The following is a 72089-nucleotide window of genomic DNA, read 5'->3' as shown; positions in this document are numbered from 1 at the left end:
TCTAAATGTAGCCCCTTCTCCCTTTCTATGGTGGCCATTTTGTTTGTTTAGATTTTTTTACAATTTACATTGGCTGTCACACTCTACCCTCGGTCTTACCTGTTTGTCCTTTGTCACTTTCTTCTTTGTAGATTTCTCTATTCTCCGGGATGTCCGGGACTTGAACAGGTAAGGCCGGTGGTCCTCCGTATCCAGCGTGGAACGAGAATAGACTCAGAGGAAGAGTTCAGAATTCCAGGAAGGTAAGAGCAGTCAATGTCTGGGAGTAAGCGCGGAACCAGGAAGGGAATCACTACTTGCAAGTATTGCAATGGAGTTGCGAGCATGGAGCAAGGAAAGGGGGGCCCAGGAAGGAATGAGCGGAACGGCCTCGGAGAAGGCAGCAGGTCGCTTCAATAATCCAGGAATGAAGGGAAGTGAATATGGATGGTATCGGAACAATGATACGAGGAAAGGAAGGGAATGGTGAGCACACGAGCTGCAAACTCGAAAAGGAGCATTGAGATGCAGAGCGCCACGGGGGCATGCCCTTTTTCTAGGAATCCATGGCTCCTGCGTAAATGCTAGAGCGCAGCGTGGCTGATGCGCCGGCCATGTTGTGAAGAGTACGGCTCCAGCAGTACGGTGCATCATGGACCAGGAAGTCCAGAAGGGGCGTGAATGGCGAGTCATGACATTGGCCGCCATGGAAAGGGAGAATGGACTTTGTTTCCTCTTCTTTGGCGGACGTTTATTTTCCATTTTTTTTCAGTTGTGAAAAGCCAGAGCATTTTGCAACTGGCAAAAAAATATTTTAGTACCCCGGTCTTACGGCCCTGGGTACTGATGGCAATAAGCCCCTTGCAGGAGGGGGCATTACTGCTTCAGGTAATGCCAAGTGTCTGCATTAAGTAACTATGAAGCAGTAATGCCCCCCACCCCCTACTAGGGGCGTTTTGCTTAATTGTGTTTTTTGCCTGTTTTCACACTAATTGGACTGGATGTTCTGGGTGTTTTCTTTAATGTTTGTTATGTCTTGCTATTTGTGATTCTGTTGGCTTTGTTGTATTAGTGCCCTAACATCTATGGGCTAGCTTTGGCGCTCTATAAATAAAACAAAATAAAATGATTAAATAAATGTGCTGGAAGTCAGCTCATCTTCTCCACCACCCACACCTGATATAATGGCAATAATTCTGCCTGAAGGAGAAGGCAGCACAGGGACCACAGCAGGATGTGCAGGAGGGGCCAAAGGGGAGCAACCACCCCAGAACTCCCCTCAATTGATCACCCATCTTTGGCCCAGCAGAACTGGCAAGAAGTCCACCATAGAACAATTCCATTTTCAGGGTCGGATTGGCCTCTCGGCCTTTGGGCCTGTGGCCGGGCCGGATTCGTCCCTCGGGAGTTGGGGCCGGTTTCTGGCCATGCCTGGGCCGGTTTGGAAATAAAAACTGAATGAAAAAAATATATATATTTCTTTTTTTCAAATATTTTTTTTCTTTTCAAAAAGCCTTTCATCCTTCTTATGTCGATAAATGAGTACCAACACAGGTTTGGTGATATTGTATGCATATTTGTTCTACAGAAAAGAGCTTAAGCGTAAGTGCTATACAATAACATATTATCATTTGGCCTTAGACGTCTGCTTGGATTCACAGTAATTTAGTGTACTTAGGAACAGTGCTATTTGATGCCACTTCCTGTTTTGTCAAGGGGTGAAAGGTCATGTTTCATCACTTCCCGGGATGTCACTTTGGGGTGGGGTCAAATGACATCACTTCCTTTGATGTCATCAGAGGTCTTTTGGGTGACCAGGCCCATTACTTGTCCCAGTCCGGCCCTGTCCACTTTGCGTGTGGTTACTGCATGCCCTAAATCCCATGCACTCTCATCATCTTGTGGTCCACGCCATGTGGGCAAATGCCACTGGAAAGGAGGGAAATCTCCATTTGGGGAATGGGGCACAATGGGATGTTAAACACATGTTCGAGTTCTTCAATGTAATAAACTAATTGAGACTAGTCTATATTTATTTATTTTTATTTATTTGTTTTATTTGTATAGCGCTAGACAAAGGGGCCGTAGGCCTGATAGCGCTTGTCAAATCAAACCACAAAGAACTAACAACTACAGTTCGAACAGTGACAGATCAGTAGAACAGAGCTGTTTTCAGTCCACGTTTAAAACCAGAACATATAAATGGTGATCTGTTTGCATGGGGGGGGGGGAGCCTGTGCCTTGCGACTGACCGGATCTGCTTCTGCAGCCATTTTTCACTCCCTTAGTCTCAGGGTGCTGTTTCGTGTGTAAAAGGTGAATGTAGCAGTCTATGCTGCAGAAAGAGATTTGGAACATGTCAAGGCGACTGCTGCGGGGGATGGAGGCGGATTGTGAACTCCAATGACATTCCAACAGGCTCGGAGCATGTAGGCTGCTACAATATCATCCACTACTCAGGTGAGGAGTCATGTGAGACTTGTGTGGATTGGTTCGGTAATATGATAGGCTCCAGGAATGGCTCAGGGAGATGAGGTGAGGAAGCTCTAATAGTAGACGTGGTATCGCACTGGTGAGTGGAGTTCACTAAGTGCCCAAAAACAAATTGAAGATGGAGCAGGTTTTACTTTACCCAAAAGAAAGAAAAACACCAAAATGTGAAACAAACTCAAATGTAAAGTGTATGCGGTTTGGTACCCGTGTATGTTCAGCTTGTCCGCTAGAGTCAGTTAATGACCGGTCCAATAATATCAGATAATGAGGCATACTATATTATTCTGAAAGAAAGTGCCTTTATTCCAAATGTGCCCTTTTTGTTGACACTTGTTTCGACCACTGCTGGTATTTATCAAAACAGGGCATTAATCGTGTATGGTGCTGTCAATCAGAAAAGCGGGTTCACTGTATCTTACAATAAATTGGGATAAATTCCCTCAAGTCCTGTAACTCTGATAGGGATCCCCTTTTTACAGCAGAGCTCGTCTGCCAGCACCGCCTGGGATCTCAATGGGTCCTCCCTTGACATGGGGCAGGCCCAGATTTATTCACACAGTTCTCATCTTACCTGTTGGGAAGTACTCAGGCAAGCGGCTGTGAAGCTAGGTGCTCTGGATCCCCATTGGCGCGCCAAACAGTGAGCGAGGTGTGCCGTGCCTCCTGGACATGGGGTGCTGCATGACCAAAGTCCAGTTATTTAATTGGGCCTGGGCCGGGCCCCGGAGGTCTCCAAAAAAGCACAAAATTGGCGAGACACGTTATCCCGATGCGGCTGGCTGGCACTTCTGTCAGTCACTGTAAATTCCTCTGGTGACCCGTCGTGTGAGGGGTCATCAATGGAAGTTACTATCCTTTTGTTTCCCCACACTTCCCCAGGTCACTGAGGTGTCTTTAACCATCGGCGAACCACGGAAACTCCTTGACATATCTCAATGTTTATAAAAGATGGCTTGGAAAGTAAACAATTCAAGCCATCTTTTATAAAGCTTTGCCGACGGACAAACACGCCTCGAGCTTTGTCCGTCGGCAAATCTTTATAAAAGATGCATTGAATTGTGTACTTTTCAAGACATCTTTTATAAACATAGAAATGTTTAAAAAAGATGTATTGAAAAGTATGCAAACCGTAAGGTATGCGCACAAATATATAAATGTTAGATATTTTTGTGCGTAACCTTACTATGGTTTGTGTACTTTAAAGCTATCTTCAAGTACATAAACCATAATAAGGTATGCAAACAAATATATAAATGCAAGCATTTATACATTTATGTGCGTGCCTTACTTATGTGTACTTTGCAAGCCATCTTTTATAAACATAGAAATATGTTACATATTCCTATGTTTATAAAAGATGGCTTGCAAGTACACAAACCACAGTAAGGTACGCATACACATATATAAATGCTTACATGCATTCATATAATTGTTTGCATACCTTACTATGGTTTGTGTACTTTTTTTTAGGACCCGCCCATCCCGCAACCCACGCCCCAAATGAGGACACTGTTAGGCAGAATCCTGTGCAGTTCCCTTAGGGAGCACTATACAAGATTAGGACTACAGGTGAAAGCAATAAATCCCCTTTGGTATCAGCCTGCACCACAAAGATTTAGATGGTAGCTGTGGCTGAGCAGTCAGACTTATCTCAAGAGGGAGATGAGCAGTATTCAGGCTTTACACAACAGGCCTTCAGTACTACGGCACAAGGAAACACTGACCAAAGCTTTGTATTAAACAGTAGTTATATATTTATTTTACACACTTCTAGATAAAACACATGTATTACAGTCATCAAGCAAGTTAAATTAAGTCAAAGGAGAAATATACACACTCCCAAGTTAAATTGTAGACCAAGTGAACCAGAGTGAAAACTGAGCAAAACGGCACAGTGACAACTACACATAAGACATCCTCTAACAATTCCTCAAAAGGGAGGGAAAGCACAAGTTATATAGAAATACGTTCTTACACACCCTAGCAACACTTCCCATAAGTTTGTGGACCAGTTTAAGCAAGACCGTGCATCAGTATAGGCAATACTTAAATGAAAACTGAGCAAAATGGCATTTCACAAGGGTTAAAAATGGGAAGAAAAGGGTAGTTAAAAGAAATAGGTGCACCCCACAGGTCTAGCTGAGAATCAATCTAAAGAAGGCAGATCTAACAAATGTGACCAGAGTCAGTAGGCCTGTGCCAAAGTCAGTTGGTCCAGGGCAAGGGCCCAGGAGTAAAATGTTCTTGTAGCTGCAGTCAAGTCTTTGGTTAACGAAGTGGAAAAGGTGGATGCAAATGTTGAAAAGACAATGTTAAGAGAGAGGGGCGGCCAACCCAACAGGTGGGTAAAGGATTTAAAACACCTTTAGTGCTACCGCGAAGAAAGGGCGGCCTGGCGGAACAATGTACCTTAAAATGGAGAAGTGGCTCCTGCGGTGGTGGTTTTTCCTGGTAGTTCCTGCAGTTTGGGTGATCCAGCAGAGGAAGAGAGGCTCTCATCGTGGGGAAAGGTTAGAGTTACTGCACTACCCAGGGATGAAACCAGCCGCGGTGCTGCCCGACGAATAAAAGGTACGCTCCTTTAAATCGCGGTCCGGGTGGACCTGTGCCTGGCTATCCGGCCTCCGAGTACAGGGTATGGGAGATTCGACCAAGGCAGGTCCGGGAAGGCGATTGGAAAACTGGTTGGCCCCACCAGCTCAAGGGAAGAAGGCTCTTGCAGGTGAAGATCTTCTCTCGTCGTGTGGAGAAAAGTGGTGAGACGCTGCAGCAGGGCTTCACCGGTGGTTCAGTCGTTGCAGATGTCTTTGGCTTCTCTCCTCTTTGGCTTCTTAGTTCCAGTGGCGACGTCTTGCTCTTCCAGTCCTCAAGACCCTGCTTTTATGCAAAAAGATCCCCATTCATACTGCCTAGCTGTCACTCACACAGTGGAGTGGTCATCTTGGCGGGAGACCCTCCAGCCTATCAGGGTAGAGTGCGACATGGGTTGCTGAGGAAACCCTGTCCAGGGGTCCTACTCCCCCTCCCACACAAAGGACCCACCCCAGACTCAGTGGCGCCGAAAGGAGGGCTTCTCGGCAGAAGCCTACTAAAAGGACGAAAACGGATCCCCGACCTGGGTTATTGTTTAGAGGAAGACACGAGAAAGAAGTTATATTAAAGTTCTGGCAATAAAAACCTACCGGAGTAAAGTTAATATTAAAATACACCGGCGGTATGTTAGAGGCTGTCAGAAAAATAGGTAGCCTCATACAATGGGAAAATCCCATAGGGAAATATTTGTGGTCGAATATTTATGGTAGTAACCACTGCCACCAGGCAGAAACTTTGGAGAGCGGGACTGTACGGTACCCTCTCGAAAATGAACATAGGGGAAAAACTATTAACCCCTTCCAAGTACCTCCATAGTAAGATGGGTTGTACTGGTTTAGTTCATAGGATTTGACTAGTAAAGTCAATGGGGACTTTACATGCCCTGGGAGACAGTAGTCAGTCCCAGGGTATGGAGACTATGTTTGGGGGTCGCTACAACACCCCTGTGTCACTGCACTGAGGGTGCTGTGTAACACATGTGAATAAAGATGGTTCATATGGGGTTGAGAAAGATCCCATAGGCATTAAACACAAAAATAGCCTAGAACACACATAGCAAAAAATGCCTAAGAGTGGGAACAAAAGTCTCACTCTTAGCAGGTAAAAGGAAACAAACCCTTCAAATTCAGCAAAGCTGCTGGGGGACTATATAGGTAAGGGAAATTAGCCATAGAGTGAGAATTCTCCCTAACAGACCCCTCTCGATTTCTTACCCCACTTAAAACCCTGCCAAAGTCCCTGTAGGATCAACTAGGTAATTTTTTTTTTCTGAGACTTGACACTCCGATGTGAGAGTCGGGCATTTTATAGTGGTTAAATGGTGCTCCGCTCATGCTTCCCCCAATTTTCTTTTTTGTTGTCTGGTGGTTCCCCCGAGCAGTACGTGCACAGAGGGACTCTTCTATTTTTTTTATACAGGGGGGTTACAAATCGAACAGGCAACACCATCAAGCATCAAATTACTCCAGATCGTGGGAGACGCTGCTTTGCCCTGACTGATCTGGTGTAGCGTCCTCTTAAAATATTCACCACGCGCTTGTCCCGTGCACACCAATAGCGTATGGGGAGGAGCCATGGCAGAAACAGGTAGTCGGTGGGAAAGCCAATGAATGGAGAGGTGCAGTTACAGAGGACTCTCTGTGCAGAATACTGCCACACACCTACTGGCTCTGAACAACCCTGTACACACATTGTCACTTTGTGGCAAGAGTTCTTTATTAGTCCCATATGTCTTGCATTCCAAAACGGGGATGTGCGGATGGGATCTATAAAAAACCCAAAAGACCACATACTGAAGCAAGTATACACTGACAAGAACCTGCACCAGCAGAAAGCAATAGGACACCGGCATGGCGAAGGAAAAATCTAAAAAGAGCACCAATGTAATTTCAGCAAGGAAAATTACAGAGAGATAAATTAATTAGATGAATGAACGTCAGTGGTCGAAGTGAACAGGAACGGCCAGGAGCAACGTTCCACTCCTTTTAATTTTTACTGTTAACAGCTCTGCTACTTTTTGAAACCATTGTCCTCATTCTGCAACTGTTCTTTGTGCAGTTAAAGCACACTTCTCCATTTGACCACCAGATGTCAGTTACAGCTAAACTGATATCCGTTTCAACTCAATTGGCTGTCAACCAGCATGACTGCATCCCTTGAAAAATGTTTTGTACATAGCTCCCTTCCATCCTACTCTGTCCCCCGCCAGAGTCACAGTTCCACTACTTTTTGGGTACACTTCTATCACTAATCAACGTAGAACCATGGTCCTCCTCCTCCACGATCCCTGGTGCAGTCGGACACAAATAATACACAGGAGACAGGAAATAGAGAGAAATGCCATGTAATGCAAACAGATCAGCGCATGGTAGGGCTGCTCACTGCTCTAGACCCGCCCCTCCACCCCCGGGCGTGGCTCATCCCTATATACAAATGGAGTGGCTATAACCATTATCCACCCATGAAACAGCACGTATTACAAAAACTCCCATGGAAGGGAAATGGGGATGGAATATTGCTGCAATTGCTAAATAGTTTCTCTGTCACATCTGCGAGGCAGCCTCCAGCACAGTCATCAGCTGTGTACCTTCTCAGGAGAGGCCATGAGCCGCGCGGGGCTGCCTGAGTAGTAACACGCATTCCACATCTCTGCGACTTTGCATGGCCCGGCTGATCAGATGTAACCCAGCCTCTCTCATTGCATCCTAGAAACCTCAGAGGAAACCATAAAGAAAATGCAGTATCAGAGTTGGTAACACATGGAGACACAGACGACGAATACGAAGAGGCACTAGGAAAGCCAACACACGCTTTGACATAAAATGAACCATTCTCAGGCGCTGACTGCGATTCTGTAATTGCTGACATAATTCCGGTGAGACGGTGAAAGACGTTGCAACACTACAGAGGCAACTAGCAACCACCTACCAGTTCGGAACGGCTGTAACCACGATGGAGGACCTGCTAGTAGTGAGATGCTACAGCAGGGAAATGACAAAACAGCTGTTACAGAAAAGACATCCCACACTAGACATACTGATTGCACAAACTGTGCACTAAGCAGCTGCGCTCAGAAAAAAGTGCATTGGCCGCAGGGCCACCAGAGGCGGCCCCTAAAGCAGCCAAGCGTTTAACCTGGGCTGAGGCCCAAGGGCTGCACGTGCTGCCCGCTTCCTGTTCAGGAAGGGGCTGAGAAACACAGGGCAGTTTTGCCGGAAATGAATGGCTAAGAGCAGCCGGTCCCAATGATTGGCCCATGGTAGGGGTTAAGGGGCGTGGACTCAACAAAAGGTGAATGGCCCCTCCTTAAAAAGACAAGCAGCAGGGGGAGAAGCCACCTTTGTTGCAGCACCCTATCCGAAAATGTATCCACCCACCCACCGCCCCTTCAGCTTTGGGCACAGTCATATGCAGCATGCAGACAATGTAATGTATGGTTGATATAATGCCTTTTCTTATGTCGCAGGAACCGCGGTCACGCAAGCGGCCAAGCTCGTCTGAGAATAACAAGTATGAAGGAATAAAGTAGGGGGGGTGTATGCCCCCTCCAGTTACCCCCTGTATACCAAATGGCAGGGGTACATCACAGACAAGAAATGACACCTCCCCTAGAGCAAAGAGGAGGAACAGCGCTTCCTGCAGCCCAAGCCAGGGGTCGCCCGCACAGTCACATTGTGCAGAAGTTGAAACCTAAGAAGAACAGTGGAAAAAGGGGGAGGCAGAACAATCGGGGCAACAATGGGCCCGTGAAACTTCAATCAACTGGTCGCTTGTAGTGAAATGTAGAACATAATGTGCTTCCCAATTTCGACACTGTTGCAAAAGTCAAATAAACCTGCGGTCTTTAATTCTCCACAAGAAATTCTAGTGTTCTCTGTTATTTATGTCCAAAGTGTAACAGATCTGAAATCTAGAAATGGTTGTAGCAGCTCGGAAGTGGCCGAGTGCCAAGGGTAAAGACCGAAGGCCAACACCAACAGAGAGCATGTAAGGAAGCAAAGTAAGGAGTAAACTTTGAGAAAAGGACACAGAAAAGACTGGATATATCAAAGAGAGAAGATACAAGAAAGGGTGTAGCTGCTGCGGGAGCTGCACACACATAGCAAGCAGCAGAGAAGGCCCAGCCAGAGACAATGTAAAAAACCGAACAATGGACCTTGGAGAGTGGGACTAGAGCAATCAACTAAACAATCAATAAACCATTTGATATAAAAAATGATATCTTGTTTTTATTATCACAACAACATTACTGTTTGGTCATAAAGCACATTAATACATAGAAATTTGACATCCTCTCATTCATTTCACCATCCATACAATCTCTCATTCCACACAACCAATGATCAAATTTAGCCAACTCAACAGGTAAAATACCCTGAACATCCTGAACACCAAATTATATCTCAATGTATATTTTTAGTTACACCAGTAATCAATTTTGTAATTATGTAAAATAGCACCACAGCTTATTCACAGGATCTACATATGTTTCGGTCGTAGTGTGATGGCCATTTTTCAATTGGCCCAAAGTTCATCGACCTTCTTCAGGATCAAGCCCAATCTCAAATCTGGTCTGGCCTACTAACATTAGGTGAACAATGTCTTCCGGTACAAATCTCCAACATCCAATTATTGGATGTAGTATCAACAAAGGATTATATCCTTCAGGCCTTCTAGCCAGCATGTCAAGAACAGACAAATCATAGGAGTTCCATCTCCCGCTTGGCAGTGGTTAATCCCTTCATCTGATTTATTGATTCCTTAACGGATCAATGCACTTCAAAATGATAACAATGGCGAGGTTTTGACAGGTGCTCTGAGTATCCTTCATTTTGAGGATACCCAGGCCCTGCCATTGGAATCAGTTGATTCCTGATAGGAAGCAAGATGGCCCCTGTGACCTCTTGCTTTCTATTGCCTGTTACCTTACTTTTCCCGAAGTCCCAGGAAGCCCTGACTCTGTCCCTTCCCCCTGACTGGCTGTTGGGTGGAAGTTCCATATATGGTTTTGTGGGGAAGTCCAAGCCAGATTGGCTGGAGCCTTCCCAATGAACGTATGTTGTGGGTATGTCATGGGGTGGGACCTGGGTGAATGGATTGTGTGACGAATATGCATTTCCTGTTGTGGGTGTCTAGTATCTGGTGTTTGACACAATGACTGAGACAGCCCTGCCTGAAACTGGTATGAATACAGTGTCGAGTGTTGAATGGCACAATACTTGTCCGAATCCTCCTTCTGTGTTGTGAGTGTCTGGATGGAGAGAATGGCCTGAATGAACTGTACGCCTGATTGGCTGAATGACTGCCTGAATGCCCTTCTGAGTGCTGGATTGCCTGAGTGTGACCCAGTAGAGTGAATGGGCGATCAACAGTATATCTGGGGGCCTCTCACTGCTAGAAATCATTCAGAAGCTGAAGTTGAAACTGATGCTTAACCTAGAAGCCCACTGTAAGAAGAAAAACTGCAGCTGCTGTCCTTCGCTAATCTGAAAGCTGCGTGATTGTCAAGGAACTGATCCAAGAGAGGACCTGGCTAGGAGACCTCTTCCCGAGCTACGAGGGGCCATTGTGCACCAGCTGATCTTTGCCTAAGCTCCCTGGTAGACAGACCTACGCAAGGCTGCCGACTGGAGAAGGGGACCGCAGAGGAATCACGAAGTGAAGCACCTGGACATTGTAGTTCATCACCGTCGCCGACCGCTGTCGCCGACCGGAGCTGCAGTGCTCCCTTTGCCTAAGAACATTTGATCCAAGGACTCCCTTGCTCATCCTCGTCGACCGCTTTCGTCCTGCCGGAGAAAGTCAAGGCTGCCGACGACCGAAGAGAATCCACTGGTGGGTTTCCCGCCACCTGAAGACTTCAGAGACGCCGACGAGGCTACTGAAGCCAGCCGTGGTCATGTCCCGTTTGCAGACGCCAGACACTGACGACCGGACGCCCTTGCTGGGCCAAAGTTCTTCATTGACTCTTTGCGGCAAAGAACACTCGTCGTCGAGGTGCACCGCGCGCCTCTTCTTCACAGGACGTTCACAAACTTTCGTCAACGAGCACCGCAAAAATCAAAGCTGCTCCCTCGACAACAACGTTCACCTTTTCTTCACCCTCTCTTGACGACCTATGGCTCCTGCCTGAAAGGGAGTACTCTCAAGAAGGGCCAGTTGAATACTCACCGAAGAACTCTACGACACCAGGTACATTGGGGTTGCAGAACTTGTAGAAAGATCCGAGACTATATTAAGCATATCTGTACTGGGCTTGTCAATACGCTTTATTTATAGGCTGCCCAGGTGGGGGGATCCTCACACAGAACTGTCTCTAGGTGACAGGAGTCAGTGGTCTGCCATTGCTTGATTTACCTTGCATTCTTTCTGTGGTCTAGCGTTGATTCATCTTACCAGATTCGTATGCTATTTGAACTGTTAGCAGTTGATGCATTTTAAAGGAATCAATAGTTAAGAGTGGCACCACGTAGACCTGAATTTATTTGCCATTATAGTATTTTCAGAGTACAAAGTGTGTTATTGTGATTGTGTACATAAAGTGAAGCTTATTTATATAAACACTGTATTTTAACTAACATAGTGTGTGGACATTCATTTGTGGGTGCTTGGGGACTACACTGTACTTAAGAACCAGCCCTCATCACCTCCTGAGAGCTTAAGCCTTGATTGCTCGACCATAGCTACCGCATAGAGAATATTGGCTGGGGTGCTCTGTGCCTCTCCCTTGCCATATAGAGAGCTGGAGTACAGACGCCCCCCTCCGGTGCTTTACACCTGGTCGTAAAGTATATGGTCAACATTTGGGAGTGGTTGACTTTTTAGTATTGTCAAACAGTCCACCTGATCGACCATTAAGTGACGAACAGGGACCCAAAATGTAGAGTGGGGTTAGGGCCTGGAGTGGGAGGGGGTGGGGAATGCATGTAAGGGGAACTGGGGACAAGAGTTGGAGGGGTGGAGGGACACATATGGAGGACAGGATGATGAGAATAAAAAGAAAAGTGATGAAGTAATGTTTAAGACACAAGTCTCTGAGCATAGGACTCGGATTTGAAACTGTGTTGCTCTGCGTTCCAAGACAATTGCATTGCCCCTCAGCTATCCTCCTGCAGTTGGAAGGCAGAAGGTGTACAGGGGAGGGCCCTCTGTCTGGAAGCAAACCGTGCAGGTGAGGGCAGAAGAAGATGGTAGGAGCAGGGCAACGGGGAGCTGACGAAGATTGGAACTAACTGGGTGAGATAGAGCAGAGGAGAGGGTCGTGGAACACAGGGACAGTGGGTTGAGGTGTCCTAGTTGAGGAAAGGGGCATAGGAAAACAGTGTGTCGTGGCCAGGATCAGGCCCCTTCCCGAGCGCCCCTCGGCATCAGCCTCAGTTTGCAGCAAATAAGGGGATGAGATACATACTGATGGTGAACCAACCTTTGTGTACTAGATAGCAAATACACAGCATAAAGAGACATTATCAGCAGAGAAGCAGGAAAATACAGAAGGACACGTGTCCCAGCCGTCATCACACAGAGCTTTCTAGGGACCACAATTACTAATATATTATAGAACTTTCACAATGGGGGTATTACTTGGCACGATATTGCAGACATTTGGCAAGAACTGTCGACATCTCACTTGTGACCTTGTGACGCAGTCTTGCAGGGACATCATGTTGTCTTACGGAGATTCGCAGAAGCCCTACTGTTATCTCCCATATATGAGCTAATGCTATACTTGTAGAGAATATGCGGAAGAGAAGCTCTGACTTGTCTTCTGCCCTAGGAGCGGTTTGGGTCTCTCCTGGGTGCTGCATGCAGAGGGAGGCACAGGGAGATGACATGGAGCGTCTGAGGCCTAACTGTATGGGGGAGCCTAATGTAGCATACCATAGCATTGCATTGCATAACATAGCATAACAATCCTGCCACATCGAGTGGTTGGTTTGGAGGATACCTACCAAAGCGAAGAGAACAGGGAGCATGGGGGAGAACTGGTAGGGCAGAAAAGGGGTGAATGGATTGGATTTTTGGTGGGGGGTGAGACAGTTGCATTGGTTTGTCCACTACCAGGAGGTCAGCCAATATGCAACCGCTCATAGGAAAAAGCAGGTGTTCACCAGTCCGACGTGGGGAGCAGTTGGGGTCTACTAAAATACCACTCAACCCCCTGTGGATAGCCACAAGATATAGAACTCTCAAGACTAAATGTATTTGTAATTTAATTTATTTGTAATTTATTTTATTTGTAAAGCGCAACCAGGCCCTCGGGCAACCGGGCACATCTTCTTGAGAGCAGTTACCATACATACAATGTAGAAAATATTTACAACACAATACAGAAGATATATACACAGTTACAGTATACCACAAGACAGAGCCATATCTTGGGTAGGTGTTTCATACATTCTGCAAGAACAGCCAGGATTTAGTTTTGTTCTTAAAGGTTAGAAAAGAAGGCTCCCTTCTGATAGGAGTGGGCAAGGAGTTCCAAAGCTTGGTGGCTAGGACAGGGAAACTCACCCCACCAGCTTTTTGTAGTTTGAATCTGGGCATGATGAGGCTATGAATATATGGAGTTCTAGTGGGTCACGTGGAAGTGTGGAGTGTGAGTCGAGAGGCAAGGTAAGGTGGTGCTTTGTTGTCCAGGCATTTGTGGGTCAAGGCTAGAGTTTTCAAAGCGATTCTATGTTTTGCTCTGAGCCAACGTAATTCGGAGCGGGTGTTGGAGATGTGGGATCGCCTGGGGATGTTGAGGGCGGCCCTGATGGCATTGTTGTGGACTGTTTGCAGTTTGTTGAGGTTAGACTGACTGGTCCGCAGGTAGAGGGCACTGCAGTACTCAATGTTTGACATGATGAGTATTCTTGCCAATGTAATACAATTGTGTGGGTTGAGAAAAGGTCTACAGGCGGTGATGAGTTTGCAGGTGTAGGCTGAGGCTGACCTAACTGCATTTGTTTTCCTGTTCAGCGAGGGGGTCAAGTCCAGGTAGACGTCTAGAGTTTTAGTGTCTACCGATACCTTGATGTCATTGCCGTCGATATTGAATGACTTAAAGGCTTGGTCTAATTTGCTGGGACGTTGAATCGAGCCTAGTAATAGTAGCTCCGTCTTTTCGTCGTTAAGGCATAATTCATGTTGACATCGTTCAGTGATTTGGAATCAGCAATGTGATCACCAGTGATGGGAATGAGTATCTGGGTGTCGTCCGCATAGTTGGTGTAGGAGACACCCAGATAGTCGAGCACATCGAAGAGGGGTTTGTGAACACATTGTAGAGGATGGGTGATACACAGGACCCTTGAGGGACGTCGCAATGAATTGGTGAGGGGCCGGCAGATGCTAACGGCGAGAAGACCCGCATGGAGAAGGAGTGGATCCATGCATTGGCAGAGTCTGAGAAGTGAGCTGCTGATTTGAGATGTTGGAAAAGTATTTGGTGATTGACCAGATCAAATGCTGCAGAGAGGTCTAGGAGAAGGAGTAGTGCTAGCTTCCCATTGTCTTTTAGAATCTCCATTTGGGTTTTCAAGTCGATTTGGGACGGAAACCAGATTGTCTTAATCCAAGAAGGTTGTTCGCTTCAAGATAGTCTTGGATCTGCAGGTATGCTGCACGATCAAGGACCTTGAGGAGGAAGGGGACAGTGGTGATGAGTCTGAAATTGGTAGGTATATTGGGATCGCGTGATGGCTTTTTGAGTAAAGGGATAACCCAGGGATCCTTGAGGTTGTCAGGGACAATGACCGTTTTGAAGGAGGCATTTATGAAGGCCGTGATGAAGGGGGCTAATTCATGTGAGGCTTCTTATATGATGGGAGCAGGTCAGGGGTCACCTTGGCAGTTGGAGGGTTTGAGATTTTTTATAATCCCTTCAACCTCTCCAGTGGTGAGGGGGGAGAATACGAAAGGTTTACGGAGTAGGTTAGTTTGGCCGGTGTTAGGTGTGGGAACGGTCACGGTCAGGAGTTGATCAGGCTGTAAGGAGTTTTGTTTGTTTTTAATTTTGGATTGGAGGGTTGCAATTTTGCCCAAAAGTGCTGACTTTATGTTGGAGCACCAGGTGCTATCTTTAGTGCAGGAGTTGCGGGGTGCTGCAGGAGTCTCAAGTTCCTTGAGGATTTTGAATAGTTCCTTAGTGTTAGATTGTGCTGTTAGGATGCGGTTATTATAGGAATCTTTTTAGCCTGAAAGATGGCTTCTTTATAGCTAAGAGTAGTAAGGATAAGACTGTCCTTGTGGGCGTCAGATGGGTGACTTTTCCACCGAGCCTCCGCAGTACGTTTCTCTTTGCGCAACACTCTAAGCTGAGGTGTGAACCACAAGTTGAGGTGCAGATGCTGTTTAGGACTCCTTAGTTTAAGAGGGGCGATGGAGTTTATGGCAGAGAGCACTGTCTGGTTGTAGGTATCAGCCAGGGTGGTGGGGTCTGAACAGAGGTTAGTGACATTGTTAAGTGCTGGAAGGATAAGGGGGAGAAGTTTTTCGGCAGTGATATTCTTTTTGTTTCTGGTGGGGATGGCAGGGGCAATGGGCGGCTTAGGCAAGTGGGCTGCTTGAATAGTGAAGGTGATGATGTGGTGTCTGACAATGCGCACGGAGCATTAGAGAGCAGGCTAATGTTGCAATTAGTGTCACTTAGCCAGTTTAGGGATCTCTCTTTAATGTGGGTAGGTTCATGTATATGATGGGAGAAGCCTAAGTCGGTGAGGGTGTTAGCGAGGTCAGTGACCGTGAGGTCGATGGGGTTTTGGTAGCCTAGATTGAGATCTCCAAGGATGATTGTTTGAGAATTCGTTTTAGCTTTGTCGAGTACTAGGGACGTGATGTCATCCACAAATGTTGTGGGAGGACAGGGTGGTCTGTTTATTAGATGTAGAGTGGCTGTTTGATTGGCAGATATGGGAAGTTTGACAGAGATTAGGTCAGTCGATTTCACGTTTGTACTTGGGAGGGTTCTAAGTCCAAGAGAATTTTTATGGATGAAAGCAATCCCGCCACCTCTGGAGGTGCGGTCGCATCTCGAGATGGTGTAATTGGGGGGATAGCCAAGGATAGTGCCGGGCCAGAGGCGGGGTGCAACCAGGTTTCTGAGATGGCAAGGATATCAAGCTCCTGAGTCTTGATGAGATCCGCTATGTCCAATGCGTGTACTGCAAGGGATCTTGCATTGACCAGCGCAGCCTTGATCTGTGTGGCTTTTCTTGTTGGGGCTAAGACCGTCTGGGAGTGAACAGGATTACATGAAATGGGAGATTGGTGGGAGAGGCTAGGCGTTAAGCGATTGGATGGGATGCGAGGGTGTAAAGGATGGCCCATCCTGCCCAGGAATCTAGTTCCAAATGTTTTGTTTCTTAAATGAGTGGAACAGGGTTGGTTAGGTGTGGGTTTTTTGGTGAAGTGGTCTAGCCATAAAGCAGGGTCATTTAAGTAGATGTTAGGCAGCTCAACGCTCAAAAGGGCAGTCGAGGGTCTACATGTAAGGGTCATAATTACAGATTGCGCAATGCTGAGTGCAGCTAGGCTAGCTAGTGCTAAAAGTGGTATATTGGTGGAAACCCCCAGCGCGCAGTGCGTTGTCCTCGGTGAAGAGAGCAGTTGCCTTGGGGAAGGGTGTAGTAGCATGTTATCACTGTATAGGTAAGGTGAGGCGATTATCATGCCCAGGCCAGGTCACTGCACTTCTTTTGGAAAGGCCAACAGTAAAGAACTAGGACTCGCACACACACACAAAAACCTTGGTCAGAGGGAAAACCTGACCTGAATCAGGAGAGTCAAATATGGATTCAGTGGATTTAGCTGTTTCCCAGAAGGAAGCTAAGAAGGAGTCCAGAGAACCTGGCTCTCGCGGAGGTTAACTGGACTCTGCTGCCAAACTTTAAAGAGAAGGGCAACATCTCACATAGCCTTTCTCATCTATAGAAGGAATTCTTCTATGTCTATGCTGGGATACGAGTAGCTCTTTCATGTGTCTAGTGATCTGTGTGCTGCATTGATACGGACATCCTGATTAGCTTACTCATTGCTGCTAGTGTTACAAAGTATCCAGTACGTCGTCTAGAACACAACATGTTCTAGGTGGCTAATGTTTCCCTTGAAACAGATTAAGGGTTATGGGCAGGGACGTCATTTAGGGGTAGCCAGGGGTCGCACCTGCGACCCCTGCGTTCTCCCTTGCTACCCCTGTGGTCTCCCTTGCTACCCCTACAAAAAAGAAAATATAAAAAACGTTTTTTTTCTTTTTCTTTTTTTAAATTAAATTGAGGCATTTGGGCTGTGGGCAGCAGCATGTGGCTCTTTGTTTATGGAGTGGCTGATTTTCTGATAGCTATAGCCATTAAGAGAGCTCAGTGGTTTGAGCGCTCGCTGCTGCAATGTGTGTGTGATCTGCAGGTTGCAGGTTCGACTCCCGGCAAGGTCAACTCAGCCTTTCATCCTGTGGCGGTTGATTGTTGAGTACCAACACGGGTTGGGTAATATTGTATGCATATTTGTTCTATATGAAGCGCTTAAGTGTAAGTGCTATATAATAAGACATCATTATCGTTTGGCCTTGGACGTCTGCTTGCATTCACAGTAATTTGGGCATATGGGCCTATACGCGCTGATATTAATGATACATATGGTGATCCATTCTTGTATAAATGCGTATCACTCAGGGATATCGTAACCATATTTTTCGTAGTTTACTTAGAAACAATGCTATGTGATGCCACTTCCTGTTTTGTCAAGGGATGAAAGGTCATGTTCCCTTGCTTACCGTGATGTCACTTTGGGGGTGGGGTCAAATGACATCACTTCCTGTGATGTCATCGGATGTCAATGGTCGTGTGATGTCACTTTCGCTAACCCTGGCATTTTGGTGAAATTACGTCCCTGGTTATGGGAAGTTGAAAGGCGTGCTCATCCTTAATTTAATGGCTGGGCAGCACCTATGGGTGTGATTGTGACAACAGGAAGAATGCCAAACAAATTCGGGTTTGGGGAAGGGGAAGAAGGTGCCTGCGATGCTTTAAAATTGCCTGGTATGTATTAAGTATCGTGACAAGGAAGGTGGCCGTGGATGTAACAGCTCTGTCTGTGCGCACGCGCATTTTCGCTGGCCCTCTGACATGCAAGCTCATTTTTAGTTAGTCGCTTTTAAAGTGTACACCACGAGTTCCTTTCACAACGAAGCACGCCATATGGTAGCTTTTTAAGCCATGCATTCTTGACTACCTAGCGGTTATCAGAATCGAGGCTGTAAAATATTATCAATAGTGCAATAAAACCTTGAAACGGAACTTCCGGCCCAGGTGTGCAATGAACGCATCCATTCCAGCAGCAGTAACGCACTTCAGTTTTATTCTTTGTGACTGGAGCGAACAGCCCCAAAGGCAATCGATAAAGCTCTGCGTCCGCTGGGGAACCACGGCGCCTGCCAGCTACTGCTGCTCGGCGTGCCGCCGCCATCTTGCAGCCCAAATCATCTTTAGGGTCTATTCAGGGGCCCTCTTATTCCAATCCAGAATTCTGCACTGGTTTCAATGAGTGCGTGTGTGTGTATGTGTGTGTGTGTATATGTGTTTTTCTTTGAAGGGATGAGGGGCCGGGGCCGCAAAAATAGCACTTTGCCAGGAATAATTTATCATTGCAGTCATGGCCGGCCTTAAGGGCAGCAGCGCCCTGCGCGAAATGGCACCCCCCCCCTCGGCCACCGCGCCCCCCTGGTTAACAGGGGGCGGGGCCAGGATGGGCAACTTATTATTATTTTTTTTAACCTCCTCGCTCAGGCGAGGGGGTTAAATAGGTGCCGTTAGCACCCCATTGTCACTGAATGAGCCCGCCATCGCGGGTTCATTCAATGACAATGAGGCGCCTGCCACACCTTCTGCCACCACGCCAGCTAGGTGGAGAGCTTGAAAGACTCCCCGGAGCTGGCGTGGTGGGGGGCTAATGGTGCCTTTTCTTGTGAAAAGTGTCCACGGCAGAAGGGCGCATTTAAATGCACCCACCACCGCGGGCACCTTTTACAGTAACAGGTCGCCTGCTGCGCCTTGTCCCAAAACGCCAGCTCGGGGGAGCCCTTGAAAGACTCCCCCCGAGCTGGCGTAGCAGGGGCAAAAGGCACCCTGGGGGGCGTGGCTCCCCGGGCGGTCGCCCGGCTCGCCCCCCCCCTAAGGCCGGCTCTGATTGCAGTTGGCCTGTGCAGGTAAAGGAAATCTGCTCTCCCCACTGGTGGCACCCTATGTGGGGGTCCCATGCATGCTTTCTACCTTAAGTAAGAGGGATGCCTTAGCGCATCCTTACACTTTGGGGATAAAAACCTTAGAGAAGCAGGGGGGCAACAATATAATTCAACCCCCGCCTTTACTGCATGTGCTAACTTTGCCTGAAGCTGCAAACTCATATGATACGGAAGGGATAATACTGCCTGTTTTTTACTGTTTCCAACGAACTCATAATTACCTCCTTTGAAGAATCACAGGATTGCGTCACTTCTCCCAACAGGGGAGCCTTTCCGTGTGAAGGTGGGGCGGTGAGTCTGATGCGCGATACCCTCCCTGGGAGTAGAGGCAGCCGGGCGCTCACTGGGAGAGACGCCCCCCTTGGGGACAAGAACTCCCATTCTGGAGAAAAACTCCCTAAACCACATCCAAAACACATTCCCTTTAAGATACTCTGTGAAGAAGAGGAGGAGAAAGTTGGCTATTGTCAACCAAATACTATGTTGTTACTTAGGAATTAAAACTTAGCATGTGCTGAGACAAAGAATATTAATGGGAACATAATGAATATGCTCCTGAAATGTACTGAGACCAAGAAACTCAGTGAAAGTATAACGAGTATGAAATAAACAGCAAGAAAGGACTCATACGTTACGCTGGGGAAGTCCCATAAGAGCGTAATAAAAATAGAAGGCAGATAGACATGGAGAGAGAAGGTTGCCTGGGAGTTTCAAACATGCCCGCAGAGGCTCAGTGAAGGAGGATTGGGCGATTCATGGCACAAACGGAACGGGAGCCCATAGAGAACCATACCACCACAGAGAAAGAGAGAAAAAGTTGCCTGGGAGTTTCAAACAAGTCCACAGAGGCTCAGTGAGGGAAGATTGGACGATCTGCATCCTGAAAGAAACAGTAACCCAGAGAGAACCATATCAACATAGAGAGAGAAGGAAGAAGCAAGCAAGCTGAGGGATAAAAGGCGTCCTAACTCAAAGGAAAGTAGTAAAAGTGGCATTACCTCGAGCAAGTCATGGTGGACTGGTCAGTCAATAAACAATGCCAATACCATTTGGCCAAAAGAGGGGCCAACCAAGCCATCAAAGGAAGCAGGAGAGAACCACTGTGAAAACTCACAGAGAGAAAAGAGAGCCATCCTGATGAGAGGCTCCCCCACGTGAAGCTAACCCGGTGATGATAGCCCTGGAAATGCACGTACCAGGGAGAATGGAAGACCTGGGAGGTGGACCCTGAATGTTATTGGGAATGTTCATACTTGTCCCAGTGAGTAACACGTCTGGAAGAACAGTGAGAACCATTAATAGGCTACTCATACTAGTCCCATCAAGGAACAATTGTAGAAGAAGAGTGAGAATTATTTTTAGAATATTCCTAATTGTCCCAGTAAAGAACACATCTTGGAAACACTGAACTATTACTGCATCACTCATACTCATGCCAGTAAAGAGCAAGTGTTGGAAACACAGAAGAAGAGTGAAAATTGTAATTGAAACAGTATTGTTTGTCCTAATCAAGAAAAGGATTGGACATTTGAAGAGGGAAAATCGAGATCAAACCCATGCCCCCTCACCCCAGGCGCATATACAGAAGAACAGCAGGAAGAACAAGGAGCGCACTTATCATTTGAACCAGGCCCCAGCGCACCCATGGGTGACAAATATGCTGAAACACACCCACGTCACCAACAGTGCAACTTCCATGCTACATTAGAATCAATGCTGCAATATCAGAATCTACAAACACAAAAATCCCTGTTTAAAGGCTTGCAAATGCCTATATGAATTAACATGGTCTAATTGCACAGTGTAAAGCCATGTTTCAGGAAAATTACAGCCAAGTTCATTTCTTTCACTGAACACTGGCTGCGGGAGCCTTCAGCAATGTTCCTCGCAAAACCTCTGAGCTGCCAAGGCCGCACATTCAAGATAAGATTGCTTTCTGCAGACAAACATTTTTATTTTATCCACAAATGCGAATAAATCACGGCAACCCAGTGTGCTTTTTTTTCTTTCTGGGAAAGAAAGACATTTTCTCAAGGACTTGCACAACATTTGAAACATAAATTGTAACAAGAATGGCGCAGCCCAGCTAATCAGCGCCCAGAGCCCAGGTGCAAACTGCTTGTTCAGCTAAAAAGTTATGGGAACAAGGTCATATTGCAACAAGTTAGAATTAGGTAATGGGGGCTGGCACAGCTAAACCAACCCACTGACGCAAAAGGCTAATATCCAATTATCAGGCTCTCTATAAGGGCTACATAGGTAACCTATCACTTAGCAGCCAATAGCAGGAGGAGTTAGGTTTCTGGGAACGGATCCAATTCTGTGAGGTCAGCCTGCAGTGTGATCATAAAGCTGGCTTGCAAGCGAGCCCCGGGGGAGACGGCGCCTGAACTCTCGATGTGCACGATGCTCTGCGTGTTTTTTTCTTTTTTTGCTGCCCAGAAATAAACGCAGTTTGGAACATGCTGCTGCCTGCTTGGGACTCTGTTGCATTTCTGGGGGCCATATGGGAGGTGTTGGGGTCTCCCATAGATGGTGAGGGTATGGCTGCTGGCCCCCACTGCCCTGGTGGGGGTCCAGCTTCTCCCCAACACATTAAATTAAAAGAAAGTTTCAAGTTTGTATAACAAGAGAGAGGCACAAGAGGTCCAGGAGAGAGGAGAAAACCAAACGAAAAAAGGTAATAAGAGAACAAATCAAGAGAAAGCGAAAGAAGTGGAAAAGCCCACTATCTGAACTTTACGACGTGGTTATAAAGATCTAAATAAAAACACTCCAGTAAATTTAACTTGCTAAGAAAGAAGCCCACTCGAAAAGGGAGTCCTTCTCCTGCACCTTAATTATTTTGATAGTGGCAGGGCCAGCATAGATTGGTTTTGGACTGAGGACAGATCTTTCTTTTGGAGTCACTGGCAACTGACAAGCAACCTAGTTAGTTTGTGGGGTAGGGAAACCCCTTAGTTTAGGGAAAGATCAGTGTTTTCAAAATTCATTTAACAAAGAACAAGTCTAAATGGAAGATAGGGGTCTGTGTCCATCTGACCTGCAACACACCTTAAGGTTTCTGTCTAAATGCCATTATTTACATCCAAACCCAGGACTGACAGAGTGTTCACATGTGCAATGCACAGTAGTAAGTTGCTTATTCAGTGATGTGTTATCAAAGATGTTAGTCTTATTTGCTATGTGTATTACTCATGCTATTTTGATTTAGTTATTTTCGATTGGCTGGAAACCGCAGGCTCAACACCCAGCTGAAAATCCTGGTCAGAAGTAAAAACATAGCGAAAATTGTTATCAATGATAAAAAAATGTGTCCTAAAATAAATAAAATGAGAAAGACCTTCTTGGCAGAGCAAGAGGAATGATATGTATAAATATGTATACATAATTCAAGATTTCTGCCTCTTGTTTGCTGTAATGATTAAAAGGGATCCCTGTCAAACTGCATAGCACACCCAAATATTGGAAAATACCTTAGGAATTTCATTTATTATCAAAGCCAGAATTTTTGATACCAATGTACAGATACCTATTTTCTTTCAGTGATTGCAGAACTCATAGAAATAGTATTGGAAATGTATTTCCTATTCAATGTCCATCTTTAATATGTGCCTGGAGTACCCAGATTATTATTGGTAGTGAATTTTGAGCCCAAAATTTCAAGCATAGGTAATCAGATATTTTGAATATATAGCAAAATGGTATGATGATACAAGGCCCAGTACAACTTTCAGTAGAGAAAAATGCATTTGTTTTAAGTGACTGGTTTTCTTTAGATTGTAAAACAAATTTATAAAAATGGTTAAGCCACTTTGTAGCATTAGGGAAAACCTTATTATAGAATTCTCTGATTAAAAGTGAACAGGGTCAATTTAACCAAAAGTATCTGTAATGCAAGAATAAAGCCAGAGCAGCCTTTGGGTACATTTCTGCTTTGTCAAGCAAATTGGAAGGGGAAGCCTGGAATATATGGTGAGTACAAAACTTGAAACACTTTGCATGTTTATCTTTCCAGGCCTCACACAGTTTGAATGCTCATGAAGGGCCTACATAATGGGTTTCTTCGGTACAGTTTGGGCTGGCTCTTGAGATTGTATCAACACGCCCTGTACCAGATAGATTTAATAGATCTTAAGTCTTCTGCCTCAAAGGGGCCAAAATCTGTCCAAGCCTATCATAAACACTGAAACCTCAAGACGTCAACAGAAAGGTGAATGACATACAGGTGCACTGTAAAGAGAGATCTGCTTTGAATTATTAAGATGAAAGGTCATACAGAATGTGCACACCCAAAGAATGTTTGCTTTGGATAGTGGTAGTGGTAACATGGAAAGGGAATGTTTAGGTGAGGTATCGTCTCTGCCATCAGGTGGAAAAAGATTCAATTGCCCCTGGTGGAAAACAGTTGCAATTGCTCAACAAAGAAATACATGCATTTGATATAATATGAGGATATGATATATACACTTATAAAGCACAAAGCACAACATCCACCTTTAAAAGGCAGAACAGCACTGAATAAGAGAAAATCAGAGCAAAGGGCCTCAAGAGAAAAAGTCACACCCCCTTAGAGATTAGACCGAAAACAGCACCATTAAACTGAAAACAGAAAAGTCTTTACATTAGGCTGAAATCTAAATGATCAGTAATGCAGTGTGCATGGAAGATGAAGAAAACCTCACATTAAATCTGTAATAAAAAATGTACCAGTGCATTCTAACCAAAGCTGCGATTGACCAGAACATTTGACCGAAAAGAGCACCATTAAGATGGAAACAGAAAGGTCTTTAAATTATGTCTGAATTCTAAGTGATCAGAGGTGCAGCACGCACAAAACATGAAAAAACCCTCACATTCAATGCATAATCACAAAACAACGTTTACATGTGCGTTCAGTACAGAACACATAGATTCCTGAGAACATTACCAGTGAATTCAGTTACCGGAGTCCATGCAAACAAGTCATATTCCATGTGTACGTGACTTAAATCATAGTCCAATCCTAGCCAGTCACTGCATATATGTTAAGTGGCCTCTACATAGTTAATACATTTACTATCTCACACCTGCACTTCTTTTAAATAAAGTTTGATTTTTTAATACCTCACTCTGTTCTTTGCCTTGAATTGTGGTAGTGTATAAATAGTGGTATTAGATTGCTGTGTCCGTCTGAGTGAACCACTAGCCAAAACACATAGAAAAATTCTCAACAACAACAAAACCAAAATATATTGACAAATTAGATAGAAGATGTTGAGTTGAGTCTCAGCCCGCATTCTTCCATTCATTTGAAAACTTTGTCTAGCAGTCTCTCATGCTCTTCTATACAGCGGCCTTGCACCAGTATATCACCCGGAGAGTATTTACTCCCAATATCCCTTCAAATGTAATCGCCATCAGTCTCTGCAACACTAAAATGGCTGACCACAGTGCAAACGGCATGCACGGGCAGAGCTGGTCTTAGGGTGGGACGAGCTGGGAGGCCGCCCGGGGCGCCACGCTCCCCAGGGCGACATTAGCCCCATCACACCAGCTCGGGGGAGTCTTTCAAGGGCTTCCTCGAGCTGGCGTAGTGGCAGAAGGCGTGGCAGGCACCTCATTGTCATTAAATGAACCCGCGGCGGCGGGCTCATTTAATGACAGTAGGGTGCTGATGCGCCCTATTCATATCATGCCGGAGCGAGGAGGTTAAACAAAACAAAATGCACTTTCTGGCCCCGCCCCCCTGGTCCACCCCCTGTTGGCCAGTGGCGGGGGAAAAGGGGGTAGTGCCAATTCGCTCAGGGCGCTGCTGCCCCTAAGGCCGGCACTGTGCACGGGTATTGGAAGTCCCCAAAAGGGGTGACGAATGCTGTAAGGTGCTTGATAATGTCGTTTGATTTGGTGATTAGCCCTGCTCATATCCAGTTTCAAGTAAATAGTGGCGCCATTCAGGGACAGGGCTAATTCTGAGACAAAGGGAAATTGTCACAGATTATTTTGCAATTAAGGCTGCGCAGGTCGACACATAACCTCAGTTTCTGTGTGTCAGATTTCCTTGTGGCAATGGTCAGGCTGTACCACACAGTTGTCTCTGTTATGATGGAACCCTTCCCCTATGCCTCGTGCTGAGTCACGTGTTGCACACGTGGCACACACACCATGTGACAGGCCACACATGCTCACGTGCGGCAGTGTGACCACCAACGCACTGACTCCTGTATGTATCCAGACTGAGAATGCAGAATGCAGGAGGGGCCAGGGCCCGATCCACTGACCCACAACAGTCTCCACTGGCTCACTCACATCCCCCTTCAGCGGGTCTGTCAGAACTGCTTCTAGTTCCGCCCTCACTGTCCCTCGTACTGTCCCCACCTTGTGTTTGACATTAATCCCATTTTTCTTTGCACATTTTGGAGGAATAATTCTAAAGTGTTCCTGTCGCTGGTCTGAACACGGCTTTGGGACTTTCCAAGATGTCACTTATCTCTGATGATTTTATGGTCAAAACTTGCTCATCCTCATTCAGGTCTAACTTGATGGCTAAGCTGGCGTTAAAAAAACAACACTAAAACTGGACAGGCCAGTTCGGCTACATAGACTCTCTTTTGTCCCCAAGCTATCGGTGCAGCGATGTCCACATTTTGCAGCAAGAAAAGGAAATACAGCGGCTTAAATATGCATGCATGGGTGCTTTGAAACTCAATTTACTTGCTTTACAAGCGCTATATAAATGCACAATAAATAAATAAATATGTTTTGCAGCATTTATGCTTAGTTAAAATAGATTCCGGTATCTATTAACTTACGGAATTTCATTTTGGATGTCCTTATTGTGCCTCTGGATTGAAAGCAACCTCTCACAAAGGGAGTTGCTTCAAATAAATGAGGTTTTGGGGGTGGGGCCCCTAAAGCTGTGGGCACTAGACATTGGAAATGTACATAGATTTGCTGATCAGACTAAGTGGCAGAGGTGTATAATTCTATTTTCTGGACCTTTTTTCGCAGCATTTCCAAAATGTTGTGGCACATTTAAAAATGTTACATTTAGCGTTTTTATTTCGCTATAAATTGGATGGTCTGCTCTGTGTTGACCAGTTCTTGAAAGTCATTTCACATTTAACTTAATTTCACATTTAACGTCCCGTGACATGCTGGTGTTTCATCGCTGAAGAGGGGCTTTCTAATGTTGCATAGTGCATAGGAGCCGCTTTCCACTGTTCTTTGTAGAAGTCCATAGTGATGAGAGTGGAGCCAGCTAGTCTCTGTACGCTTGCCCTTCCTATGTCTACACCACTCATTCGTTTCAACTTTTTCAGTTTCTCTTCGGTTCTCTGACACATGGGATGACTATTTCTTGCTTTTTCACGTGACATTGGTCTTCTTGAGCCATCTTCCCTTTTGACAACCATGCATACATTTTGTGCCTTATTGACTTTGGCACAATGTCCATATTTTCTAAGATTTAGTGCATTTTGCGTCTTTGGCTGGACAATTGACGTCAAGGGCAATATGTTGTTTGTTTCGGCAATGCAAAATCTCTTTCTTGTCTGTTGGTTGTTTTTACATGCTTACGCCATGCATGTCTTTAGTTCTTCACAATACTGCTGTGATCTCGGATTCTTGTTTTATTAGCCTTTCCACTGCTGTGTGACCTTGTCTCCTGCTTGCTCTGTGTAGAAGCCTCTGGGGGTTAGGAAGACGCCTGGACTCACCTTTCCTGCAGGTAGATTCATGGTCCGTGTTGCCTACAGGTAAGTGTCAAGCAAGGTGAGTACATAGGACAGTAACACTGGCACATCCACCAGAGCCAACTTGCAGGTCTAACTGACACTTCCTTGAACTCTGACACTGGTCACTCACCCAACATTCCTAAGTGACACCACAACATTCCACTCATCTTCCCAGACATCGAGGAGGCACCCAGAACCAAACTACAACACCTCTCCCTCCATTAATCATTAATACAATCAACCCAAAAGGAGAAACGACTTGAGCTACCAAAAGCAACATCCCTCATACCAACCTAACATGTCTCCAAGAAATCATTCATGGCCGGTAAAGGACAACCAGGGGCCCTTAAAACAAAATCAACACAACTGCACTTGTGGTCCCTAACTTCTACACAAATGACTTGCGGTCCATAACCAATTAAAACCACTTAGATAAACACCAAACCTGCATCCTCCTTAATACCCTTAATACAATCATCCACGCCCAACAGCAGCAGCGATGGAGCCCACAGAACTAACCAAAGGACAACCAAATGCCGTCAGACTAACCGACAGGCTAAACAGCAAATAAAATACGAAAGCCTTTTACCCTTGGCTGCCACACCAGAGTCCCAGGCCTGCTACACCTGAGCACAGACTTGCTTTCCCCCCAAGCAATAAAACTAGCAACACACTTGACCGGCCAAAATAAATGTACTTCTTTTACCGTGGGCTGCCACCCCGGAGTCCCAGGCCTGCCACGCCTGAGCACAAACCATGCTCTCCTGTGAGCAACTAAACAATGACCACAAATCCTGCCAGACATGAAAACCACACCCATTTCGCCACCTGTAAACAAACACTTATTTTCTGAACCTCGCTCCTAACAAACTGTGGAAAGCAAAACCCCACTAATAAACCCATTTGAAAACATCCCACAAAACGCAAAAAACAACTGAGTCACCTAAAACTTGTATTCCAACACACTTGCTTGCATATCTACTTAGGATATACGTGATTTTTTGGAAAATATTTTACCTAATGGAGAAGTGACTAATTTATTTAACCTAAAAACGAAATTTACATTTGACTTGTTCTACTTTTATACCCCCTTACCCTAACTTATACCCTTATCCCACACCCCACCTATTATGCACTAGACATATAACACATTACCTACCATTTTCAGTCAAATAAATTCGGTCACTTCTCCTTTGGTGAAATTGGATTTGGTGAAATCTACAGACACCATCTACTTATAGATGTGTTGATGCCGCTTGAGCCGGAAACAACAACTCCAAGGGCAAAAGTCAAGGGACCACGCAGGTGGACCGTGTCCGCCCACTTATTTGTCCCACTTGTGCTTTTAAGGAATTAAAAAAAAATATATATATATTTCATTCACACAGCTTCCTTCTTTTTCTGTGGTTGGGTTTCGAACCCAGATCACACGGTTTGAAGGTGATGCACTAACAGATGAGGTTTGTGCAATGACCCAATAACATGTCTCCCATGTTCAGTTCCTGTGACTTCACTTTGCAATGCGTGCGTCAAAGTCCCCCTACTTTTTTATTTAGGACTCAACTCTGTTGGGTAGGGCTGTTAGCCCCAGACCTACATTTGCCGTGGTACTAGGCCTTCCCCCCTCCCGTATGATAAAGGAGGCCAGGAGACAGTTGGAAGGTGTGTGTGTGTGGCGCACCTAGTCTCCAAACTGACCCGGAAATATGCGGAATGCTCATGCGTACCTCATGACGCTCATGCATGCATTGGATTGGAGGTGTTTGGAATGTACCTGCTGATGTGTGTGGGGTTAGTCTATAGTTTCTCTGAAACTGGTAGAGTTCCGTTAACCAGGGGAGACCTTGAGCTTTGATGACACAGAGGGTCTTGTCCAGTGTCCTGTGAAGGTGCAGAAGTAAGGCTCGGACACAATGGTAGCATGTTTTTGGGCAGATATTTTTGTTATATGAAAAAGAGTTGGAAAAACTCCTCTCTATCCCTAAAACTAAGAGCGGTTTCCCTGCCACAAAGAAAACTAAGGAAATTGTGCAAAATGTCCAAAACTATAAAGTATGTCACTATCATTTCATAAAAAGCCTACCTCTGCCCTGAACACTAATAACTTAAACCAAATGTGCATGGATGATTTCTTCCCAAAGTAAAGTGTTCTTTGCAGATCCAACTAACAGAAAAGTGACCAGTCTCTTGGGTAATCACAAGTGGTGAAAATAAAGAAATATTCAAAACTGTAGGAGTCCAAGGTTAGTGTAATCCTTCCCCCTAGGTTCCTTCTGGTAGTGTTTCTCTCCTTTTGCGGCTTCTTAGGCCTGTTTCTTATTATACAAATGTCAATAGGCATTTGACAAGAATATGCTACTTATGCTTCTCCTGTGTATCCCACCAACTTGGCACACTCCTTTCACCAAGCGTAGGATTCTCCTTCACTATGTTTTCTTCACTTATGTTGGGTGCAGGTCCCATAGTCGCAGTATTCAGAGTGGCTTGGTTTACTCCTCTGCCAAGTAATTGTCGTCTCATGGACTGTCGCTCTCTTGGGTGCGAGTCCCAGGCTCGCAATATTTAATTCTGCTTGGTACACTCGCCTGCCAAGCAGTTATCCTTTCTTGAGCTTCTCATTTGGGTGCGGCCCCCAGACCTGCAATATTCACAACGATTTGGCATACTCTACGTCCCAGCATTTGTTCTCTCATAAACTGTGCCTCTGCCTGTGTGAGTCCCAGGCTCGTAATATTCAGAACTGCATGGTTTTTGTTTCTCATATGGGTGCGGGTCCCAGACTTGCACTTCGTTCCCAGGGTCCCAGACCCTATTGTTCCAGCATCCGCCTTTATCCCCTTGCTCCCCTGGGCCTCCAGCACCCCTTGGGTAATCCGCGTACTTGTTTGTTTCTTCCTGACAGGTACCCACATCTCCCGAACAGCTGCTGTGTCTCTTGAGGCACAGGTAGCAATCAGGGTTCAGTTTGCAGCGGCTCTGCAAACGCCTACTTCTCCCCGGCAGTGTGTCCTCTCTCATGGATGGTTCACCGGTGCTCTGGATGCCCGCAGATTTTTCCCAACAGCAGCCGGAGCAGTTATTGCTTCCTGGACTGTGTTGGGGTTCTCCTCTGTAATTTGTGGCTTCCCTCCTCCTGGCTCCTGTCTGCTTCACCACTGCATGGCTCACGGGATTCCTCCTTGGAGGACAGCTCTTTCTCTGCATCTCAGCTGAGGTGCGTATAAACTCCTGCATTGGAAAATAGCATTGCTTTGGGCCAGTCACATTCGTCAAGAAGCTAGAACGCTCATTGTGCTTCTCCAAAGTCATCATTGGACTCCTGGCGATCTTCTTCTTCTCAGTACACAAAATAGAGTCAGATGTAGCAGGCTTTGCATTCCCTAATGTTTCAGTCTCATGAAGTAGATTCACTTTCTCAATACTTGAAACTGTTTCTCAATACTTGAAACAGAGCTATATGCAGTATACTTTTCAGTGTACCATAAATTTTAGGCTGGATTACTGCAATGGGCCATTAGTCGGCACCACACAAGCAAACTTGAAAAAATTGCAGACTATTCAGAATGGGGCTGTCAGAGCCATATGTGGTATTGGATGTAAAGATCATGTCTCCAATGCCCAGAGGAAATTACATTGGCTCCCTGTCCATCAAAGGATTCACTTCAAAGCATCTTGTCTGGTGTAAAAAAGCCTTGCAGGTACTGCTCCTAGTTATCTTGAAGCACGTATCAGGAGACTGCCTTACAGGCGATCGCTGCGGTCCAATAACAAGGACCTTCTACTGCAACCATGCTTTAGACTCGAGCAATTTGGAGACCTGAGTTTGAACGCTTGGGGCCCAAGGATCTGGAATAATCTATCCCTTCCATTAGGCAGCTTCCGTCCTCTAATCAATTTAGGAAAGCTCTGAAAACGCACCGGTTAGACGGCGGAAAACCTAGGTTTCTGTTACTTTCCCCCCCTTTCTGGTCTTGACTGCAAACGGCCTGCGCCATACTCTCCCTTTTTATGTTTTGCGTTGTATTGTCTGTGGGTACCTTGATACATGGGGCGAGTTGGTGCCTAATACAAATTTATTAGAATAGAATGGAATAGAATTCTCTGAGGTTTGAATCTTGCAAACTATATTAGGTTTCCCAATACTTGAAGTATAGCCAAATGCAGTACACTTTGCATTCTCTGGTGTGTTAATCATGCCAAGTATATTAGGTTTCCCACCAATACTTTAATTAGAGCCATATGCAGCATTCTTTTTACTATCTGATGCTTTACTGTTGTCAAGTATATAGGGTTGGCTAAGCTGACAATAGCAGACATTGGCCCTATCAAAAGAAGGGGAAGGAGGATTAAGCTTTGGGGAAGCATTTAGGTGTACTAACGCAGGGAAATACAGCGTTCTCTGAGCATGTACACCCCCAGTCCCATAAGGGGGTTCCTCCCCATGTGATCCTACCTCGGTGCACCACACCCAGGGGCACTATTGTACTGTGGATGCACCGCCATGGCCATGGCCCCATAGGAAAGGTCTTTGCCTAGCGGAGAAGGGATGACATCCTGAGATTCGTCACACTCTCCATGAATCGCTCTGAATCCCATGTTAATATTATTTTATTATTGTATTTATTGAGTGCAGACTTAGCTTCGAGAAGCAACAGAGCGCTTTATTGAGGTATACAACAACACAGATGGATAACACAGCACTTTTCAGAGGTAACAACAGAACATATATACAGTGGGGTTTAGGATCCAGAGGAACACAGAGGAGGGGTACAGCTGTACATGGTGTCGGGGAGGAGAGGGGTGGACGGCGTCTAGAAATTCAGGTGGCGCAGGGGGCGATGTCATGGCCTAGGTGTTCAAGAGGAGAGACTAATTGAAGAGGTGGGTCTTGAGCTGCTTTCTGAATTGTTGGAGCGTGGGGGAAAGTCTGATACTGACTTGCTGACAGGGAGGAGATTCCATCGTCTTGGGTCCTTTCCTTTTTGCAGCACGGATTTCAAGTCTGAACATGTTTTGGATTCTGGTGGTGCGCATCCCACGGGAGATGCTGAGCTTCTTTGCAAGAAAGCTGGGTGACATGAGAGCGACTGCCTTATAGAAGATGCAGCAAGACTTGAAGGTGATTTGTGCATGCAGTGGGAGCCAGTGAAAGTCGATGATGGCCGGGGTGATGTCGTTGTATCTGCGTTTACTCTTGATGAGGCGTCCAGCCATGTGTAGGACACTTCTCAGGGGCACAGGAGAGAACAACGGGAGGCCTTCGAGGAGGAAATTTCCCCCATCCAGGTGGCATAGGACCAGTGCTTGAACAGTGGATCTAAAGCTGTCCGGAGGGAGGAAGGGCTTGACTTTCCGCAGGAGGGAGAGCTGATGCTAAGCTGTCTGAGTTTTCTTAGCTATGTGTGTCTTGAAGGAGAGGTGTTTGTCGATGTGGAACCTGAGGGACTTGCCGCAAGAGGTGAGTTCAGGTGTGAAGCCCTCAAGGTTCATGGTTGATAGCCAGGTCTGCATGTCTGGGTGTTCGGTGTTGTTGGTGAGGAGTAAGAATTCTGTCTTGGAGGAGTTGAGATTCAAAAATGCACTGGACATCTAAGACCAGATCAGCGAGAGGCAGGTTTTGAGCCTGTGGATGTCCTTGATGGAGTCGATCTTTGTCACGCATTCCACTCCCTCTGGGGGTCCCATTCCTCATCCCCGTGCCCCGAACACCCCTCGCCCTCTTGCCCGGTTCCGGGACTCACAGGTTGTCTCTTCGCCCCAGTTGCCACGGCGCCGACTGCCACAAAGCTTGGGTCGGCATGCTCTTTGCCCGCGGAGACGTCTACCTCCTTGGCGTCTTCCGTGGTGGCTGCTAGACCGACTTCTTCCGCGTCACATGACCGCCACCTTCCGCTCACGTGTTTCTGGACTACACTCACATGATGCGCTTGCGGGTCATGTGACTGGGAGGAAATAGCAGCGCCAGTATTTAAACGGCTCTGTTGCGGTGCTTCGGTGCTTCACAGCTGTTTCTTCGGATTCCTGTACGGCGCTACATACCTTTTGTTTCACCCCTTTTGGATCTTGACCTCGGATTTGTTTCACGGACTGGTAACGGATAACCCTTGGCTTTGGTACTTGCTTTTGGATCATTGTTACGACCACGGACTGCTTCACGGACTCCTACTACGTTCCGCCTTTCTTGTGCGGATTCTGGCATCAGGTGGGCCTGGCACTTGCAACGTTGCTGGGATACTTACATACTGGAAGAACAGCCTTGCTGGGTCTCGGAACCTTCCCATAGGTTCAACCGCCACTCCTCAGACACCTTTTGGTAAGACCGTTCCACTTACTTGTTGATTGGTTGTTGATTCTGTTTTGGCTTGACACTTAACCAGTGTTTCCTTTACAGTGGTTCCGGGTTCCACGAGTACCGCAGTTCCGGAAAGAACATCTCCCACCTGTGGCCTCAAAGAGTGACTTTGATTCTCTCTGTGCGGCACTTGTGGACAGAGGACTCTTCGGCTACACGACAGTCAAGACACAACAGACTGTGAAGCCATCCTGTCGTGTAGCTATGGAGGGAGCTGCGGATGACCCCTTGACCACTATGGTTCAGGCCATAACCGTGTTACGTGCGGACATGGCCTCAGCTAATACAGCCATTCACCAACGCTTGGATACCATCCAGAGTGCTAGACATCCTCTACCCTCAGATGCTGAATTTGGGGATACCCCACCAGGCCCCCCGCCCGTCCAACCTCCCGTTCCACCCCTTCCTAACCCCATCCCCGTAGTACTGCCCTCTCCTTTTCCTTTGGCTGCCCCTGAGAGGTATCATGGGGATCCCGGCAAGTTTAGAACCTTCTTGAATCAATGCAAATTGCATTTTTTGTGTAGGCCCATAGCTTTTCCAGACTCCACCTCTAAGGCAGCTTTTACTCTTTCTCATTTAGCAGGCACTGCTGCTGCCTGAGCCAATCCACTCCTGGAAAACCACAACCCAGCCCTTTACGACTTTGATTTGTTGGTCACTGAGATGTCCCGAGTGTTCGATATGCGCCATAAGGTCCAGTCCTGAGACCTGGAACTCCTGAATGTCAGGCTGAGATCCTGGTGTCTGCAGAAGCTGCTGAGCCCCCGACAATCCACCCAAAATGTGGCACTCTGAGCTGATACTATAAACTGCTCAGTTTACCTCACTTCCAGGGGAAAGGGGGAAGGGACAAATTAACAAACACCAGGCTGGAAGCTAAGACTAGCTGGTTCTTCACCTGTGGTAAAACATAAACATATAATACACCTTGTTATTCATGAGGCACTATACTAACCTTAAGTATCAATATCCTTTACCAAATAAAGTAAAAACCATACCTGGAACTTCTCTACAAAATGCCCAGAGAAGTGATAAGCTGACTAGACTTCCTTACTAGTTGACTTGAATCTCAACGATCATTCAGCCTTCTTAGTAGGTCCATGAATGTGAAATTAACTTTGCAGGTAATCTTCTTTAAACTCAAGAAGCTTGAACAAAGTCTTAAGTTCATTAAAAGTAAATGGAAGTTCTAGTGTTTCTGGAAAGTATTTATATTTCTTCTTATAAATTTATTTTTAGAGTGTTTTTACTTAAATTAACAGTTCTTGAAACTTGAGTCAAAAATCTCACGTGGAAAACTCTTGAACTCGCATAGGGATCCAAACTGAGTGAAGATCGTTGAAGCGCTGTAGATTAAACCGCAGGAAAAAACCACACGCGCTAAATCGAAGCCACAGAAAAAATCCACACGCGATTAAACGAAAGCACGCACACGCGCTGAAGTTCAACCGCGGGTAAAAATCCACACGCGCTTAGTCCAAGATGCGAGCACACGCGCTGACGACAAACCGCGGGTAAAAATCCACACGCGCTTAGTCCAAGATGCGAGCACACGCGCTGACGACAAACCGCGGGTAATAATCCACACGCGCTTAGTCCAATATGCGAGCACACGCGCTGACAACAAACCGCGGGTAAAAATCCACACGCGCTTAGTCCAATATGCGAGCACACGCGCTGACGACAAACCGCGGGTAAAAATCCACACGCGCTTAGTCCAAGATGCGATCACACGCACACGCGCTAAAGTCGGAAAAACGGGAAAAATCCACACGCGCTTAAAACAAGATGCACACGCGCGGAAGTTCAACCGCGCGTAGAAAAAACACACGCACAAGAGTATCACGCGACACCAAAGAGTTTGCGCTAGATACTCAAGCGAAGTCTCTCACGCGCAGGCTTCTGTTAACGGAAAAACCACGCGCTTGATAGAAAACGTAGCGTAGCAAAGCCAAACATGCGACAGCAGTAAAGTTCTTAGTAAATATTTTTCATATGAACTTGAAAATCAGATTAAATCTTCTACAATGACATTATAGAAAGAGTCTTGAGTTTTAAAAGGACTTATCTTGTGAAGAGTCTTTGAAACCTTTTTCTTCTTGGATAACTCGAAATCTTCTTACTCCTGTTCAGTGCCAAAATGAATCTCCGCAAGATTCCTGTTTGCTTTTCCAAATAAGCCGCTCGACCGCTTGAAACTTGAAACCCCTGAACAAGTTAAGCAGGAGCAGCTTAATACGCGACCTCTCAGCTGGGCAAAGACGATGAAAGGCAGTTTAGAATGGTCATTGTCTTCCCTATAAACAATCACCAGCCAATCAGAACTTAGACTGAGGACCTCCATCTTGGCTTGGGGCATTCTCCATAGACTGCAATGAATGTTAAGGGCAAAATTGGCTGTTTTAAAATTAAACTCATAATAACTTCCAAAAACCTTTCTATACTAATTTTCCCCAGACCTAATGTCTCAGATTATGTCACTGTATCCTAACAGTACCTGACAGTACCCCCCTTCTAACGCCCAGTCCCTGGGCCTTTTTTCAATGGAAATTTCTTATGGAATTTTTTAACCAAATGAGGAGCATGTACATCACTTGCTTTCTCCCAAGTGCGTTCTTCAGGACCAAAACCCTCCCAATCAAGGAGATACTGTAGCTTTCCTCTCACTATTCTAGAGTCCAGAATTTTCTTAACTACAAATTCTTCTGAATCATCTTCCTCAAATACAACTGGTGAAGGAGTAGGTGTCAATCTAGTTCCTTTAACCACTGGTTTCAACAAGCTAACATGAAAAGTTGGATGAGTTTTCATATGTCTTGGTAATCTAAGGCGAACAGCCACTGGATTTATCACCCTTTCAACAACAAACGGCCCTACAAAACGAGGGCAAAACTTATTTCTTCCCTTAATTCTCAAAAATTTGGTTGATAACCATACCAAATCTCCCTCCCTATACTGGGGACTAGTCTTTCTTTTAAGGTCCGCAAATCTTTTATATTTTTGTTTACTCTCCACCAACACCCCTTTTGCCTTCTCCAAATTTCTTTTCATGATCTCTAGTCTCTTTTCCACTTCCGGGTTTTCAGCATCATAATCGATCTCTATACTAAGAAAACGAGGATGAAAACCTCGTCCCAAATAAAATGGAGACATTGAGGTGGCATCCTTACTACAGTTGTTATATGCAAATTCTGCCACCCACAACATATCTACCCACTCTTCCCCTGTCTGTAGATAACATCTCAAATATTTCTCCAACTCCTGATTTATCCTTTCCACTTGCCCATTGGTTTCGGGATGGTAACCGGATGATAGGCATACCTCAACTCCCAATCTCTTACAGAAAGCTCTCCAAAATTTAGAAATAAATTGAGACCCTCTGTCTGAGATGACCTGACTGGGAATTCCATGCAGTTTAACTACTTCTTGTAAGAAACTGTGAGCTAAACTATCAGCGGTAACCTCTCCCTTCATTGGAATGAAATGTGCTTCTTTAGTGAGTAAATCCACTACAACCAATACTGATGTACACCCCTTATCTAGTGGTAGATCCGTGATAAAATCTAAAGACACTGAATACCAGGGCCGCGGTGGAACTGGCAACGGTTCCAATAACCCAGAAGGCTTTCCGATGAGGTTCTTAGATCTAGCACAAACTTCACAGGTCTTAACAAAATTAAGAGTATCTTGTCGAATTTTCTCCCACCAAAAATGTCTTCTGACCAACTCAAGTGTTTTTCGATATCCTGGATGTCCTGCCAGAACTGAATCGTGACATTCCTTCAAAATCTTTTCTCTAAGTTCAATAGATGGTAAATAGAGTCTGTCGTCCAGATAAGGTAAACCATCTTTAATCTTGCGAGCTGGATCCAAACAAACCCAATGTTCAAGTTGTCTCTCAGATATGGATTCTCGTACTTGTTTAAAGATTTCGTTTTCTTTCTCAATTCCAGAAATAACAAAACGTTCTGGAGCGATCAGAGGAAGTGACTCACAAACCGACTTAACTTCACTTTCTGGAAATTGTCGTGACAGAGCATCTGCTTTTTTATTTTGATTTCCTGGCTTAAAAGTAACTATAAAATCATAATCTGCAAAAAATAAAGACCACCTTAGTTGTCGAGGTGTCAGAGTTCTTGCTGTCTTCAAAAAGAGTAAGTTTCGGTGATCGGTTAATACTGTCACAGTGTGACGTGCTCCTTTTAAAAAATGTCGCCATTCTTCAAATGCTGCTTTGATAGCAAGAAGCTCGCGATCTGAAATGGTATAATTTTCTTCCGCTGGTGAGAACCTCTGAGAAAAGTAGGCCACAGGATGCAATTGTCCAGTAACATTATGCCTCTGCGACAACACTGCTCCCATTGCCACATTGGAAGCATCAGCCTCTACAAAAAATGGCTTGGAAGTATCAGGATGAATTAAGATAGGAGTAGTTATGAATTTCTCCTTCAATACTTTAAAAGCCTCATTAGCCTTAACGTCCCAAACAAAAGGAACTCCTTTCTTCAAAAGTCGAGTAATTGGAGTCACCAAACTGGAGAAGCCTTCAATGAATCTTCGGTAAAAGTTGGCAAATCCCAAAAAACTCTGGATCTCCTTCACCTTCGTTGGAATAGGCCAATCACGAACCGCTTCCACCTTTTTCGGATTCATTTCCAGACCACTAGGAGTGATCACAAAACCTAAAAATTCCACCGAATTCGTATGGAACTGACTCTTCTCCAATTTAGCGTAAAGATTATTCTCTCTCAATTTTCTCAAGACCTGTCGAACGTGAATTTTGTGTTTCTCCAAACTTTGGGAAAAAATCAAAATATCGTCAATATAAACAATAACAAAAATATCAAGAAATTCCCGAAGAACCTCATCGATAAAAAATTGAAAAGCCGCTGGGGCATTGCAAAGACCGAATGGCATCACTTGGTACTCGTACAGGCCAAATCTGGTCTTAAATGCCGTCTTCCACTCATCCCCCTCTTGAACTCGTACCAGATGATAAGCCCCCCTTAAATCCAATTTAGAAAAAATGGTGGCACCTTGAATTTGATTTAACATCTCAGAGATGAGAGGGAGCGGATACCTATTTTTTACTGTCATTCTATTTACCGCCCTATAATCTATACAAGTTCTGAGGGAACCGTCAGATTTTGGCACAAAAAACAATGGTGAGGCAGCCGGCGATTGAGAGTGCCGAATAAAACCCTTAGCCAAATTTTCCTTTAAGTATTCTTTCAAATAGTCATTCTCTTTTTCTGTCAGGGCATAAACTCTACTGCTAGGTAAAATAGCTCCAGGCTCCAAATCTATCCTGCAGTCAAACAGTCTATGAGGAGGCAACTCTCCAGCTTCCTTTTCATCAAATACATCCCAAAAATCTTGATAACAAGTAGGAAGTTCACCCACTACTGCTCCAACATCAAAACCTATTGCCCCTCTTTCTGCAAGTGAAAACGAAACAGAATTCACAAATCTTTCTTCCTCTCCATGACTTTTCCCTAAGAAACAATGTTCCTTACAAAAAGTTGATTCTAGGGATACAATTCTTGCACTCCAATCAATTCTAGGATTATGCAGAGTAAGCCAGGGCATACCCAAGATTATTTTCAAGATTGGAGCATCAATTAATTCAAAAGAGATAGTTTCCTTATGACCTCCAGTTAACTCCATCTCAAGTACCTCTGTATTATGAGTGATTGGACCTGAAGAAAGAGATGTACCATCAACTGCCCTTACCTGCTCAACTTCTTTCTTAGCCACTAAAGGAACACCTAAACTCTTTGCCAATCCTCTGTCCATAAAATTTCCTGTAGCCCCTGAATCAATAATAATTGGCCCAGAACCTAAGATTTTCTTTTCAAACATTAAGGATACGTTCACAGTTATATGAGGAACAGCTGTCTGTATCGTGTTAGCAACTTGTTGTACTCTGCCTGAAGAATTGAAGATCTTCTTGGAGGTAAAAGGACAGTTTTCAAGGAAATGACCACTCCTACCGCAGTATAGGCACAAATTATTCTCCCTTCTTCTTGTCTTCTCTTCCTTTGACAACGGACCTCTCACCCGACTCTGCAGCTCATTTCCCTTTGACTTAACTTCCCTGTTCACCACCTAAACCTTAGATCTCTCTACTCTTCCTGGAAACCTAACTTCCCCCTGAGAACGTCTACGCTCTAAACGTCTTTCGGTTAAACGAAAATCTAACCGAACCACCAAATCAATTAGAGCATCTAAAGTAGTTGGTCGTTCCAAAACACCAGCCAAAGCATCTTTCAATTCATCTTTTAAGCCCCGATAAAATAAGGAAGCCCTCTTCTCCTCTGGCCATCTACTCTCTAAAATTAAAGTTCTAAATTGAGTGATATAAGAAATCAACTCCTTTCCTCCCTGACGCAACTCCAGTAGTTCTCCATCTACCTCTAGAGATACCTGTCTCTTATCAAACATCTTTTTAAATTCGGCCTGGAACAGGGAATAATTATTCAAAGCCAAACTCTTTTGACTCACCAAGAGACTTCCCCACGCAGATGCTTCTCCTGATAAATAAGATAATGTAAATGTGACCTTGGAAGCATCCGTTGAAAATAACTCGGGACGACTTAAGAAATGTAATTCGCACTGAGTCTGAAAAATTTGAAACTTTCTCGGATCTCCCAAAAAACGCTCAGGAGCAGCCAAAGGAACAGGCATAACTAAAGTTCCTAAACCACCCACCACTTCCCTTGAAAGTCTATGTTCTTGTTCTTCCCCTACTCTCACCAGCTCAGGTGGGTTTCCTGCACCTTCCGAAACTTCCTTTTCTTGTATTTGTGTTACCTTTAAATTTAACTCATCTATTCTTTTATTAAGATTTGAGTATTCTCGATGAGCCACCCGTAACTCTTCTCTAATTTCCCTAACCATTTCTCCCAACGCCTCCATGGCTGTCTCGTCGGGGTTCATACAGCTTGGGCAGACTTTTTCTTTTTTATAGGCCTTTCATTCTGTCAGGCTGAGATCCTGGTGTCTGCAGAAGCTGCTGAGCCCCCGACAATCCACCCAAAATGTGGCCCTCTGAGCTGATACTATAAACTGCTCAGTTTACCTCACTTCCAGGGGAAAGGGGGAAGGGACAAATTAACAAACACCAGGCTGGAAGCTAAGACTAGCTGGTTCTTCACCTGTGGTAAAACATAAACATATAATACACCTTGTTATTCATGAGGCACTATACTAACCTTAAGTATCAATATCCTTTACCAAATAAAGTAAAAACCATACCTGGAACTTCTCTACAAAATGCCCAGAGAAGTGATAAGCTGACTAGACTTCCTTACTAGTTGACTTGAATCTCAACGATCATTCAGCCTTCTTAGTAGGTCCATGAATGTGAAATTAACTTTGCAGGTAATCTTCTTTAAACTCAAGAAGCTTGAACAAAGTCTTAAGTTCATTAAAAGTAAATGGAAGTTCTAGTGTTTCTGGAAAGTATTTATATTTCTTCTTATAAATTTCTTTTTAGAGTGTTTTTACTTAAATTAACAGTTCTTGAAACTTGAGTCAAAAATCTCACGTGGAAAACTCTTGAACTCGCATAGGGATCGAAACTGAGTGAAGATCGTTGAAGCGCTGTAGATTAAACCGCAGGAAAAAACCACACACGCTAAATCGAAGCCACAGAAAAAAACCACACGCGATTAAACGAAAGCACGCACACGCGCTGAAGTTCAACCGCGGGTAAAAATCCACACGCGCTTAGTCCAAGATGCGAGCACACGCGCTGACGTCAAACCGCGGGTAAAAATCCACAAGCGCTTAGTCCAAGATGCGAGCACACGCGCTGACGACAAACCGCGGGTAAAAATCCACACGCGCTTAGTCCAATATGCGAGCACACGCGCTGACAACAAACCGCGGGTAAAAATCCACACGCGCTTAGTCCAATATGCGAGCACACGCGCTGACGACAAACCGCGGGTAAAAATCCACACGCGCTTAGTCCAAGATGCGATCACACGCACACGCGCTAAAGTCGGAAAAACGCGAAAAATCCACACGCGCTTAAAACAAGATGCACACGCGCGGAAGTTCAACCGCGGGTAGAAAAAACACACGCACAAGAGTATCACGCGACACCAAAGAGCTTGCGCTAGATACTCAAGCGAAGTCTCTCACGCGCAGGCTTCTGTTAACGGAAAAACCACGCGCTTGATAGAAAACGTAGCGTAGCAAAGCCAAACATGCGACAGCAATAAAGTTCTTAGTAAATATTTTTCATATGAACTTGAAAATCAGATTAAATCTTCTACAATGACATTATAGAAAGAGTCTTGAGTTTTAAAAGGACTTATCTTGTGAAGAGTCTTTGAAACCTTTTTCTTCTTGGATAACTCGAAATCTTCTTACTCCTGTTCAGTGCCAAAATGAATCTCCGCAAGATTCCTGTTTGCTTTTCCAAATAAGCCGCTCGACCGCTTGAAACTTGAAACCCCTGAACAAGTTAAGCAGGAGCAGCTTAATACGCGACCTCTCAGCTGGGCAAAGACGATGAAAGGCAGTTTAGAATGTTCATTGTCTTCCCTATAAACAATCACCAGCCAATCAGAACTTAGACTGAGGACCTCCATCTTGGCTTGGGGCATTCTCCATAGACTGCAATGAATGTTAAGGGCAAAATTGGCTGTTTTAAAATTAAACTCATAATAACTTCCAAAAACCTTTCTATACTAATTTTCCCCAGACCTAATGTCTCAGATTATGTCACTGTATCCTAACAGTACCTGACACTGAACCTGGGGCAGGGCAGGGGGTCTTTGATCGAATACATTACTAAGTTCAATCAGCTTGCAGCGGAGACTTCCTGGTCTGAATCCAAAAAAGCTGTTGCGTATTATCGCGGCTTAAATAACGCCATGAAGGATGCCCTTGCGGTTGTTCCCTCCTTACCGACCTCTTACCATGATCTAGTCGATTTAACTCTGCAATTGGACGCCAGACGTTCTGAACGTAGGGCTGAGGCCAGTTTCCTGCACACCACTGCCCCATCTCCTTCCACCTTGGCCCCCTCAAACACCAGTTCCGAATCCATGCAAATCGGGGGCATCAGGAGCCCAATCACACCCATAGAAAGGGAACGTAGGAGGGTGGACAATGCTTGCTATTATTGTGGTCTACCTGGCCATTACGTGAAGGAGTGTCCCCGTCGCCCCAAGATAAAACCATCGGGTTTTCGGAGTGCTCGACCCTAAATTCGGGGACCGGGTTGAGCGCTCCCTGTCATACCCCGAACCCTGTGTTTGCTTTCGGCCGCATCAGACCCATATATGTGCAGGCCATTCTACAACCCACACCTGACATCTCACACCCAGTTACGATTATCATAGATTCCGGGGCTACAGGTAATTATATGGACATCACACTGGCCCAAACCCTGAACCTACCTCTGCTAGCCAAAACCCGGCCGGAACCAGTACAGGCAGTGGATGGGACTGCTCTGGTTTCCGGACCAATCAAACAGCAGACCGCCCCGATGCGCTTGACCATACAGGCTATACACAGGGAGACCCTGAGTTTCGATCTCATCTCAATGCCCCAGTTCAGTGTAATTTTAGGAATACCTTGGCTACGGGAGCACAACCCCTTAATTGACTGGAAAGAGTGTTGGGTGCATTTCGAATCCGATCTCTGTCAACATTTCTGTCTAACCGCAGCCACCACTATTGAGAGACCCGCTCAAGCATTGGGGGTCATGTCTCAATTATCTCTAGAGGATTCCCTTGTCCCCTCCACAGAACACCACATGGTTGGACTGGTCTCCACACTCATTCCGGCCCAATACCAAGACTATCTAGAAGTGTTCGAACATGGTTCATCAGAGGTTTTACCGCCACATCGCCCGTACGACTGCCCAATAGATCTGGTTCCGGACAGCACTATACCCACAGGTCGTATCTACTCCTTGTCTCCTACTGAAGATCTAGCCCTCAAAGAGTACATTCAAAAGTCCCTCCGTCTGGGCCAGATACGTCCTTCTACATCCCCGGCGGCGAGTCCCATTTTCTTTGTCCCCAAGAAGGAGGGTGACATGTGTGGACAACCGCAGACTCAATGCCATCACCAAGAAAGACCGCTACCCCATTCCACTAATCACGCCCCTCTTGGACCGTCTCACACATGCCACTGTATTACCAAATTAGACCTCCGCGGTGCCTATAATCTGGTCCGTGTGCGTTCCGGGGACGAATGGAAGACCGCTTTTTGTACTCGCTATGGCTTGTATGAGTATACGGTCATGCCAGTCGGTTTGTGCAACGCTCCGGCCACGTTCCAAAGGTTCATGAACGATATCTTCTCTGACGTCCTGGACGTTTTTTGGTGGTCTACTTGGATGACATCCTGATATTCTCCCAGACCATGAAGGACCACGTACAGCACGTCAGGGAAGTGTTGTCTCGTCTACGGACGCACTCCTTGTTTGCCAAACCCGAGAAGTGCCAGTTCCATGCCGACTCCGTAGAGTTTCTTGGTTTTCACATCTCGGCTGGAGGGTTAGCCATGAACAATTCCAAGGTTCGCGCAGTGCTGGATTGGCTGGTCCCCGATTCAGTGAAGGTGCTCCAGTCTTTCCTTGGCTTCGCTAACTTTTACTGGCGATTTATCTCCGGGTTTTCTTCTTTGGTGACTCCCCTCACTTCTCTGACTAGCCCTCGCACACCTTTTCTATGGACGGACACACATCAACAGGCCTTCGAGGCTTTAAAGACAGCATTCACTACTGCCCCCATCTTGCAGCACCCAGACCCAGAACTGCCATTCATAGTGGAAGCTGATGCTTCATCCTTTGCCCTAGGTGCTGTATTGTCACAGACTTGCCTTACCTCTGGTCGCCTTCACCCTGTGGCCTTCCATTCCCGTAAATTCACAGATGCCGAATCCCACTATACCGTGACCAAAAATGAACTACTGGCGGTCATGGACGCCTTCCGCGTTTGGAGGCATCACCTCTTGGGTGCTAAGCACCGTGTCACGGTTTATTCTGATCACCAGAACTTACAAGACCTGGCTTCTCTGAAGTGTATCAACAGCAGGCAGGTCAGGTGGCATCTCTTCTTTGCGACCTTCGACTTTGTGATCAAACATCGCCCGGGTAATACCCATGGCAAAGCCGATGCCTTATCGCGTTCCCCTGGGGGGGTGGCCTTGCCGACGTTTCCAGACACCCTTCTGGATGTAGGCAAGGTGGTTTGTTTGTGTACTCCAACTCTGCCCTTACTTGACGCGATACGGGATTGGGTTACTTCACATCCAGGCCAGTTGTCCGATTGGGATTTGGTGGTTCACACTGGTCTCCCCTTTGTTTCTGATTGTCTATTCTGGCCCACGGTAGACACCCGCAACATGGCCTTGGAATGGTCTCACGACGCCCCGGTTCATGGTCATCCTGGTCAGAAACGCACTTTGGTGCTGCTGAGAAGGTGGTGCTGGTGGCCATCTATGAGAAAGGATGTTGAATCTTACGTCAACGCATGTGCGGTTTGCGCACAGTGTAAGCACCGTAGGGGTCGCCCTGTGGGTCTCTTGCTTCCTTTACCTGTCCCTCACAAACCGTGGCGCACCTTGACCATGGATTTCGTCACTGACCTACCCCGGATCCAGGGGTTCGATACCTTGGGGTGGTTATCGATTCCTTTTCTAAGATGGCTCGTTTTATCCCTTGTAAGGGCATCCCCTCGGCGCCTACACTGGCCCGGTTGTTCTTCGAGAATGTCTTTTGTCTTTTCGGGCTTCCCTCGGTTCTCATCTCGGACAGGGGTTCACAATTCACTTCACGTTTCTGGCGGGCCCTGACTAGGTTGCTCGGGATGGATGTCCGCTTCTCCTCAGCATATCACCCTGAGACAGACGGTCAGACCGAGCGACTGAACCAGACGCTGGAGCAGTACTTACGTTGTCTGACCCTACAGCTGCAGTCTTCCTGGTTGAGCGTACTGCATCTTGCAGAATTCGCGTACAACAACGCTGTCCATTCTTCCACTGGTTTTTCCCCGTTCTACTTACTTTATGGTCAGCACCCTCGTGTTCTGCCCTTCACGGATTTGCCTACTTCTGCCAATCCAGCTGCCCTTGCATGTGTTAGGGACCTGGCCTCCGTCCACGCTCGGGTGTCGACTCATCTTGTCGAAGCCCAGGCGTCCATGAAGGCGCAGGCGGACAGGAAACGGGTGATGGCCCCGTTGTATACTGTTGATGGCCCCGTTGTGGGATCCCGCGTTTGGTTATCCACCCGACATCTGCACTTGGTGGGTTGTCGCAAGCTTCTACCTCGCTTTGTGGGTCCCTATACGATTACTCGTGTTATCAACCCTGTGTCTTATCGACTTGCTCTCCCGGGTTCCTGGTGGCTTCACCCTGTTTTCCACGTTTCTCTGCTCAAGCCCTGTCCCGCTCCCACACGGCTTCGCTCTCCTGGGGCCCCGGTGTCTCTATCCACTCCGGATGTTTTTGAGGTCTCTGCCATTCTGGGTTCCCGTATCTCTAGGGGGCGTCTCCAGTACCTTGTAGATTGGTCCGGGAATGGCCCCGAGGAGCGGTCCTGGGTCCCGGCTACTGATGTCCAGGCTCCCCGTTTGGTGGCACGGTTCCATAGGGACCATCCCTCGTGCCCATGGGGCCGTGGGCCTTTGGGGGGGGCTCTGTCACGCATTCCACTCCCTCTGGGGGTCCCATTCCTCATCCCCGTGCCCCGAACACCCCTCGCCCTCTTGCCCGGTTCTGGGACTCACAGGTTGTCTCTTCGCCCCAGTTGCTACGGCGCCGACTGCCACAAAGCTTGGGTCGGCATGCTCTTTGCCCGCGGAGACGTCTACCTCCTTGGCGTCTTCCGTGGCGGCTGCTAGACCGACTTCTTCCGCGTCACATGACCGCCGCCTTCCGCTCACGTGTTTCTGGACTACACTCACGTGATGCGCTCGCGGGTCATGTGACTGGGAGGAAATAGCAGCGCCAGTATTTAAACGGCTCTGTTGCGGTGCTTCGGTGCTTCACAGCTGTTTCTTCGGATTCCTGTACGGCGCTACATACCTTTTTGTTTCACCCCTTTTGGATCTTGACCTCGGATTTGTTTCACGGACTGGCAATGGATAACCCTTGGCTTTGGTACTTGCTTTTGGATCATTGTTACGACCACGGACTGCTTCACGGACTCCTACTACGTTCCGCCCTTCTTGTGTGGATTCTGGCATCAGGTGGGCCTGGCACTTGCAACGTTGCTGGGATACTTACATACTGGAAGAACAGCCTTATTGGGTCTCGGAACCTTCCCATAGGTTCAACCGCCACTCCACAGACACCTTTTGGTAAGACCGTTCCACTTACTTGTTGATTGGTTGTTGATTCTGTTTTGGCTTGACACTTAACCGGTGTTTCCTTTACAGTGGTTCGGGGTTCCACGAGTACCGCAGTTCCGGAAAGAACATCTCCCACCTGTGGCCTCAAAGGCGGCACAGAGAGTGACTTTGATTCTCTCTGTGCGGCACTTGTGGACAGAGGACTCTTCGGCTACACGACAGTCAAGACACAACAATCTTGAGGTATAGATGTGTGTCATGGGCGTATTGGTGGATGTGGATGTTATCTGTGGCTAGGAAGGCTCTCAACGGCTCCAGGTATATATTGAAGATAACTGAGTAGAGGATGGTACTCTGCAGGACTCCACTGGTGACGGGTAGCATTGGCGATCTAGAGGAGTCCATCTGAACAAACTGCTGGCGGTTGGCGCAGTAGGACTTGAACCAGCAGAGTAGGACAAGGTCACTGATCCCCATGCACCAATGTAGAGTGTCCATGAGCACCTGGTGGTCTACTTTGTTGCAAGCTGCCGAGAGGTTGAGTAGAACCAGGAGGTAGGGGTGGCCTTCGTCAAGGATGTTGAGGGCGGTGTTGACCACCTGTATGGTTGCTGTCTCTGTGCTGCATCTGGCTCTAAACCCGGATTGGTAGTTTTGGAGGAGATTGTTGGTGTTGATGTGTTGCTGCAGTGCACGGCTATCGCTTTCTCTATGATCTTGCCTGGGAAAGGGGAAATGGGTGATGGGGGATGGTTACCTAGGTTGTCAGGATCCAGCGTGGGTTTTGGGTTTCTTTAGTAGAGGGAGGATTTCTCCATCTTTAGGGTCAATGGGAAGGTGCCTTGAGTTAGGGAGCTGTTGATGATCCCCAGGTATGGAAGGAGAGCTTCTGTGGGAAGGGTCTTGATGATGGATGCTGGGAGGATGTCGTCAGTATACGATGTGGCTTTGAGGGTGGCCAGGGTTTCTACCAGGTCCTCTGTAGCGAGTGTCTTGAATGTTGTCCAGGGTGTGGAGATTTCACAAGTAGGGATGTGACGTGGGTCTGTGGATGCAGAGCTGGTGCCTATGTGCTAGCAAATCTTGCTGATGTTGTCGATGAAGAAGGTGTTGATGGCGGTGGATTTTTCGATGGAGTGTGGTATGGAGGTTTCGGGTAGCGGGTTGATGCAGTTGACCGCTTTGAAGAGAAGTCTGCTCTTGTTGTCGGCTTTTGCTATGGTGTTCTGATAGTAGGAGGCCTTGGCTGCGATGATTAGTTGTCGGCAAGTTGCTCGGAGTTCCTTGAAGAGTGCCAGGTCGGATGTGGTCCTGGGGTGCCGACAAGTTTTCTCTTGTTTGATGATTACATTGTTGCTGCGTTATTTTTCTTGCGTGTACCAAAGTGCTGATGGTTTTGTTTGCAGGTGCGTTGTTTCAGAGATGCGTATCGGTCAATGGAGGCTGAGAGGGTGGTGTTGAGTGTGTCGGGGGGAAATTCTGCCGGGGTCTGCTGGCCGTCCGCGGACCCCCGGGCAGGGAGGCCCCAACTCCTCCCGCGTATCCCAAAAATGAGTATGAGGCACACGCAAGAAGCAAGGTGGTTCTGCTGTTTATTAAAAAATGGCAGGGATGGGTCAAGGATCGTACGCGTCTGTCCTGACTCTCTCTCTAAATTCGTGGGGCTCGCAGGCCCTTTTTACCTCAGTATGACGCGCTACTCGCGTCACCTGGGAAAGTTAGCAAAAACCTATCGTCACTCTGGATTGGTTCCTCGAGTGGTAGGGTTAGTATAGCATACGTATAGAGAGCGCTGTTAGTGGTTGAGGGTCAGTCAGGTGGTATACTTGGGTTGTCCCTTCAATTAGATACATGAAAATTGTTACATGAAGACCCCTGAGGATTGGCTAATGTTAATGGCGTCAGTGATAAGTGCCCCATGTTCCGATTGGTCCACTCGCGAGCCCCCAGTCTGGGACCATCGCTGTTCCCAGCTTGCGGTGCACCTGTCATTTGCAACAATGTATAACTATGGGTATGTGCAGACAATGTGAGGATTTGTTCATATGCTGGAGGGCAGACTACTCCCACCGCCGCAGATGTCCATTGAGTCGCTTCATTGTTGCTGCCTGTGTCTCAAAACGTGGGATCCAGGCGCCTCCTTCCTCCTGGGTCTGACACCCTGTCAGGTTCGGCTTGGTCACGTGAGGAGAGACCGTGGTTTGAGGCAGAATTCTGCACATTTAATATTGCATTTTCCACTGTGTGTCTGGCTTAGTTTGCAGGTGTGACCTTGGCTTTGGCTTGTGGCATGCGAGTTTGCAACATTGTGCCCTTGACTGTCTGTTCTCGCCGGGCTCACTCTGCAGGGTCAGCAATTGTACTCTTGCTCGTTCAATGTTCATGGAGGCTCTTGCTTGTGGCCTACTTGGGCCTGGTGCATAGGTGGGGATGTTTGATGCACGGCGCTTTAAATTACGGTGTCATATTGCTTTATCCCCAGTATCATGTCTTCGTTATATTTCTCATTGCAATGCATGGGTTAGGAGAAGCGTCAGCAAGCATTTTAGATGAGTTCATTGTGCGTCTTGCGTTTCTGCATTTTGAAAAACCTATGTGAAAAATAATAAAGATGCGCGTCAGTGGGTGTGTCTGTCACCTACGTCATAGCACTGAATATGTTCTTCGTGTGGATTGGTGTGGGAGTGTTCAGTGTGCATGTTTGCACGGGTGTTCTGACCGTTGGCTAGGTCGTCATGGCATCTCTAACGATGTGTTTATTTACTGTTCAATGGTTCAGTCGAGTTCATCCATGCCGCAGGTGTCGGCTTGGGCAGGGCAGGCTGGTGGGCAGGCTGGTGTGCACATCCGTATGTTCCTGTACCAGGGTATTTGGTCGTCTGGTAGATAGGCAAACTCCTCTCGTGGCGGGTGTCTGGGCCGCGATCCTCTAGGCCAGGGGCGTGAGGGGATTGGTGGGAGTCTTTTGTTCCATTCTCCCACTTCAGCCCCCCCTCTGGTCGACTTGTCGACCACAAACATATCTTTTTCTTTATCTCCTCTTACTCTCCATATTTTCGTTATTCCTCCCAAGTGTCCATAGTAGTTGACATGGTCTTCAAATGACCAATACATATATACACAGGTTCCTCCAGGTGTGCAGTATACCCATTTCCCTATGTGGCTCCTTGGGTTTCTTGGGTTTTTGAGCTTCACAGATGGTGTGTCCAGGTGGTTGGTGATGATCTGTTTGCGCAGTTTTTCTCTTTCTTTTATTATTGTGTCCGTGTGCTGGCATTAAGGGTGCATACCAACCATTTCGATCATTTCGTCTGTAGTGCGTGCCTTCCGGGCCTGCCAAAATCTTATTATGATCAGTGCAGCTCCAGCCAGTATTATGCATCCAACTATAATCTTCAGTCCGTCCGACAGCCAAGATGGCATCCATGACCATAACATTGAAAACCAGCTGTCATCCCTCTTCACTCCTTTACTTTCTTCCATCATTTTGGAGTGCATCTGGGCCAGTTGTGATACTGCTTCTGTCAGTGTACCATTGTCAGCATCGTTAGCAGGAATGAATGTGCAGCATGATTGTCCTATCTTTGCGCAAACTCCTCCTTCCATTGCTGTAAGGAGATCTAATACATATCTGTTCTGTAGTGCTACCATCCTCACTGCTCGCAGTTCCTCTTTTATTGCGTTGAATCCATTTACTGTAGAATTAATTGTCATCATTAGCTCCCATCAAGTTATCTGGAGCCATTTTGCGTTTGCGTAAGCTTGTAGTCCCGGATGTATTATTGACGAGAAGAACATTGCTGCTCTGCTGAATAGTCTGTGTTCTGGTGGGATTGAAGTGAGTGCTGTTTCTGACCTTCCCCATAGGTAATTTCCTGTCAGAGGTTCTCCTTGTCTCTTCTTTCTATTCAGGACATTGTTGTTGTTGTTGTTTTCGTTCTCTGACCCCTTCTGAGGTTTTACAGATCTCTTTTTCCTCTTGTTTCCTTCATCCATTTTAGGGAAGTTCGCCATGTTCACATGTTTCTGGGGCACCACTAGTGATGGTACATTAACGTGTACCATTGTGCATATACCATTCCACAGAGGGGGCAGTGTGTGGTATGCCTTGTTTCCGCAGGCCCAGTAATGGTCCATTAATACTGCTGTTCCTGCTCCCCCCTCAGGTAACTCCATCACGCTTGCACAGTTGGTGTTGTATCCCACGTCCACTTCTCCTCTATGTTGGTAGCATACCTTAGGTGCAGACAGCGGCAGTATGCTTATTGGGTCTTCATCCTTCTCCATCCATGTCAGCATGGGTACGTACTTGCCCCAAATCGTCCAACATCTGTTATTGTGTTCATCAATAGTTGTAATATTTTCTCTTGTTACCATGTTGCTGCCAATCACTCCTATGTCCCATTTGTTTTCCATGTACACCTTCCCTGTTATTGTTACCAGTGGTCTTTCCCAACATCCTTGTTTACCAGGAACTTCAGTGGCGTACCAGTCACATGGTAGGTATTGTAGTGTTACTTTCTTTGTTTCTCCCTTTTCAGGACCACTTGTCATGTATCTGAATGCTTCAGCATGCAAACTGCTCTTGTGGTAACTCAAATAATTCTTGAGGAAGTTGTTTTCGTATGGATATGTGTCTTGCGTTTTCCACACCAGTTTCACCACCGTCCCTTGAAATCTCCCTTTCGTTTGGAACAGTGCCAAGTATATTATACATCGTGCTGTCTTTTCATCTATTTCCGTGGCAACGAATGTTCGAGAAGCGCTCATGGTGTATGGGATCAATGAGCAAACGTAGCAGCTGTCTTCTGTTGTCTTCTTACCTATTTGGGTCATGTGTTGGTACCACATGTTGTTCGAGACGTGCACTGAATCTGTTATGTAGTTATCAATACCTTTATTATCTGAGTATGTGCTGCGTTTAACTCTATTTCCCTTATGTGGAATCTTGCTAGTACAACCTGACGTAACACCTGTTTCAGCCATGGGTGGGGGTATATTAGGTTTGGGTACAGCCAAAATATTGATAGCATAACTTTTCTGCCATACAGAGGCAGCCAAAAACCTGGTGATCATCAAAATCCCTATCATCTTTATTACAGAGACTAGTCTCACCGGCATTTTGCTCTTACCTTGCTGCAGTCCAGCAGCTTATTCTTGCGACGTTAAAGTTGCCCGCCTGAAAATTCTCAATAGGCTTGTTATTCGTGTTAGTTGTTGTTTTCAAGCTCTCCCTATCAAGTAGTCGTTCAGTGCCCAGGCGAAGAGCTGTTCCCACGCCAATCTAAGCGATCTGTCTCTTAGGGCAGGCAAGTGTTGGTGAAGATGGGGCATTGATTGTTCTATGGCCAAGATAAATGCTGTGTAGTAGACACATACCCTCCTTCTTTTTAGGTACTTTGGCCTTTTTATGTGATAGACAAATTGGTGTGATAGGGCTTCAGGGTAGTTATCGTCTGAGGGTAGCATCTACTCCTGGGCAATGAACTTTGTTAGTTATCTGTTTTCTTAGCAATACAATTATACACGGTACTTGCATGTGCGAGAAAGAAAAAAGAGAACATTCAAGTGTTTACATGTGTATATGTGCAAGACAATGTCCTTCAATTGGGTGGTTACTGTAGTGGGTAGGGGGTCGATGGGCAGAGGGTTTGGGCTCAACTGGCGGAAGTCTCTTTACTCTTTGATCGTGTGACCATGGGGTGGGCGGTATAGGAACTACCAGTTTCTATTTCAGTAGTTGTCTCTGGGGAATCTGGGGGGTGGCAGGGTATGGAGACACTTAGGTCGTCAGCTGTGGTAGAAGTCTCTTCCTCCGTGGGTGACGCTGTCGCTGTTCTTCCAATGGCCCTGTCGGTGACGCTAGGGCGGGTCTGGAGTTTGCAAATCTTTACGTCGTGTAGGTGATTCCAAGCACGCTTATCCTGCAACTTTACTGCTCTCGTAGATACCTCCTCTACAAGGTGGGGACCAGTGTAGCGTGGGCTGTTCCACTTTATATTGAAATTGTGGAGTAGCACGTGGTCACCTTTAGCCATTTTGCACAGTTTTTCCTTTTCGGATCCTTGGTCCTCGTCTTCTTGTTGATAACTCTTAGACCCGCCCCGCGTGCGCTCGAGCTGTTGAGACACAAACACTACACTAGTAATCAAAGAAGACACATATTGGTACATTTCATCACCAAGAACAGTTGCAGTGTTTTCATAGTCTGTGAATGCCCTTGATGTTGGCGTTAGAGGAAGGCGCATTTGACGTCCGGTCACCACCTCATGAGGAGTGAGGTGGTGGTCGGAGCCTGGTCTATTCCTCAGCTCAAATAGAGCTAGCGGAAGGCAATACAACCAACTCTTCTTTGTTGTTTGCTGTATCTTTGCAATTGCCTCCTTCAGTAGGCCATTCAGGCGTTCGCATTTACCGTTGGCCTGCGGGTGATATGCACATGCAAATTTATGCTTGATGTTCAGTAAGGATGTGATGTGCTGGAACATTTCATTAGCGAAATGCGGGCCGTTATCCGACCGCAGTACCTCGCACACTCCCCACCTGGGGAAAACCTCCCTCACTAGAAATTTAGCTGCTCTAAATGCATCTGGATGTGAGCAGGGTCCTGCCTCAATCCACCTGGAGAATGGGCATACTACTACAATCATATACCTATTTCCTTGACATACGTTGATCATATCAACATAGTCAATATGGATGTGCAGGAAGGGTCCCTCTGGCCGGGGTATAGTACCTTTTATCACTTTCAGCGTGTGACCGGCCGTAAACTGTTGACATGTGAGACAATTGCTGATAAAATTTGTCACATGGGAATTTAACTCGGGACAGAACCAATCTTCCCTAATTCGTGCTGCAATAACTTCCTTGCCTGTGTGGGCTGGGTGGTGGAGTTGGCTCAGGGCGGTATTCAATAGTGCCAATGGCATTACCATCTTTCCAGTGTTACCCTGGCGCCATAGTGCGTCAGTTGGTGACATTGTACATCCTCTTTTTACCCATATTTCTTTTTCTGCCATTGGTGCAGCCGCTTGTAACTCCATTATCTGTGTGGCTGGGAGATGAGTGTACCCTTCTCTTATCAACATCTCTTTAGCTATCCCCCTCCCTCTCCCTCTCTCTGACTCTGGGGGTTTCCATATCTCACCAAAATATGCAGCATAGTTCGTATGTGCGTCTGCTGCTGCATTTCCTTTTGAGACATGATCTTCTCCATTAGTGTGTGCGGTACATTTGACCAAAGCTAATTCTTGGGGGTCATTTATTACTTCAATTAACTCAGCTAACAAGAGCGCATGTTGCACTGGGGTGCCGTCAGCTCTCCTAAACCCTCTTCTCCTCCATTTGGACAATCCTGAGTGGACAGTAGACGTGACATATGCGCTGTCAGAATATATAGTCACTCTTTTGTCAAAGCTTTCCTTCAACGCCAAGACCAGTGCAACCAATTCTGCTGCTTGAGCAGAGTAATGTTGTGGTAATTTTATGCATTTTACCGCCACACACACCAATTCCTCTGTCATTTTTACCACTGCTGCCCCAGTTCTCCTTATCCCATCACTTTGGTCTATTGTTGATGACCCATCAATGAACAAGAGCTCTCCTCCATCTAGTGCGTCCTCTTCAACTTTTCTAGTACATGAGTACATTTCGGTAGTCTGTGTACAATCATGTGCATAGTCTCCTTCCTCAATTACTTCCGCTATAAACCTTGCAGGATTAACTGTGCTGCATCTAACAATTGATAATTCTGGTCTGGATAAGATGATCTCATAACCTGACGCCCTCTGCGTGGTTAGTGTGGACTTAGGCTTGTTCAATAATGCAAATAGTGCATGTTCCACAAATAGTGTGGTTGGGCACCCCATTGTAATTGATGATGCTTTCTCTACCGCGAAGGCAGCTGCAGCGAGACCTTGTTCGCAAGGTAAATGTCCTAACATTACAGGATCCAAGTGACCACTGTAAAATGCTACTGGTTTGTAACCCATGCTTGTTTTTTGAGCCAACACTGCTTTCATTACTGCTGAGTCGCAATGTGAAAATATAAAGAATTGTCGTTCATAATCTGGGGTGGCCAGTACCGGAGCAGTTGATATTGCATCTTTCAGTTCATCAAAGGCCTCTTTCATTTCCATTGTCCACCCCAATTTTTTCTCCCCTTTGTTAGCTTCTATTAATGCCTCAAGTAGGGGTCCTATGTACGAGCTGTAATCAAATACCCATGCTCTACAGTAGTTGCACAGTCCCAGGAACTGCTGCAGTTCCCTCACTGTTTGTGGCAACGGCGTTTTTGATATGGCCTGTGCTCTTTGTTGTGCAATCTTTCTTCCGTATTGGGATATGAGCTGGCCAATGTATAGTACCTGTTCCTGACAGTACTGTAACTTCTCTTTGTCTACCTTGTAACCCTTTTCAGCCAATATTGTCAGCATCTTCAATGAGTCCTCTCTGCATTGTTTTTCGTTTGTGCTGCAAACTATTATATCGTCAACATACTGCAACACTGTGCTTTCCACTTCAATGTTTCCCAAGTCCATCTGTATTACTCTGTTGAAAATTGAGGGTGACTCGCAGTACCCTTGTGGCAATCTGGTGAGTTTCCATTTTGTGTTCCTGTACGTGAAGCTTGTTAGATCTTGTTAGTCTGGATGCAGGGGTATTGAGAAAAAGGCATTTTTGAGATCAATCACTGTAAATCGTGATGCCTCTGCTGGAATGCCACACAATATTGTGGCCGGGTTTGCTGCTATGGGGTATTCTGCTTCCACTATGTTGTTCAAGGGCCTGAGGTCCTGGATGAAACGCCAAGACCCTCCTTTAGCTTTGCGCACTGGATATACAGCTGTGTTACATGGTGATTCTGATGGTACCAATATGCCATTGTTTATAAGGGCCGTTATTGTTTCATATATGCTCTCATCTGCCTCTTTTGATAGTGGGTATTGCTTCACTCTAGGGAGTATTGCACCTTTTTTCAATTTTATTCTTACTCCCCCTATACTCTTTATGCACCCCACGTCATAGGGACTAGTAGTCCATAATGATGTTGGGACTTTTGCCATATCCTCCTCAAAGAAGGGAACTGGGGTGGATGTGGGTGTTTCAAGTGCCATTGCAATTTTCTGTGCCACTTGTTTGTATGTCACTCTTAGCCATATTTCTACACTCATCATAAATACCATTTCACCTTCTTCCTTTTCTTCTGAAAAGAGCTCCTCGTCTGACACCTGGGTGAGCCTGCATCCCTCAGCTAGGGCTATCACTGCCCTCCATTCTCTTCCTTCCCTGTCTTGGGCATGTACTGCGATATAATCAGCAGTTGCTATAATGCTCTCCATGCTCACTGAAATCACCTTTCCTTCTGGTTCATTGGCTGGTGTTTCTGGTCTAAACAAATAGGCTGTTGGCCTCCTCCAGATCTTTCCTTCTATTCCTGGCATCCATGCAAATGCCATGTCTGTTCCGTACTGGAACAGTTCGCCATCTACTGGCTCAGCCCTAATCACTGTCTGTCCACAATATGCTTGCATAATTTGTCGTGCAGTGAGCATGTTTATTCCTGGAGTGGAGCAAATTATGCTGTCCTCCGTAAAGGAGATGGTCATATTCAACCTGCTCATTATGTCTCTCCCCAGTATGTTTACTGGTGAGGCCCTAGAATATAAGAGCGGGACGGACATGTCATAATCCCCTATTGATAAGGGAATGTTATCAGTAAAGGGAACCAACCCCCTATCCCCAGAGAATCCTTGGGTGTTCATGGCTTCACCTGACATCTTAAATTTACCTTCCCTTATGCAAGACCGGGTCGCCCCGGTGTCAACAAGGAATGACAATCTTTTGTCACCTATCGTTACCTCTATGCGTAGTTCCTCCGCACTATTAGGTGTTACCGACAGGATGGGACACACCAAGGCCGTCTGTGGGCTGTCCTATTGTGGGTATAATGATTGACCACTTCCTGTGTAAGGGTTGTGTCCCAGGACCGTCACCCTTCCCAGTTGTGTTTGCTGTAGTTGTGTATTGGTAGTGGTTATGTTATGGGCTTGAATTTGGGCAGGTTGCTGTACTTGCTGCACTTGACGTTGTTGTGTTATTGCTACCTGTTGTTGTGGTAGTGAATATGTCTGTGGCTGTTGTTGTGTTACTAGTTGTTGCTGCACATTTCCCGATTGCAGTGCCTGCTGTTGTTGGGTGTCCTGCTGTTCCCTTGTAGGTCCTTGTTGTCCCTGTTCTCCCCATGATGGTGTGCCTGGTCTCATTCTACATGTGCGTGACATGTGCCCTAGTAATCCACAAATCCAAAATACCGGTGGTTCCCTGTTCTGCCATGGGAAGCTCCCTGAATTATCCTGGTATACTGGTTGCCCGGTGGGGTAGAAATTTCTGAATCCTCCCCCTTGCTGTTGTGTGTTATAGCCGTATCCCCTCCCCCTCATCATCCCTCCCCTTCCCCTGTTGTAATTATAATATCCAGCTCCTGGCGTTGAGTATCCCCCCCCCATGTTAGTCGTGTATGGTTGGGGTGGTGGCAGCTGTTGTGCTATAATCTGCGATGATCGTATTTGGGAGGGATCTTGTGCAGCCACTACTTGTGTGGGGTTTTGAGTCATTGTTGCAGGTGTAGTTATTAGTGCACCTTCCATCGTGTATTTAGTAAGTTTTTTCTGTACCAATTTAGCCTCTTCCGCTTTTCTATCCTCTTCCTTTTGTTTCATCTTTTCTTGCCATGTCCTACAATGATGTACTATCGTCAGTTGTATTTCTGGCCATGCTTTTGCTTCCATCCCCACTACCTTCTTCAGTTGTTTCTGAACTGCTTCTGGGAGCCCTTGTATTAGTATATGATAGAATATTGCTGGTTTGTCCCATTGTTCTCTAGTTTCCATACGCCACTTCTCTTGAATTTCCTGGATATAATCAACAGGATGTTCGTTCTCACGCATCTTGCGTGAGGTAATTGCTCCTATGTCTGATGTGTCTGGGTACTGTACCCTCAGTGCTTGCCATAATGCATGTCTACAGTTTGCGAATGGTGCCCCATTGTGTGATGTGTTTGTTATTGTGACCCCGGGGAAGCCTGCTCTCTTCCAGATGTCATCTGCTGCATCCCCTAATATTGATATTAGGAGGCCCTTTACATCCCCCACTGCCAGTTTCTGTCCTGCGGTGTGTTTTTCCATTTCATATATCCATTTTCCCGCACCTCCACTTAATGATGGGAGCCTGCACTTTATATTTTCCTTGTCTGCATGCTTCCAAGGGACGTATTGTGGTCTAACCCCTCCCCTCTCCAGAAGTGGCATTAAGTTGTGTCCTGTTTGACCCCCTGGGTTCCACAAAATCGAGTCCGTGCACCCCTCCTCTTCTTCCGTGTCTTTTACATCGTCATTTGCGTCCATATTTCCCCTGCTCGTAACTGTTTCTCCTCCATCTCTTCCCCTTCTTTTATCATTTCCTTTATTTAATGTGGGCGTGTGTATTCGTTCTCCCTGCCTGCGTCCAGGGAGGTCTCTAAGCCTGCCTGCATAGGGTGTCAGTTCGTGGGTGAAGGGTGCGAGTTTAGGTGGGCATTTTGCACGTAATGAGTGTGGGGTGGTGGCGCATGTTGGACGGGATGAGGGTGTAGCTGCACGTGTCTGCCTTCCCGCCATTCCTTGCTCTTCCCCCTCACTTCCCTCCAGTTCTTCCTTTCTCCTGCAGGCCCATGGTGATTCTCTATTTGTCCGGGTGATGTATAATTTATCTAGGCTTTCCCTTTCACTATTTCTTCCTTCCTTCTCCATTCCTTCTTCTTCCTCACTACAAAAGTCATCCAGGAATGGCAACCCCCAATCTGTCTTTTTCCCCCTAATCGTTACTGTTTTTAAGTCTATTAGATCCGTTCCTCCCGTTTCTTCTTTACCAATTGCTCCCCTTTGTGCTGATGTTGTTGCTACTTCTGTGTCTCTGTGTACATACCTCCTTACTTCACTCTCCCCTCTCCTATCTTCTCTTTCCCCTTCATGTTTCTCCGCTATTTCTCTACCAATTTCCTCTCTTTTCTTTTTCAATTCCTCTATTACTTCACTACTCATCTTTTCCAATATCCTTTCTTCTTCTCTCCTCCTTTCCCATCTCGCTCTTTCCCGCTCTAATATACCCTCTATCATCCTCCCTTCTTCGTATTTCCTTGTCGTTTCTGATAGTAATCTCCTCTTCCATATTTCCATTTCTTTTTCTTTCTCTTCTTCCTCTCTTTTCTTGTCACGCAGTGCTGCTCTCGATACCCTTTCTGCTACTGCCTTTACCCTTTCGGCTTCTCTCTTTTGCTCCTCAGTTCGTTCCCTCATTTTTTCCAACTCATTCTTACTTTCTTTCCTTTCCCGTGCTCTCTCTCTTTCCTCTCTCTCGAGCTGCTTGATCAGTGCATTCTGCTCATCCCTTAATTCTACTAATCCTTCCTCCAAAATCTCTTCCTTTTGTCGTAACAGCTTTTCCTCCTTTCTTTTCCCCTCTTCCCCTTTCATTTCACTCTTTCTGGTATTATCCTCGTCCATTTCCCTTACTACCTCCTTCTCTTCTCCTGTTAAAGAACCTTGTAATTTTAATAGTACCTGCGCAGCTACCCACTCATCATGTCCTATTTCCGCGATCTGCTCTTCGCCAGTCCTCCCCTCCCCTGCGGGCATCTTCCTATGAGCTGATCCCGTCGTACTAGTCCGCTCCCCTCCCGTGTGGCCACCTGTAGCTGTATATGGTGGCGGGCTGTATGCCGGGTTCGAGTACCCCTCAGCCGCTCTTAATTGTTCTCTTACTATTTCTCCTAGTTCTCTTAAAGGATATAACCCCCCTCTCTCCGTTTTCACTACCTTCGCTAGGGGCATATCGTCGCTCTGTTCCTTTTTTATTTCCTTTTCGTTTGAGTTGTTACTCTTTTCTCCTCCCTCTTGTCCGTTCCCCGTGTTCTGCGTTTCTTCACTCTCTTTTTCCCCATTCTCTCCTTCCTCCTTAATCTTCTTCTCTTCCGTTGTTTCCCCCATAGTGAACATTCCGTTTGGTCCTGGTTGGGACCCTTGGAACATCCTCCATAAATTAAACACCTCCACGTGGTGTGTCAACTTCTTCCCCTTGTATGTGTTATGCAGATGGGTTAATAGTGAATGTTGGGTATATGGATCGAAACTGCCATTAGGTGGCCATGGTGTCGTCATTTTGTTGTCCGTCCCCTGTGTCCATTCTATTCTGTATTTGATCAGTTTCTCCCTATGGGGTGACAGTGTTTTACATATATGCTGTAGCGGGTAGTGAGGGTGTTTCCCCACCCTCCCGATCCTGTCCCGTGTGACATAGTAGCACTTCAATTGTTATCTACCCTCTATATGGTAGCGGTTATCTTGCTAATAGTGTACGCTATACAATTTCAGATCTTTACCTGGCCCCGTAATTTTGGGGACTTGCGATTGTCCGCTAAAACAAAATAGTCAAATATAGCATTTGCATTTGTATATTCTTTTCTTTCTTTTCTTCCTTTACCGAACACCTTTACGGCCCCCTACGGCCGAGGCGCACGTAGCCCCCTGCGGCTGCGTGCCCTGTGTGACGTTCTTATACAGCCGTCCCACTTTCTTTCACCCCTCCTCCTCTTCCTTCACTTGTCGTGGCCGGCGTTCTCCGTGCGCAGCCACGTCCCCCTTTTCACCTTGCCCCGATCTACTCGTTACCGTTTATCTCCGTCTCCACTCCCTTATCATTATTCTCTTCCCCACCCCTCTCCGAAAAATGACTTGTGTTCGAGATATCCTATGAAAGCCCTACTGGTGACGTCACTGATCTCTTCCAAAACTACTGGTAAGTTCTTTACATGTTTTTAAAAGGCCAAAATACGCTTGCAATCTACCCCCGTTAATCCCACAGCTGTCCTCTTGTCACACCTGGAACAAGGTAATCAACAATATAATCGGACTGCGCACGCTGCGTCGCCTCGCGTGTGATACGCCCCTCGACAGGAGGGCTTAACCAGCCAATTATCTTACGTATTAGGCAACCAGCTAGCTACCGCCTACAGGGAAATGTCATCTATCTATCGAGTTTCCTGCTCGATCAATAGGGATCCTCATCTACTCATTGATCAATAATCACCAAATCGTAGGAAACCGCACACACACACACCCTTACACGTGGTCGCGACCTAGGCCAATCAGTGTCTACGAGAGGCCGCACGTGATGTTTTCGTGCTCCGCCCCCTCCTCTTCCGTAACGTAGCGGACTGCTCTCGCACTTGTCCAGCTACCATTCACTTCACCATCAACACTAATTTATCAAACCTTCGCCGCGCACCTGTGTAACACCTCCCTCCTCCCGTATTCTATTCCTCCCCCCTCCCTCACAATTTCACATTGCTTGTTGGGCGTGGCATACTCACCAAGTTCTCCTGATGCGGGGCCGCTCGACTGTGTGCACCCCTCCAAGCGGCTCGCCACCTCCCCTCGTCTGGACCACGTCTGGACACTCGCCAACCGCGGGCAGGATACTTCTCAACCGGCTCCCGAAGGCCAATATCCGGATTGCGCTGTCCGGTCTTCTCGCAGTTCCGCGATGGTCCTGTAGTCCTCAAAAAGCGGGCAGCGGCAGAGGGGGCCGCGCCGCCGGGCCTCCTCGCAACGGGAGCACTCGGAAAAATAAAATAAAAGCAGATCTTAAACAGATCTCAGCAGTGCCTCCAACTTGTCGGGGGGAAATTCTGCCGGGGTCTGCTGGCCGTCCGCGGACCCCCGGGCAGGGAGGCCCCAACTCCTCCCGCGTATCCCAAAAATGAGTATGAGGCACACGCAAGAAGCAAGGTGGTTCTGCTGTTTATTAAAAAATGGCAGGGATGGGTCAAGGATCGTACACGTCCGTCCTGACTCTCTCTCTAAATTCGTGGGGCTCGCAGGCCCTTTTTACCTCAGTATGACGCGCTACTCGCGTCACCTGGGAAAGTTAGCAAAAACCTATCGTCACTCTGGATTGGTTCCTCGAGTGGTAGGGTTAGTATAGCATACGTATAGAGAACGCTGTTAGTGGTTGAGGGTCAGTCAAGTGGTATACTTGGGTTGTCCCTTCAATTAGATACATGAAAATTATTACATGAAGACCCCTGAGGATTGGCTAATGTTAATGGCGTCAGTGATAAGTGCCCCATGTTCTGATTGGTCCACTCGCGAGCCCCCCAGTCTGGGACCATCGCTGTTCCCAGCTCGCGGCGCTCCTGTCATTTGCAACAATGTATAACTATGGGTATGTGCAGACAATGTGAGGATTTGTTCATATGCTGGAGGGCAGACTACTCCCACCGCCGCAGATGTCCATTGAGTTGCTTCATTGTTGCTGCCTGTGATTTAAAACGTGGGATCCAGGTGCCTCCTTCCTCCTGGGTCTGGCACCCTGTCAGGTTCGGCTTGGTCACGTGAGGAGAGACCGTGGTTTGAGGCAGAATTCTGCACATTTAATATTGCATTTTCCACTGTGTGTCTGGCTTAGTTTGCAGGTGTGACCTTGGCTTTGGCTTGTGGCATGCGAGTTTGCAACATTGTGCCCTTGACTGTCTGTTCTCGCCGGGCTCACTCTGCAGGGTCAGCAATTGTACTCTTGCTCGTTCAATGTTCATGGAGGCTCTTGCTTGTGGCCTACTTGGGCCTGGTGCATAGGTGGGGATGTTTGATGCACGGCGCTTTAAGTTACGGTGTCATATTGCTTTATCCCCAGTATCATGTCTTCGTTATATTTCTCATTGCAATGCATGGGTTAGGAGAAGCGTCAGCAAGCATTTTAGATGAGTTCATTGTGCGTCTTGCGTTTCTGCATTTTGAAAAACCTATGTGAAAAATAATAAAGATGCGCGTCAGTGGGTGTGTCTGTCACCTACGTCATAGCACTGAATATGTTCTTCGTGTGGATTGGTGTGGGAGTGTCCAGTGTGCATGTTTGTACGGGTGTTCTGACCGTTGGCTAGGTCGTCATGGCATCTCTAACGATGTGTTTATTTACTGTTGAATGGTTCAGTCGAGTTCATCCATGCCGCAGGTGTCGGCTTGGGCAGGGCAGGCTGTTGGGCAGGCTGGTGGGCACATCCGTATGTTCCTGTACCAGGGTATTTGGTCGTCTGGTAGATAGGCAAACTCCTCTCGTGGCAGGAGTCTGTGCCGCGATCCTCTAGGCCAGGGGCGTGAGGGGATTGGTGGGAGTCTTTTGTTCCATTCTCCTACTTCAAGTGCTTTCAGTATAAAGTCGCAATTTGGTTGGGCGTGTCCGGTCCATGTGAGGTGGAGGTTGGTAAGGTCTTCCACTGGGAATTTCTTGAACGACCTCAAGGTTTGTCTGATGTGTTTCTTCTGGGAGTGCTTGACTGGGGTGGTGTGCAGGATGTTGAAAGGCACAGCCAGGTGGTCGGACCAGTCAAGTGGGAGAAGAGAGCTGTAGTGGAGGGTAGGCAGTGCAGCAATGATTAGGTTGAGGATTTTACCTTTCTTGTGTGTTGGATCTTTTGTGTGCTCTGTGAGGCTGAAGGTGGCGAGAAGGCCGAGGAGAGCTTCCTTCATTGGTTCGGTGGCCTTGTTTCCTGGGAGGTTGAAGTCATCTAGGAAGATGTTGTCATGCATGAGTGATATGGTGGTGACCAGGTCAGTGAAGTCTCTGATAAAGGCGCTGTTGGGTTTGGGTGGTCTATAGATGAGATGTAAGGTGACTATGTCCATCAAGGAGAGCAAGAAGTGGCAGGAGAGGACTTCAAAGGAGCCAATGTTGTCGACGTCAAGTCTGATGCAGGACCACAGCGTATTGTGGATGATGGCAATGCCTCCACCTGTCTTGTTTGGCTGGTCTCTGTGTTGGATGTTGTAGCTGTCAGGGACAAGGACGTCTAGGATATGGTTGGAGGTGAGTATCAGCCAGGTCTCAGTGATGTAGATGGCATCAAGGTCATGTGTAGTGATGAGGTTGGAGATCGCTTGAGGCTTATGTGGTTGAGGTTGCTGCATTGCAGAGTCAATGCCTTAGAGAAGCTGCAATGACATTGGTGTTGCCTGTGGGGAAAGAAGGAGAAAACACATGTCAACAAGTGCTTGCCTGTTGTCTGAGCACGGGTTTGGTCCCTTGATCCTCCCGGTCCAAACAGGAATTGCCCTTTTCTTCATCTGCCTTTCACTTCGGACGCCTGGGCGAGAGACGCTGTTAGGAATCACTCCTCTAGATTGTTGTGTAATTTGTGGAAGAAGAGACATCCATCATATTCCTCTTTCACCTCAAGATGGTGCCTATTACATGCCATCATGTTTCCCTGTGAGTGTTCTAGCTCATTCCAAGATGGCGCTGATCTCACGCCCACTCCCAGATCTTGGTACTCACTCCTACTTAATCCGGAAAGACAGGTGAGTCTCTGCGTCGCTACTGTTTCTTAGTGTGCATACGCTATCCTAAACTACAATTCTCCTCCTTTGTGCACGGTGCTCTTTGCCCCCTTGAAGGGGCCCCTAGGGGACCCTCGCGTATGGAAACAAGGCAAAATCACCACACACAAACTGATACATCAGACACAAGGTTGTATTCCCAAAAGCTACGGTTTATTGCAAAGCAAATAGTCTCAGTTGGCCAACTGGGTCTCACGCCCCGCGACATGTGTTTCCAGACCCCGGGGGACGCAACAGAGTGAGAATCGTACAACAGTTACATATATATAAAACAAGCATCTTACAATCAGTGGTGACACATTCAATACCGCCCATAATGTATTTCCTTTGAATTGGGTACGATGATTGACAATTGTGACGAGTATGACACCTTCAGACATTTATTTAGCAACAGTTTGCAATTTCATGAGCCTGCAGACACAATTCTTTGTTTTAAGAACACACTGCTTCGTTTTTCCGCAAGCAAGTTGCGTGCAGGGGAGAGACATATTCCAAGCCTCGCTATCTTCTAGTTTCTATTCATGTACTGGGGGTTAACTCGCTCTCCAGGGCTCTACAAGGCTCAGGGAAGGGGGGCCGCAAAGAAGAGCATAATTCAAGCCATCAAATGTTTGTTTCTAACATTTCTTCTACATTAGCGAGACTAGCTGGCACCTGTGTAATGATTAAATGCCTTCTTGCTTACTTTCAAGGATTTGTGCGGGAGGAGACCGGGCATTTCTGTCTGGGTCGCTGCATTATGTTTCAACAAGTCTCTCGCGGCCTTGCTCTATGCATGAACAATTATGTACTAGTGGAGCAGAATAGGTTTTCAGTAAAGCAGTTTTACTAGAAGGCAAGAGGCAAAGGTTAAAAAACAAAATGGCGATTTCAATCACTTCAAAATGGCTGCACTTTAGTCAGGTTTATGGCTATGCATTTCTAATACTAAACACATGAGGTGGTTGGTCTTCGGCCAACAGAATACATTGCCTCCATCATTGAGGGGTGTCTACTTTTTTTGGACTGACACCCTTCCATCCTTGATTTCCCCCTCTTGAGTCCGCACTTGGAACCACTGAACTTGTGCTAGCCTCTTTGCTTTGGCGGCACTTCTGATCATTGCAATTTAGCCGCTCCTATAATGCAGCGGTTCCCACTGTATTCCTACAGCCGCTCTTCCTTGGCTACAATCCAGCATTCCTCCTGCAGTCTCCGTCACTGCTCCTATCATTACGCCCGGCAGAGGTCCATTCCTGCTCTTTACTGGGGTGAGCTATACTTACTATTTGCTTGCTTGCTACGCTGTTCTACTCCTCCCAAATTCATCCTCAGCACTCCCCTGTGCTGCTATTGCACCTTTCTTCCTTTGATCCTCGGATACTGTCCTCTGCCATTGGAACCATCCCTGAAAATTCTGTCAATTTCCTTTCTACCCGCTGGAAAGGATCCTTAATGCTGTCATTTAAAATTGCTATCAGGAAATCAAATTGGCTGCAGACATTTCTACTACAGAACAAGGATCCTCAAACATCTTTACAGTCATTGCTCATCTTCCCAACTGACTACAAGATCAGGTTTTCTCCCCCAGAGTGTTTCCCCGGGGTGGTTGCCCACTGGGTACACTTAGCCCTGTTTTCAATCAGGCCTCTGGATACCTGGAAGACTACTCCCATAAGCTTCGCTACTATCTTCATATAGGTTAGTGAAACTCTAACCTGATAGACGCCTTTGACCTAAGAGTTAAGAGCAGAAAGGAAGAGGCAGGGCTAAGAAGGTGGGTGGGGCTTAGGCCACATGACCTAGATCCACTTGCACCTGCTCACCATCTGCAAAGGAAAAGAGGCTGGAGAGCTGCTTAAGTAGGGAAAAAGAGTGGCAACCAGGAAGGAATCAACAGTTTAACAGTGATTGACAGGTGGGTGGGGCTAAGGCCACATGACCTAGATCTACTTGCACCTGCTCACCAACTGCCATTTGCCTGTGGCCGGCGGGTCATGATGCGGTGGTGGTGAACCTGGAGGTCTTCTAGGTATTTTTGAAAATCTTTTCCCTGAAATGGGAGCCCATTGTCACTTTTTACCAATTGAGGGAGACCATTGTTGTAAACTTTTTTTCCATGGCTGGAAGTACTACCTCTGCGGAGGTGGATGACACAATGTCTACCTCGGGGTATCTGGAGTAGTCAATGGCCACCAGTAGGTACACCACCTCCTGGACCGTGCAGAAATCGATGCTGATGGATTCGCAACGCGGCTTTCCTCAATGGGATCCGGTATTCGGAGGGCCCACATGCTTGGCATGAAAGGCAGGAATTTAAGAATTTGTCCACTTAATAGACTAGGAGCGGGAACCACACTCTGCTTCTGATGTGTGACTTCATGGGCACCAGGCCTTGGTGTCCTTCATGGGCGAGAGAGACACTTTTCTGTCTTGGAGTCCATTAAGGATGACTATTCACGGCCCTCTAAGGAGAAGGCCTTCAGACGTGATGGAGAGTCCATGGTGGACTGCAAAAAGTCCTGTCAGGAAGCCCTGAGCAGCCTTTGTGTGGTTGTGCAACAGGAATGAGTTCCAGTCCCCCGACATCACTGCGTTTTCCAAGAGATCACAGCATGAGTCTTGGAGGGTGGCTTCTGAAATATCAGAGAGGCTGATGGCTTTAGGCATCATCGTGTGGACCACTTGGCAGATGTGATCTTTGGTTTCCATGGATTCTAGCTCTTCCGCTGCTGTGGCAGGCCGTGGGTGTTGCGAGGGAACATCTGTGGGTTTGTAAGCCCCAACTTGGAAGGCAACGTCGAACTCATACTGCTGCAGGTGCAGTAGACATTTCTCTATCCGCGCTGGCGGATAAGGAGCAGAACCAGTAAAGATCGGGATGAGCAGATTGTGGTCCATGTATGTGGTGAATCTTTGACCATATAGATATAAATGGAAATGGCGGCAATCTCAGAGGAAGGTGAAGGTGAGCGCTGTGGATGCAGACGCGATGGGTCTGAGTTCACTTGCAGGGCACTTGTGGATTAGCACCCCTCCGAACTCTACCAGCCTCGTGTCCACGTAGAGTTGTCTGCATTTCTGTATTGTAATAAGCCTTCATGGTTTCAGTGGACAAGGAGACCTTGATGGCTTGGAATGCCTCTTGACACCTGTTGTCCTACTGCCAGTTTGTAGAGGTCTTGGACAAATCATGCAACAGTGCTGTGATCAATCAACTTCTGGGGCACCAGTGTCCAGGGATGAATATCGGTTTCTAAACCATCAATCAGCCCACACTGACGAAGGCATTGAATCACCCCCACATGCTTTGGGGTGCCATCTTTGGGGGCCATCGTGCATCTCACGCTGAACAATGACATCCCTTCTTCATCAGATCCACACCTGGTGGGGGCTGTTGCAACTGGTATTCCTGCAGAATACCAAGATTTTCAGGAGGTTTTCGATAAGGGCTCTTATGAAATTCTTCCTCCAGATCGCCCTTCTGATTGTCCCATTGACATAATTCCTGATTCCATTATTCCTTCGGGACGCATTTACTCACTGTCTCCCTCAGAGGAACAAGCTCTCAAGGAATACATCCAAAAGGCCCTAAAAATTGGTCACATACGCCCTTCTACCTCCCTGGCGGCCAGCCCTATTTTCTTTGTTCCCAAAAAGGAGGGCGATTTACGTCCCTGTGTGGACTACCACCGCTTGAATTCCATCACCGTAAAAAATCGGTATCCTATCCCTTTGATCACCCCGTTGTTGGATAGATTAAGTCACGCCACTGTCTTTACGAAACTCGATCTCCGTGGAGCATATAACCTGCTTAGGATTCGCCCCGGAGACGAGTGGAAAACTGCCTTCTGTACTCGTTATGGGTTGTTTGAATACGTGGTTATGCCCTTTGGGCTTTGTAACGCCCCAGCCACATTTCAAAATTTCATGAACGAGGTATTCCATGACTTACTGGATGTATGTGTAGCGGTATATCTTGATGATATTCTCGTTTTTTCACAAAGCTTAAAAGAACATGTGCTACACGTCCACAAGGTTTTGTCTCGTCTTTGTCAAAATTCACTCTTCGCTAAGCCTGAGAAGTGTCAGTTTCATACTGACAGTGTGGAATTCCTGGGATTCCATATTACGCCCGGGGGTTTATCCATGAATCATTCCAAGGTTCGTGCTGTGTTAGATTGGCCGAAGCCCAGTAACCGTAAGGCATTACAATCATTTCTGGGCTTCTCAAATTACTACAGGCGTTTTATTCAGGATTTTTCCTCCATTGTAACACCCCTTACTGCATTAACCAGCCCAAAGATGCCTTTTGTGTGGTTAGATGAACACCAGACAGCTTTTTATGCATTAAAGACAGCATTTACCACTGCCCCCGTTCTGAAACATCCCGATCCAGAACTCCCTTTCATAGTGGAAGCAGATGCATCCTCATTTGCCCTTGGCGCAGTGTTATCCCAGCATTGTCCCTTTTCAGGTCAGCTACATCCGGTGGCATTTCATTCCCAAAGGTTTTCCCCTACCGAAAGCCATTACACTGTTACGGAAAAAGAATTATTGGCCATCAAGGTTGCCTTTCAGGTCTGGCGGCATCATCTGTTAGGGGCAAAACATCCAATTATTGTATTCCCAGATCACCGTAATATCCAAGATTTGGCCTCGCTCAAGTGTATCAATAGCCGGCAGGTGCGGTGGCATTTATTCTTTGCGGCCTTCGACTTCCAGATCAAACATCGATCTGGCTTGTCCCATGGAAAGGCAGACGCATTGTCTCGTTCCCCTGGCGGGGTCTCTCTACCTGTTTTTCCTGAAACCCTATTAGACCAACATGTCATTTGTCTATGTACACCTCCTTTACCACTACTGAATTCGATTCGTACATGGGTTTCGCTACATTCTGAACAAGTCTCAGAGTGGGATCTGGTGTTTCATGATGGGTTACCTTTGATCCAGAATAGATTATGGTTACCAACAGCAGAGACCCGCAACCTCGCTCTGGAATGGTCCCATGACAGTGCCATTAATGGACATCCTGGACAAAAGAGGACGTTGGACCTCCTCAAACGTTGGTGTTGGTGGCCTTCCATGAAACGCGATGTTGAAGGCTATGTGAACACGTGTGCAATGTGTGCCCAGTGTAAACATCGCCGGGGGCGCCCAGTGGGTCTCTTACATCCCTTACCTGTACCTCCTAGACACTGGCACACAGTTTTGATGGATTTTGTGACGGACTTGCCGAGAACCAAGGGCTTCGACACAGTTTGGGTGGTGGTGGATTCTTTCTCTAAGGTCGCTCGGTTTATTCCCTGTTCTGGCATTCCGTCCGCCCCAGTCCTGGCCAGCCTTTTCTTTAAATCTGTCTTCTGTCTTTTTGGGCTTCCCACGGTTATCATCTCGGACAGGGGGCCGCAATTCACATCTCGGTTCTAGCAGGCGCTCACAGGTCTCCTGGGTATTGATTCCCGTTTCTCATCCGCCTACCATCCAGCAACGGATGGCCAGAGTGAGAGGGTGAACTAGGCCATGGAACAGTATTTAGGTTGTCTCATTTTACAGCACCAACAATCATGGTTAAGTGTCCTGCATCTTGCTGAATTTGCTTACAATAACTCTTTGCACGCTTCTACTGGCTCTTCTCCCTTTTTTGTTCTCTATGGTCAGCACCCCCGTACCTTGCCTGTTCCTAATTTCACGCTTTCTGTTAATCCTGCTGCGGTTGCATGCGCTCGGGACCTGTTGGCTGTCCATGCCCAGACGCTGAATCATCTTCGCGAGGCTCAGGCGTCGGCGAAGTCTGCGGCTGATAGACGGAGGGCTGTGGCACCTTCCTATGTTGTGGGGGACAAGGTTTGGCTTTCTTCACGTCACCTCCGACTGCCAGGCTGTCGCAAATTGCTTCCCCATTTTGTAGGACCCTATAGGATTTCTGCAGTGGTCAACCCGGTGGCCTATCGCCTCTCTGTTCCCGCTTCTTGGCGCATCCATCCCGTGTTTCATACCTCCCTATCGAAACTTTGTCCTGCTCCTACCCGTCTTCGCTCTGCCCCAGGACCCGTTTCTGTGGGTGGTTCTGAAGAGTATGAGGTGTCGAACATTTTGGGCTCCCGCGTGGTTAGGGGTGGTCTCCAGTATCTTGTGGACTGGGTGGGTTTTGGCCCGGAGGAACAGTGTTGGGTTCCTGCGGCAGATGACCATGCCCCGCGGCTAGTTTCTCATTTTCACCTGGACCATCCTGCATGCCCACGTGGTCGTGGGCCATTGGGGGGGGCTCTGACATGCGCGGAAAGGAAGGTCAGGCACACCACTTTACATAACACTCATACCCCCGGGGACTCCATGACACATAACACAGCTAGACTCCCCAAGTCACAGTCAGCCCTTCATAAGGTCACGCTACCTGTGGTGCGAGGGAAGCGTCAACAGCTCCAAGGCTCTGTCAGAGGGCAATATTATTTGTTCCCTCGTTTCCAGTGGCAACTGCCATGGAGATTGCGGGCGGGCTGGAGCAGGAGCACTCGGCAGCAACCACTCCCTGGTTCCGGGCCGACTTCCCGGTCACGTGCCTTGAGCTCCGCTCACGTGATCAGGACTCGGCAGAGATAAAAGCTGCGCACTTTGAATCACTCGCCACTTCACAGCTGTTACACGACACTGTTTGGCGTTTTCGATTCACGTTTTGGATTCATTTGGAAACAGACCTCAAGCCTACGGATTACGGACTGGTTATTCTTGCTCCTTGGATTTCTGGTTTTGGTTTCTGCTCGGAGTTACAGACTTTTGGATTTTTGGCTAACGTTTAACGGATTGTTCAGATTACCCTTCTCTGCTTTGTCAAGTGCTCTACTGTCTTCGAGGTTCCTTGAACTGCTAGGGTGCCTCTAAGCACGATTACCACAGTGTCACGAATACATCCAAGAATCATCAGGTGTGTAGCCAGCGCTGAGTTTTCTGGTGCCTGGCTTTAAGGATTGCTGACGCTTCCCTGCACCAAAGCCTCAGAGTTCCTGGCACCTTTCAATCACCCTTGGGTAAGCCCTTTTTCAATAACAGTTACATTGTTGGCAGTACTGTGCTTTTTTGTGCTAATACTTGAATTCATTCCAACAGCTCTGGGGTCCTCGGCGGCGTCTGATACTGCGAAACAACAACCACCTGTGGCCTCAAGGCTCGCATAGGGAGTAGTTTTCTCTCTCTCTCTGTGGAACTTGGGGACAGAGGCCCATATATTCTTCACGACGTGTCAAGTCAAGACATATTCTATCACATCACTTCCTATGTCAAGGTTACAAGGAGGGCTCTGATATGATGGTACTCCCTACTCCGATCAAATGATTTTTCAGGGAGTAAGAAAGTAATTAGCTTTGCCAGTCAGAATATTTAATGTTTATTAAAATATGTACTTTCCCCATAAAATTCCTCTTGAGATTGGGCAGTAGTATTATTTGAGTTTGTACCAATGCCACTGCTCTGCAGGTCACTGATAAAAAAAATATCAGTGGGGCTTTGTGGATAGAAGCAGGGGGTAGGTTCCTATATCTTCATTGTTTCCCGTTTTTGTTGGGCACATTTTCCAATTTTAGGGAATAACAATGGAACGTGTATATGCCTCTTAGCTGTAAGGCTGGTTTTGAGCAAATGTCACAACACACAGGACCACGTAACGTGGATAGCCAGCAGAGGCCCAGGAATTCTGATCATCATATTCTGTGGTGCAGTTATTCAAATGCAATTATCGTCCTTACACACATTTTGAGGCAGGTTCTCCTGGCCCTTGAATTACTTCATTAAAGTGACACATGAATTCCTTTTTGCATGTTTTTGGACACATTCCTTTTAGTTGCCATTATTTCATTTGCAAAAATGTTATCCTGTCTGAATTTTTAGACAGCCAGATCAGTGATAAGTGATATTTGCATTTTTGTTATAAACATGAGTATTTTTCACAAGTGGTTTTACACACGTGCTGCATTGTCTCTAAGCAGTGTCGACAAATGGATTGCCACAACT

Source organism: Ambystoma mexicanum, chromosome 7q (genome assembly GCF_040938575.1).
Source record: "Ambystoma mexicanum isolate Mex_15411 chromosome 7q, UKY_AmexF1_1, whole genome shotgun sequence".
NCBI lineage: Eukaryota > Metazoa > Chordata > Amphibia > Caudata > Ambystomatidae > Ambystoma > Ambystoma mexicanum.
The sequence above is the reverse complement of the archived record's forward strand: the minus strand, read 5'-3'. Positions refer to the sequence as shown.